General features: G+C 38.3%; 1 protein-coding gene across 1 annotated transcript; it reads right to left on the reverse strand.

Moving 5' to 3' along the window:
• Positions 1–662: 662 nt before the first annotated feature.
• Trat1 (T cell receptor associated transmembrane adaptor 1) lies at positions 663–42,582 on the reverse strand. Its single transcript, XM_048454331.3, has 6 exons — positions 42,351–42,582; positions 30,930–31,043; positions 21,136–21,172; positions 11,252–11,313; positions 9,205–9,293; positions 663–5,550 (listed from the first exon to the last, which is right to left on the reverse strand). Exons 1-6 carry the CDS (start codon positions 42,355–42,357, stop codon positions 5,293–5,295), a joined length of 567 nt encoding a protein of 188 aa, XP_048310288.2. The 5' UTR covers positions 42,358–42,582; the 3' UTR covers positions 663–5,292.
• Positions 42,583–72,089: the final 29,507 nt, after the last annotated feature.

Raw genomic sequence — 72,089 nt, forward strand, 5'->3', positions numbered from 1 at the left:
AGCTTCCACAGGTGAAGTATTCCCCTAATTATTTCCTGATGACTTTTAACTCATAGCTTATTATTGTGTCCAAGAACTGTACTAGAATAGATGTAAACTACAGATTTATAGCAACATGATGTGACTGCTTTTGGTGTCTTGTCAAGATGAAATAACTTGTAAGAATTGACATCCTATTTTGGATGAAATGATAAACTCCAGCAAAAATAGGTAAATCAGAGGAATTTAAGACTTTGGACATTAAGCAATGAAGGACAACGACTCAGGAATATGTTAAACAAAGGAGCTGGATACTCTGTTTCTCTATATTATTGTCTAGGACATGTTTGTAGATACTCCCATAGATGGGAGCAGCTTAGGTATCCCATGAAATCAGGAAACAGGTCAAAAAGCAGGGGGAAAATGTTGTAGGAGAGAGTGTTTGAGTAATGGTGTAAGTTCTAGGATATGTAAGGGACCCTTCTCAAATACTCACATAATATTGACCAAAAAATTTAAATGAGAAAATGGTCTGTCTACAAATTCTTGGTAGGGAGGTTCCAGAAGACTCTAAAACACCGGCTATTGCCATTAGCTTGGTTCCCCATGGTAGCCATGTAAAAGACCTCTACAATAAAAACTGTAAGACAGCAGAGAAGGAAATTAAAGATGACACTAGAAGATGGAAAGACTGCCCTTTATCAATAATTTACAGAATATTGTGAAAATTGTTATATTACCAAAAGCTGTCCTACAGATGATACACAATCTCCCTCAAAATTTCAATGGCATTCTTTATAGAACAAAAAAACAACAAAAGCAAACAAAACATCCTGATATTTTTGTGGAAACACAAAACCCAAATAGGCGAAGGCATTCTTAGCAGAAAGAGATATCACAATACCTGATCTCCGAGTATATTGCAGAGTTGTAGTAACCAAACAGTATGGTCCTGCTACAAAATCAGACATATAGATAATAGTACTGAATAGAGGACTCAGAAATAAACCTTATAGATACAGCTACATCATTTCTGACAAAGGTTAATGGTGTAACATTGAAGAAAGAAAGTCTCTTTAACTGGGAAAACTGAATTTGCACACATAGATCTTCATCTCTCACACTATATGACAATAAATTCAAAGTGGATCACAGAACTTAATGTAACACCTGAAACTTCAAAATAAACAAAGCACCTGCAGATGCAGGCATAGGCACAAACACTCTTGGAAAGGATTCCTTAGCCCAGGGAATAAGAGCTAAATGATGGTAGTAGATGATGTTAAAAGTTTCTGCATGGTAAAGGAAACAATTCTCTTTGTGAAGAGGGTATGAAATGGTCTTTGTCAACTACATATATGAGAAGCGAATAATATCCAGGATGCACGAAGAACTGCAAATAGGTTAAATAAAATAACTGAAGTCATCTAGCTAACAAATGTGGCAGTGAACTGAGTAGACAGTCCTCAAAAGGAGAAATACAAATGGCCAATAAACACTCACCTTCCTGTGAGGAAAAAGCAAATGAAAAGCACATTGAGAACCCATTTCACTCAGGTTGGAATTGTTATCATAAAAAAAAATGACATGAAGTACTAGAGATGATATTTACTCTGGTAGGCCTGTAAGTTTCTGTACCCGTTATGGAAATCAGTATAGATGCTATAAAAAGATTAAAATTGGAACTAACATATGAGACAACTATTTCTCTCTGGAGGATATACACAAAGGACGTTACATCATCATACCATAGAGATACTTGTGCCTCCATGTTTGATATTGGATTCTTCACAGTATACAGGCAATGGAACCAGCCTACTTGTCCATCAACATGAAAATGGACAGCAAAAATGTGGTACATATACAAATGGAGTTCTCTGTCATAAAGGAAAATGAAATGCAAAGAATAATTGTATTGGACAAGATAAACCAGATTCAGAAAAATGCTGCACACTTTCTCTATTGTGCAGAATCTAGATTTATAATTACATATGCCTCTCTCTCTCTCTCTCTCTCTCTCTCTCTCTCTCTCTCTCTCTCTCTGTGTGTGTGTGTGTGTGTGTGTGTGTGTGTGTGTATGTGTGCACCTGCACGCACATGTGCAAAGGGGGTCAATAAAGGGAATTGTTAGAGAGAAGGAAGAATTCCTAAGGAAGTCAAGGGAAAAGATGGTAATGGCGTACACATGATACGTAAACAGAAAAGAGAACTCCCTGGGGAAAGGAAGAGAATCAATCTACAGTAGGTAGGTAATATTGTGTAAGGTAGTATGGGAAGGGAATAAATTTGAACAAAGTATAATTACACAGACACACACACATGCATGCACACACACACATATATACACACATGCCATAGTAAAACTCATTACTTTATAGGGCAACTAAAAAATTAATAGAAAAATAAAAGATCAAATTATGTCCAAATAGTTTCAAATAACTTGACTTTAAAAGAAATGCTCAAAATAGTAATAGTTAAATAAGGTAAAATTCAAAGTATCTTTTACACAATAAAAATACTTTCTTGTAAAGAAGCAGAAAGCTCATTTTGCTGCCACACCTACTGTGAGAACATACTCAACATTTAGACTTCCTGATTCCCAGAAAATGCTGGCGTTACTCTTAGGAGGCACACAGGGATCATGAGGAGTCCCAGAAGAACCCTCTAGAAAGACTCTAATCACATCAGTGCAGAGTTGAGTCTCCTTGAAAAGAAAAAGGAGAGGCTCTAGGTTGACAAATGATAGGGAAGCAGAAAGGAACTGACTGCTGCCTAGACTGTCGGTAGCCATGTCTACACTACGATCGATCAAGGTTGTTACAGTGGGCTTGCTTTACAGGACTAGGTCTGCGAGTGTGCCCTTCCCCATCAACACTGTTATTCAGGAGAATGAGTTTCTGGTTGAAATTAAAAATTTATTGATTGAAAAATACATCCACACTGTTCAGATGGAGACAGGTGCTTCTTGTTCTGCATCTCAAATCTAGAAGGATGACTTAATCTTTTAAGAAAATTAAACTTCAAATCCAACTGCTTTGATACAGGAAACCATATAGTTAAAACCAAGGGTACCAGGAAGGTTTTGGATGGCATCTATGTGTCCAAAAAAAGGAAAAGTACAGATTGTTCAAAGAAGCATAGTCCGCTCAACCTTGGGAATTTTTTTTACCTGTGACAATATCTCTCAAGATTTAAACAATGGCTTTTTCAGATGCTCAGCATGCCGAGGGAGTTATGTCACTCATTGGCTTGGACAGCAAAAATAGTTAAAGAAATGTGGGGTGCCAGACAGAATCCTGCATGGATCTGAACAACTGGAGATGTCTAGACATTCTAACTATGTGGAAAATTATGAAGGTACTTATTATTTTATTTTTTTTAAAAAATGGTAATTTAAATAAAAGCTTGTGACATCAGAAAGCAATACTCACGAGGTCTCATCAACATGACTGATTAAACAAGATCTGAACAATTTTGATGCCAATGGACATGCCAGCATGGAGCGGGGAAAGCTTGCAGAGCCTCAACTCTAGGCACCTGGGAACTGTTCAGAGTAGGAGAAACAGCCTTATACAGGTAGGGCTTTCCAATTACACACATACATATATGTAACAACATGAAAGAAAAAGAGATCCCTGGCAGAAAACAAGAAGGGGTGCATGGGAAGGTTTTAGAAGAAGGAAGGGGAAAGGGGAAACTATATAACTTCATCAAAACTTTTAAAAATTAAAAGTACTATAAAAAATGGAATGTATGGAAAATCCACAGCACACCACCAAAAAGGAAAAAAAATGCATGTTGTTTCCACATTTCTCTGTCAAAGTAACCTTTTAAAATACATATTATAACAAGCTGAATATGATTATTATAAACTACCAACAAGCCTCCTTTCTCAATGGAAGACAATAGATGTCGTTTTGTTCCTGATAATAGTTTTTTGTTATTGTTTTGTTTTGTTTGTTTGTTTTGAAACATGGTTTCACTCTTAGCCCAAGCTGACCAGAAATTCACTTTCAGACCAAAAAGCCTGGAACTTATAGGGCTCTCTTCCTACCTCAGACTCCTGCATGCTGGGATCACAGCTAAGCACCTTCACCCCATGCTGAGGCTTATTGAGTTAACTGTTTGGGAGACAATGTGGGATAATCTTTTAGAATTTAAACTGCATGTTTGTATATATTTAACTCAACGTCTGATCTTCTAGAGATCTGTCCTTTGGAGATTAATAATATGAACACATATCTTTAAGTATATTTAATTTTCTTTAAGGGACTCAACACAAAGAAAAAACTAGATAAGTATCCAGACATGTCTTGGAGCGCTCTCATTAAAATATCATTTGTCAGCACATAAAATAGAAACTTGAATTAATTTAAGTAACCTTCAAAATTATTTAAATGAATTCTGATTTAATCATAAGTGAGGTACAATGCAGACATTAAAATTATGAGACAAAACTTGGGATGAAGCTCAGTGATAGAGCACTTGCCTTTCATGTAAAAGACCCCGGGTTTGCTTCACACCATTACCAGACACATTTTAAAACATTTGCTATAGGTAGACACAGTAGAAAAAAAGCCAGACCATCTTGATACATGAAGAAAATTTAAATAACATGCATGACACTCTACTTTTAAGTTAAAATAATAAAAAAAAGGAACAACAAATACTTTTACGTGGTGGTAGCTCAGTGAACTATCCACAAACCAGACACAAAGTTATTCATGCTGATTATTGCTGGCAGTAGAAATTTTACGTTCTTCTTAAAAAAAATTTTTATAAGGAACATGGATCTCTTTTTATAACAATGTTTGAATAATTATGCTATTTACATATTTGAAAAATACTCAATTTATCCTACTTTTCTTAGCAATGTATTTTTAATTATTAGAAATTATTAAAATTTCTAATTATTTCATATTGATGAAAGAGGAAATGTTTGATTGATTAATATTTTGAGACATTGTCTTTTATCTTTCCTTCAGTATGTCCTAGGGCACGTATGTACTTTAGATTTTTAAAATTTTCTTAGGTATTGCTATACATTTTGACTTTTTTAACAAGTAATTTAATTTGCAAACTGGATTTTATTGTTTTACTTTTCCTACTTGGATATTTTTTAATGAATTCATATAGCTAATTTTAATACATTAGATTTGGTGTGTGGAGACACAATCTCTGAGAAAAGGAAGCTACCATCCCATCAACAAATGAGCAGACTATCATCCTGCCAGTCCTTGTGTGTCACACCAGGGTCTTGTTTTCTTAGCCATCTCTGACAGGGTCATTATCAGTGAGCTGGATCACTGTCTGCTAGGCTATAGGTTCTCTCTTGGCACGGATCAATCCAAACAGTCTTGCAGGATCATCATGAACACTTTCTTCTATGGCCTGGTTATCAGATGAGAAATCTGGTACCGAACTGATCTGAGAAATGCTGGCATCCATTGCACAACCTTGTGCATCCTTCTCTTTGTCTGAGAAATTAGCATTCTGCTTCCGGGGCCTTCTGCGTTTCCCCTTGAAGCTGTGATCCAGTGTGGCATAGCACATCTGACTTTCAGCAGGTACCTGAAAAGAAACGTATGTGAGTTTTTCACTGTTGGTCTATTCTTTAATTTCCAATATTTCTATAAATTTTCATGACTAATGAAACACATTTTTCTTCTGTTTTTAGTTACCTGATTTTGCAAAGTTGGCAGTTAAAGACAACAGCAACAAATCAACAGGCAATTTATGACTTTTGAGTTGAAAAATAAAGGTATTTCGATGAATTTCATGGATTTTCCCTTCATACTCAAAATTTACACGAGCACATCAGACCATTCGTCACCTGCTTCTGTCTTCACTTTCACCCCAAGCAGTTACTGCCTTACATCACTCTCCTGAGCAACTGTACCTTCATTTGTTTATGAGGGAAAGCACATTGTAGGGAGGAATAAAAGGTGTGCTTTCCATAAGCTTAATAAATGGCAACTTAATAATTTAAACAGACCCACAAATCCTTCCTCTGCCTCTTACTTCACATTTTTAAAGGTTTGTAAGAAAAAAAAACAAAACACATCTTCTTGTACAACTGACACTTAAGACAGAATAGAATTTGTTACCCTTCCCTTCTGCCCTAGAGGTGGGTCAATGCCGTGAGGACAGCCTCTTCTGGACTAAAGTTTGGATTCCATGTCCTGCCCTTTAAGGTTTTTATGTTTTGATGCTCAGCACTCCCTGACTCTGCTTTGTATCCCAGCAAACTTGACAATTCATGGTTGCACACATTTAAGACTGTCATCTGCCTCAACAGGCAGACTGGTGAAGAACTACCGATGTTCACTGAGAGCCACAGAGGAGTGGCTATTTGTTGTTATTTTGGGACTTGGTTGAACTCTCTTATCTTCTTTGGTAAATTTTGCCCTATCCTGTTTGAGAGACTTGGAGTGCTGTACCCAAGGCCAGCAAGACTAAGTAACCAGCCAATGCTGGGACCAAGCAACCCAATGCCTCTCACTACCCTAACAATAGGGACCAAAAGAATGGCCCAAGAATGGGCATATTTGATGGCATTTTAAAGTTAATATTTACTATCAAGAATAGAAAGCTATCTTTTCCTTTGAGTCAAAAAGAAAGATACACAAGCTGTTAGTGGCTTGCCCAGCCTCACTTGAGGAGTCTGCTGATGACATATAGGAAGAAGGAGAATGAGGAGAGTGAGGACAGCTTCTCTACTCAGTCATCTCAAAAGCAAAGCACATTCTTATCTCTGTCCATCATTTGAGGCAATAATCTCCCTTTAATACCAAAGCATTGGAATTTGGCTTCTGCAATTATAGGAAATCATTCCAAATAACAAGTGACAATACTGCTGTGTTTTATCAGGCAGGGCCAGGTTAAAAAATGTACGAGGCCCAGGGGCTGAGAGATAGCTCAGAGGTTAACAACACTGGCTGCTCTTCCAGAGGTCTTCAGCAACCACACGGTGACTCACAACCATCTCTAATGAGATCTGGTACGCTCTTTTAGCACACAGTCAGAACACTGTATACATCATGAATAAATCTTAAGAAAATATGAGTCTCAAGAAAGGATCATGGCTGCACATTAAATATTTACTTTAGACTTCCACTTTGATGGATTAGTTTAGGGAATTGGGGGTGCATAGAGGAAAGGGTAAAGGAATGTGTGTCCCCAGAAAGACACCGAAACTACAGGGTATGAAAAGAACCCATCTAATTTCCACTTAGTTCAGAAATTAGAGAAAGCAAAGGAAGTTTTTGTTGCTATGTTTGTTTGTTTTGTTTTGTTTTAATATTGAGAACATTTGCACATATGCTACGCAAATGATAATGATCATTTCCTGGAAGAAAAGGAAAATTAATAAAAGTAATAAGATCCTAAAAGACTCAGAGGAAATAGTTTGGAACATAATGGCCTGGGAAGGAAGAAGATGTTTTTGGTTGAGTAAGGAGGTAGGACATTGATCCAAGATCAACAAATAAATAAAAGGAACATCACACATGTACATCCTTAAATTTTATAGACTATGGAACACTTGTGAAATAAACTTCTTGTGAGGTTTTCTGGTGACCTCTTAGGACTTAATTTTTGATGGTAGACCAAGATACTCAAGTTACAGTCTCTGAACCACATACATTGCTTTCAAAGGGCAAAGAAACAACCCATATATTTCTCAGAAAACACTTTCTTCCTTCAGCCTATGTGTGCTATCATAGATTTCCTGTGCTTCTGTGACCAATCAGTACATGAGTATCGGAGAAGCGAATGGGGTAGGTCGTGATTATGCTGATAAAGGAAAATTGAGCAATTAGGAGATGACTTCCAATGTGAAACTAAATTTATAAAAATGTAATAGAATAGAGACTAGCTTTCTGAATAGTGTCTCTAGATTCATAAAAGAGCAGTCTCAAAAATGTTATATAATTTTGCATAAATTTCCACTTGAGTAAAAACCAGATGTAGCTCAGGCAAAGCTACTCCATGCAATTCTCATGTGTTTACTTATAATTTGTATTTACGATTCTTGATATATTCACACCTAAAATGGTGTGAGTGGGTCTCTACATTTCTAGATGATGTAATTACACCTTAATCTCCTTCAAGAGCTTTTCTTTTAATATCATGAGTTTAACAGGAGATACTATGTCATATGGTTTTTCCTACTTTAATAAATATATAAATATACTTTTAATAAATAAATAAAATATACTTTAAAGATTTGTGTTTTAAGAGTATATGTTTGTATGCATGAACCTGTGTAATTACTTTGTGTGTGTCTGTGTGTGTGTATGTGCATGCATGTGCCTTCAGAGGGCAGAGAGGTTGTCAGATTCCCTGGAGCTTGAGTTACCAGTGACTGTGGGCTAGTCAGTGTGGGTTTTAGGAACTGAACTCCGGCCTTATATAAAACAAATACTTTTAACCACTGAGCCATCTCTCTAGCCCCTGAAAGCATATTTTATAATTAATCAAATATCAGATTGCATATGTGGTGACTTTTTTCTCAAATATCACTACACCTTAATTTCTTAATAAAATTGCTAAGAAGTCTGATATCTTACCAAATTCATGTAGTGAAAAGGAGGAAAATTCTATCACAATGGGAAATTTCCAAACTGTGACCGATTTTAGAATAAGACTGTTGTATGTAAGATGGATCTACCTTGGGATTCTGCCTCCTCACATAGCATCTGAGGACAAGTTCCAGGACAGGTGTTTCTTTCTTTGCAGGTTTTTATAAATGGGAATTTTAATGTTGCCTCCTTCATGGGAATCTAAGCAGAGAATGTGTATGGGGCACACAAAGCAAAGCCCAGGAGCTGTCACCGCCGTGACTAGTCTAGGCAGCAGTGCGAGGATATAAGAGAAAAGATTTTGGAGAAGAAAGAATAATGCTTTAACTGAACGTTTTGATGCTTTCAGGGCATTATGCAAATTTGCAGCTGTGCATGCATATATGTGGATATATCCATGTATGCACAGACAGGGTCCATTGTTCTTTGAACTACACCTAAGTTTGAGTCTTCTGGTGTTCAGTTTTGCTCCTGCTGCTGTATTTCCCTGTAGAGCTCAAATCTCAGAACTTGACACATGAGTCATGCTGCAAAATTTTTAACAGGCTGCTCCCAATGTCTATCGGAAAACACTTTTTGTGCTCTAGAAGCATGTCCAGGTGCTTTGGACTGGAGCAGACGCGACTTGTGCCGGAACCTTTACCTGTGCAGATGCAGTGGCTTCATGCACGTTACTCGCAGATCTCTGTGGCCGGGCTTTCATTTGTTCGTAGCAGCCCTCATCCATTGGCTCTTGGGAGCAGAGGTGGTGGAGATTTCCGTGGGAAAATGAAAAGTGCTGGTATGAATGAAATGTATGATCCAGACAATATTTAGCTAAGAATATATAGCCTCAAGAAGCATTTAAGTAGTATTTTAGATGGACGTGCAAAGACGTTATGGAAGTGCAAGCTGTTCCTGCAGATCTGACAGAGAAGCCCTTTGCCCACAATGTTACTGACAGACAGTAAGAAGCTCAAGATGTAGACTGTATCAAAAGGATTTTTTGTACCACAGCAGCATGTGGAAGCCTCATCTAAACCACTGTTTAAAATGTTCTAGAGATCCAATGGAGTTAAAGGGTTGCCTGTGTTATCTGCTACATGGGTGTGCATGATACACCATGGCATAAAGCATGGTGCTTTCCAAGTCCATCCATGATTATGGCTTTGTAATTCATTCTATGAATGATAAGCTTTATTCAGAATCTTTTAAAATACCCCATTCTATTTTGAATAAAATGACTTAGATTGTGATTTTTGCCCCATCAGTCAGAGGCATATCAGAGAGACAGGATTGTCTTAAGTCCTCAGGATCGTTCAATACCATTCGAAGGATCTCATACTTTGTGCAGTGTCTAAAAGTGAACAGACTTGTACCCACTACATCCTTCACGTTAGTAAACCATTCTATTCTGTGTTATTATTCTCCCAAATACATTCCTGTACATGTCTACTTAAGGGTGGTTAGTTACCTGGCCAGAATGTACAATGCACCAACTGGGCCTCGGTGGGGAAGATATATTTATTATACTAAAAGGTACCTAGCAATCTTTCTACCCTCTCTGAAAAACAACATGGAGAAAACAATAGAATCATGGTCCATGAAAAACTAGCAACAGAATCTTGTGTTTGCTTGTTAAGTAGGAGATTTCTAAACCCAATCCAGGACATGTGAAGTCAGAATCTTGAAGTAAATCCCGGCATATTTTAGTTTGGAAAGTACTATCTGATGGGCATTGGGCCATTAGAATTTATAAGAATTTAAATATGAAGAATGAGATTATAATTCTGCAATATGGAACAGAAGGGACATTAGTTTAATATAATATTTCTGGCTTGTTAGAGTGCAGAAGTTAGAACATACTCATAATGGGAAGAAAGACAGCTAAATCTTTGAATCATTACAAAATTCCCATATCTCTAACTTTATAATCCTATATTGGTTTGGATTTGTAGACATTATGATATTATATTGTTAGATCACAAAAAGCGTTTGCGTTTGAGACAGAGATTTGCAAGCAGAATAATTCCAGAAACTCTGCTTGTGAATAGAGTGAATGTTTGGAAAAGGGCAGCCTCTTCTCTCATCAGCTATGACATCAGATCACAGCTGCTTGCTCTGAGGACTTTAGAGGGTTTTGTTTGGGGAGAAGGTTCAAGTGAAGAGCACTTGGAGAAGAACAGAAGCACCAGCCACTTAGAGATGCCTTGGTTCTGTTTTCTCCCTACTTGCTATCAATGCAGTCCCAGGTTCTCCACTTAAAGAGTGCAGGCTAAACCACAGAAAAACAGAGAACGTGTTCATGATTTTGGCAATTGAGCCTGTACACAGGCTTCTATATACAGGTCCCCAAACACTGTTTCTGTAGATCATATTCTATTCTAGAAATGACCTTATTTCATAGAAGTCTCTGTGTGACAAAATTCATGGGAATAGAACCTTCTATTGCTCTTCTAGTGATGTATTGTTGCTGCTCCAGGACTGAAATGAAGCTCACAGAAAAGCAGGAACTGCTGGCTTCTACTGACTGACGATCACAGTGCAATTTATAGTGTGGCCCTTGCACACATAACCTTGCAATGTACTATATATAACTTATGGTTTCTAGAATACATAACTGTAATGATTTTTAAAATGAGATACCTCAAATTGATGGCAAAATTATATGAGTTTTTTGACATGTCTAATTATGGAAAAATAAAACTTACCTGGGACCATGTTATCTAAATTACCATAAATTGGAGTATCTTCAACATAATATTCATCAGCTCTGTAACAGGGAAGAATGATTTTCTTTATTAGATAAAATCTGTTTTATACTTAGTAAAAATGCAGTTACTAAGTAATAATTGATTAACTCATAACTAATTTCTCAGCTATACTCAATATCTAGGAAACTATCATATGTTCTTGTTCAATCACAGGAGTCTTTCTATGGTAGAAGGGATCATAATAAATGAGTGAAAGCATGAATCATGTATGTGTATGTATGTGTATGTGTGCGTTTTTCTGTGTATGTGCATATTTATGTGCCTATGTGTGTTTCTACACATGTATGTGTATATGCAAATTAAAAGCTGAGATTGGAACCTTCTTTCACAAAGAAGGATAATATATGATTACTGAGAACTCATTTGCTATTGACTTTTTGAAGCACATTTCATATACTTTGTTTGCTGATTTGATTCTCAAAGCAATTCCAACAGGCAAGCATTATATTGCCTTGATTAATAGATAAGAAACATAAAATACACAAATGCTGCATGACTTCTTGATTTCAAGGTCACAATAGTAGTAAGTAGCAGGGATTAGAATGCAGGTTGTCTGTGCTATTAGCTTTTCTGCCTGTTTGCTTGCTACCAGCACAACTCTGGAGGGTCCTTTAAAACTACATTGGTTAAGTAAATTCTTTAGACTCAGATTGGTAGATGGAATATAAAGATTGACAACATACTACCCTTATAATGCAGGTAACAATAGGAGAGGTCTGATAGTCAGATAGATTAACCTATTATTTAGCTTTATGAGCAAGATCAGAAATAATTACTGCTTATGAGAATTTCCCATTCTTCCAGGGCTCATTCAACCCTTGGGCCAGTCCTATAGAAGGATATGATTCGCTGTACTACATTCACTAGCAAGTTGCAATATGTAGGAATTAAGTATCCAGACACACAGTCAGCAATTGCAGAACTAGGGTCACAATGTAAATTTGATTGCAAAGTCCTATGCTCTACCCATATCCTAAGAAAGTCATCAGAAAGATATATAATCTAAAGGCTTTAGGGAAATAGTCCAGAAGATGATTTAAAAACCATTGTTTCCTGCCCCTCTAGTCAAAGGGACTAACAGGGATACATGAGTATTGGTTCTTGTTAAATTTTCTTCTGCTTTATGTAAATACTGCTATTATTACAGTAAATACCTTACCAATGTCACCAGACTGCCCTACTGATACTCTTATGACAATGGCCCTACTGACTAATTTTACATTGGCATGGTTGGGACATAACATATGTATTAAAGGTATATAACACTTGGTAAATGAAATTTTATGAAATAGGACCAAGTGCTTTCACTTTGAGATTGCAAGTGACAGAGTGTTGGAAGGAATTACAATCAAAGAAAAAGGAAGTCATCCCAAGGTGTGACACTGAGTACTTTCCATACTTCTTAAAGAAGACAGAGTATATATAAATACTAAGTAAGTTTCCTTAAACAAATAGCAGTTCAAAGATGGCCACACAAAATGGTTTAAAAAGTCCAGATGTTGGCCCACATTTCACTTTTCCAACAGTGAAAGACCTGATCTACAACCATTCTTTCCATCCAGTACACCTTAATACTTGAACCTATTGTCTTGATCATGGATTTCCTCTAGATATGCAGAAAATATTACAGCAAAAGTTGAAGACTTTTAATAAGACGAGCCATCCATTTTCCCAGCCCACAGAGATAGCAGATGCAACCTGCAAATGATAAATCATGTCCAAAAAATGAATATCACTCTATTCCCTATGAATGAAAATAAGATGTGATTTATAATGTTGGGCCTCGTGTCTGCAGGCTGGTCTCAAGTGATTAATCACCTCAAATAAACTATTATTCAGAAGCAGCTGCTTAACGAACAAATTAAAAAACATGTTTTTACTTAGCAATGCCAAATAGCTCCAGCTTATTGCAGACATGTAATAAACTTCAACAACAAATGTTTGGCAATGTTTTATGTGGAAGATTACAATAATTGTTGTTTTTTCCTTCGGCAATGCTGAGAATCAAATGTCAGGTCTTGAGCATGCTAAGTAAGTATCCTTTCTCTGAGTTACATACTCAGCTCATATAGTGATTGTTTTTTAAAAAATTAATAACTGAGCTCTTAACGGAGACAATAATATACCCTGAGTTTGGGGTCAAGTCAGACTCAGTCTGGGAATGTCTGAAGGGGAACTCTAGCTATTAGGTAATTTATTGGCACTTCAAAATTGTAAAATACATTATTTTAACCTCTTTTATGGTCCAAATTTTGAGTTTTTATTTAGATCTTATCCAGTCACTGCTTTAAAATGTTTACTTTATTTATCTCAAGTGCTCTGTGATATAAGTAGATGTGAATTACTCTTTAAAACAAACAAAACGTGGCTTCTGACTGGATCCCTTTGAACTTCAATCCTATAAGTTCTAGTTGTAATAATTATAAATCAAGGATGTTAAAATTACTTTATTCTTCTCAACTTCCAAATTTCATAATACAATATAGAGTTCCAACATCCAAGCAAAAAGGATATTGTTGCAAAACTAATCAAATTGTTCTAAGGAGTTAGGGAGTTATCAGACTGGGGAAAGAGCAGGCTTAGAGGTCTGTCAGAAACTGGTGTTGGCAAATGTTAGCTTGATTTACTTAAAAGCATTTCTTTGACTATGTGGTGACATAAGTTTGAGTTGTATTGGCATCTGAATGCTTTCTGCAACCACAAAGGAGGGTGAAATTATTTGGAGGATGAATCGGTTTGCTAGATGAGTGTTTTAAGCTTCAGAAGGAGCAAGAGAGAAGCTAATAGAAAGAGGAGTGTCTTAGGGTTTGTTTGGTTGTTTGTTGTTGCTGTTGTTTGTTTGTTTTGTTTTTTTTTTTTTTGAGATAGGGTTTCTTTATGTAGCCCTGGTTGTCATGGAACTCACTCTGTAGACCATGCTGGCTTCAAACTCAGAAATCCTTCTGCCTCTGTCTCCCAAGTGTTGGGATTAAAAGTTTGTGCCACCACTGCCAGGTGAAGAAAGATGCTTAAAAGAATTCCCACACTAGCTCAGAATTGAGAAATAGGCAGTTATTTATGGGATAGACTCACAAATCAGAATCCTCTGCTTTAACGGAGATCATAAACTGAATCCCGCAGCCGGAAAAGAGGCAGGATGCATGCTCTACATTGGCATATATAGTATAAGAGGCCACGCCATAGTGGGCAGGTAACCACTGGCTGTAAGACTTCCTACAGCAGCCAGGTTTAGTTAGATTTTATTGCTGTAAAGAGGCACCATGAGCACAACAACTATCATAAAGGAAAACTTTTAATTGGGACTGGCTTACAGTTTCAGAGGTTTAGTGCATCATCATCATGGCAGGACATGACAGCATGCAGACAGACATGGTGCTGGAGAAGGAGCTGAGAGTTCTCCATCTGGATCCACAGGCAGCAAAATGAGACTGCCACATGAGACCTTAGCTGCAGTGTAGACCTCAAAGTCCTCCTACACAGTGAAACACTTCCTCAAGCAAGGCCACGCCTACTCCAACAAGGCTTCACCTCCTAAGAGTGCCACTCCCTATGGGCCCAAGCATTCAAACATGTAAGTCTATGGGGGTCATTCCTATTCAAACCCCCACAGGAAGCAAAATTAAAGGGGTATCTTGGTAATTCAGAGCCAGCAAAGTGAAAAGTAAAAAGTGCCAGGTTTCCCGGTATTTCAGATGTGCCAGCAAAACAAAATTAAGATTTGACTCTATGAAATGCATTAATCCTTTTGGAAAGAGCTGAATCAGCGAATTGGAGACCCAAAGATTGAGTGGCAGAGAGTCAAGTCTTTCAAAGAGAAGGAGGAGGCTAGCAAATATGATCAAATCGCAGCTGGATCATCATGGTTAGCCGTAAAAGATGTACAGTAGACAGGCAACTAACTATGTAGGAATGCAGCATCAGACTGGTATTTTCTCATTTCTTATTTTTTAAAGCATGAGCAAGACAGTCTACTTATGTATTAAGGGAAAGATATAAGTGATGCAGAAAGGATATTGAAGCAGAAGAGAAAGGAAATCGTTATGGGTGTTCCTGAATATATGATTGCTGAACTGTTACTTTCTTCATCAAGAAACCTGAGGTAGACATTAATATCTTAGACAGGGAGTGAGTGCGAGGGACCCAAAGAGAAGGCCTTTATCCAAAAAAAAAAAAAAAACATATAAACTCAGAAATATTTCCTGTTGGCTTGAGTCAGAAAAGGAACTGCAGAGGGTTCTTGGTGAAGGAGACAGTGACTGGATTCTCAGAGTCATGTTACCCAAAACCAAATCTTCATCCCATGATTGGTGTTCAGGTTCTTCTCTGATATGCCAATGTCATTACAAGGTTAGACACAGGGAGCTCAAACTGCTTGTGCTTTGGGGTACATACAGAAAAGCTTCTGGCCAAAGGGAGAGAAGACAGAAGATATGCCAAGATGACGGTCTCTGATACAATGGGGAAAGAATCCTAGAACGGTGCCATAGAGCCAGGGTGATGCGGAGCCACTAAGAATGAGGGTCAAGGGGATGGTTTACTCAATAAAGTGCCTGACACAGAAGCACAAGTTCCTGAGTTCAGTTTCCCAATAGGCTCATAAAAGCTGGGAAGAGTGATGCAAGCCTCTAACCCTACCTTCCAGGGCAGCTCCAGGGGAGCCAAAGAAGATGGACAGAGAGGTTTCACTGACCATCCGGTTGAGTAAAAATGGCAAACTCCTGGTTCTGTGGGAGACCCTGTCTCAGGAAACACGATGGAGACGGACAGAGGATAGCAATAACACTCATGTAGGGTCTTCTCACAGGTACTGACACCTGTGCATACACATAAAAACAACCTTTGCGGGGACATGTGGGCTCTTCACAAGGAGCGCTGCTTACCTTGCAGTTACACAGGATGGGGCTTGTATCACAGTTATACTAGGAGGATGGATATTTTAGAGACAACCTGAGTACCTGTGAGGCACTCCTATAGGCCCTCACCCTCCACAAACTGACCTCAAGTCCATAAACAAGTCAAGCTAAGGCCAGGCATAAATAAACAAGAAGAAGTCTCTCTGTGTGTGATTTATTTGGGAGCTGTGTGACAGGCCCCCAAAGAGCAAAGAGTAAAGAGTCAAAAAGACAAAACAACCACACCTCTCTGTAGATGGCCAACAGAAAATGAACTCAAAGTGTCACTGGAGGCTTCTTGTCAGAGCTTTGCCTTTATTATTAATTTTGCCTTAACTTTTAATTTTTACTTTATTATATATATATATATATATATATATATATATATATATATATATATATATTATATTCTTTCCCACAGGTCCTTTGCATATATATTATGGCTTCCAGTTTATTGTTTTTATGGGATTCCTAAGTATGTGTCTCTGCATCTATATCTGTTTCCTATGTCCTTTTGGGGGCTCTTTTCCTTGTTTCTTTTCTTATTCTGATGTGTTTGTTTAGTTCTATCTTTCTATATTTTATATTGTCTCTTAGAAGTCTCTTTTCTAATGAGAGGCAGAAAAGAAGTCGGTCCTGATGGAGAGGGAGGATATGGGATGAAAGGGAAGGGGAAGCAACATTCAGGATATATTATATGAAAATAATCTATTTTTAATCAAAATAAAAAAGAAGAGACTCAACTCATATATTCTTATAAGGTATTGGGTCAGGAAAGGACATCGGGAAGGTTACTATTTTAAATATTCTCAGTCTGCAGAACTGGTCTAGAAGACAATCAGTATGAGCGATGTTAAGAACAGGTTTTATATTTCATTGGTATACTCAACAAAGATAGAATTAAGATAGCCTGTGCCCTATGGGATTCTAAACAATCAGATATTGTCCTAAAGAAGAAAGGCAACTGAGGCGTAGAGGGTTGTTATAAGAGCAGCCCCAATGTCTCCATGAAAAATGTGTGACACTATTTGAGAAAGCCCAAAGACTGAGGAGTGATTGTGCAGATAAAATAATCACAAACTCTGTGATCTTGGAAATTGGGGTGAGACAGGCTGCTGGTCAACAGGGGTTTTCTTAGACCTCATATCTCACTTTTTAATCCAAAAAGAGCATCAGAGTTTCTATCCGTTGCCCCTGCAAGGAAAATGTCAACATAGTTTTCAGATGTTAACCCTGAAGTTCATGGATGCTGAATATTTCACCAAGCTTGCAAATAGATGACTGAAATTGACAAAATTTCTGAATATTTTGGATCTCAAACTCATAGTACATCCACTGTGTACCATCCTTACACAGAGAGAAAAAGGGATTGTATATAATTTATGTCAAAGAATAATGAGGCAGTCCAAGAATAAATAACACAGAGTGTGTATTTCATTTTTTGTTCTGTAAATTTGGATGTTATGTTGTACTTGGGTTGATTATATTTGTGATCTCCTGGTACAGAAAGGACAGGAGCTTGGGGAAACAGGAAGGGCAGAGATAACATTTCTTCTCCTCTAGTGTGGGAGATTTTGCAGAGCCGAGAAGAGTGAAAAGGGATCCCAGTATGACGGACGTCTGTCTGCTTCTGTCTAACTGAAGAAGCTGCAGTAATTCTAGTCCCACCTCAAAGACATTGGTTTCTCCTTGTTTTCTGTTGATGGTTTTACATTTCAGTCAGTGAAGATAATGGCAACTTTGTTTTTCTGAGTCTTTAATGACTCCCTACAAAAGCATTTTTGATCATCAATCCACATAATCAAGAAAAGTGGACTAGTTAAATGTTCAGAAGTTTGGGAATTAACATCCCCCTTGTTGGCAGTGTCTACATTGTATATTCAATTTTTGACTAAATAGGGATATATTGCAATAGGCAATAGATGTCTAAGGCATTTTTTTTAAATCAGGCAATAGATTAAATCTTTGAGGGAAGATCCATGTCTTGCTACTTTGTAGTTTAATTTTGGAAGACTGTTCTCCAGGTGACATTGAAACATCTCTGTCTCATTTGTAATGCTCAAGGATAACCAGAGTATGAAACAGAGGATGCAAAACCTGGCTGGAAAAGCCCAGGCTTGACTTCAGTCTCCATAGAGACAGGAGCAGCCTTAAAAGCTTTAGTTGTCATTTTGCCTTTGGGGTATAAAAGTCAATGCTGGCTGATTTCTAATTTTGCTCACCTACAGTGCAAGTAAGACATATGCAGATGAGATGCTGTACCCCAAGCAGCATCTAGACAGCATCTGTCTTAGCCTCTAGGAACCTTCGTGATAAATGTGAGGTCTTTTGGTCCCTTATTGCATAATTGTAAATGATAAACTCTTTCCATGCAACACATGTGTATTAGTGTCTTCTTCACTAGACATGCCAAGTAGGAAAGTGTAGCTTAAGACACAGTGGGTTGAAGCATTTAAACTCCTATGCCTGATGGTCGGCTGATGATAAACTGATTTCCTTCACGTAGGGGGAGTTTACTCTTTAGGTATCAGTGATCTTGGTTTATAAATTTCTAGTGTAGTACTTATTCTTGAGGGATTATTTGCTAGATGAATGAATGTTACACAAGAACCAGCCTTTCCCCACATCTGTAGTACAGATAGGAGCCTAACTGCATTGAGATGTGTGTTGTACCAATGCTCCTTTCCAACTCTTCTCACACTGATACCAAAGCCATCAATTTAGTCTTTGGCTAAATCACAAAACTTTTCATAGCACTAAATCTTTTTTATCCTGGTTTTTTATTGGAGGTCCAAAAATGTGAGCCCGTTCCACCTTGTTTGAAAGTCAGAGAGTTTTAGCTTGCTCAGAGTTGTTGACAACAACTGTAGCTATACACCCTGACCTAGGGTGTGTTTGCTTGGTGTTTTGGACATTAAGATGGCCCATAGTGGTCGATCTACTCTACCCTGACCAAATGTCAGGGAATTCAAGCATACTTCTGCTCCTTCTTTGAAATAGTAGAATGGCTATACTAGGGAGTGGCTGGCTGCCTTCAGGATACTTGGTCTAGGATGGGTTCGCTGCCTAAATAACAGAATGCTTTTCTCATAAATTAATGGCTCGATGCCTCAAAGAATTGAAGCAAGCAACTATTTTAGTATCCCTTTGTATCATGTTAAAGTAGTCTTTTGCCCTCCCCCCTTTTTGTATTGGAGCATAAAAATGAAGAGAAAATTAAACACAGGCATACTCAGAACTCAGAACTTGGAATTCAGCATTGAGTAATCACTTAGTTGCCCTCCCAATACTATCCTATGTCTCTGTGTTTCTTTCTTATCTCTGTTCCTCCTACCTAACATTTCTAATCCTCATGCCCCTACTCTGGAATGTGAACCATCTATGGTCAGGAGCCCGGCAGAAGTCACCCCTAAAAGGCAGCACATGACATATGGCAGCCCAAAATGGTACGTTGGCAGCCCAACATATTTTTTTTTATTATTTTGAAGTAGGATCACTTTATGCAGCCCTGTCTAACCAGAAACTCAGAATAGACTTTCTGCTTTGCTTTCCTAGTGCTGGGAATACAGATTAGTGTCACCAACACACCTGGCATAGTGTATCTTGATTACCCTTCAAATGTCAAAAATCAAGTTAATCAGAAAAGAGTTAATCTTGTTTGTTGTTAGCAAGTCATTCTTGATGGCACGAAATTATCTCACACCAAAGATTTTTGTATGAAGAATCGTCACAAAATTTGTATGCAGAGAATCTACCTGCATTCATATCTTGGATATGTAAGAGATATTTTTAAATAGAGCAGAAACTATTATAAAAGCCCTAGACTCCAAAAGCTTCAACTCTTGTCTTGTCCTGTCCTGTCCTATCCAGTTAGATAGCTCTCCAAAGATTTCTCAGTTCACCATTCTGGAAGATTTGAAGAATCCTGCAAGAAATTCTCCTTATTTGGATTTCCAGTCTAAGACAGAATATCTACTATAATGACACATTTGGATTATAATATACTATCCAGAATAATGAAATTTATTTACTATGATTCATGCTCTAGACTTTTAAAAAATATATCGTACAAACTAGGCTTGGTGGTGCATGTCTTTAATCCCAACACTTGAGAGGCAGAGGCAGCCAGATCTCTGTGAATCTGAAGCTAGCTTGAATTACATAGTGAGTTCCAGGACATCCAGAGAGACTCTCAAAAATCAAAAAGTAAAATGTATACATTATATACTTTCTTTGTAACTAAGCCAGGAAGTATTAAAGAGATGAAATTAAGTATTTTAGAGTATAAATTCATCACATTTCAGTATTGACTGAAATCATCCTTGCAAGCTACATGCCACCAAGCAAGTGTGTGTGTGTGTGTGTGTGTGCGTGTGTGTGTATCTTCTCTGTTTTGTTTGTTTTTTGAAACCAAGTCCCTATATACCCCAGTTTGACCTCAAAATGTAGCCCAGGTTGTCCATAAGCTTGTGTTCTTTTCTGTCTTGCCCTCTCTACTGCTGGTATCAAGGCATAAACCATCATGCCTTATAACTTATCTTAAGCTTCATGATGTTTTATATATTTCCTTCTATTCTGCTTTCTGAAATGCTGCATAACCCTATATAAAATTAGTCAGCACTCTCAAAGTTTCATCTTAGTTATAATATATATATATATATGTCCAGATATTGATGAGAGTTTTATAGATGTCAGGCTAGACTCTTTTCATACCCTTCACTCAGCTCTTTGATTGACTTGATGTATTAATAACTAGATGATAATATTATGACTTCCAATTTTCAGATGAGAGCAATGTAATTATAATTTACTTTTGATTTTCTTTTAGTTCAAATGGTAACATTTCTGAGGCAAATCCATAAGCAATATAACATTTGTTACTTTCTTGATTAATTGAAAATCATAATGCATTATTCAGTTTTAACATACCTTGGAATGTAGTCATCATAGTATCTGTACATTTTATCTGAAAAATAATAAAAACGTACAAATTAAAAGAAATGTCTACACATTTAAAAATATTTCACCAAATGTTCTGAGGGAGCTAAGGCTTGGTGTAAATTAACCACTTTGGTCAAGGCGCAACAGCTCCTACTAACTGACCAGGGGAGGATACGATTTGAAGGATACGATATCAAGGAGTCCTTTTGCTAATGTTTTACTCCCCAGGATGGCAGTATCATGGGGTGCACTGGAACTTTTAAGAGTGGAATCTAATGGAAAATCCCATAATTACTCATAATGTTTCTGTGAGAAGGGATTAAGCATGTTGTCATGTGACTGCTTGGTAATTTTTGGAAGATGGTCATAAATACGAACAAAACTGACTGTTCCACTCTGTCCTCTGACTGGAGATGTGTTCAGTTAATCTAACATGTACCCTTGTCATTGCTATCTGATAAAAGTTGACATAGTCAAGGAGTAGACTCTTTGCTATAACTGTTCAGATTTTGAACTTCCCCGAACTATAAGCTAAATAAAACTGCTTTCTTTACAAAGTTAACTACCTTCGGTGCTTATTGTAGTAATATAATGGGTAAAGACATTTTCCTTTATGAGCTAATCAAATGCTCTCTTGGTAATCTGAGATAAAAACAAGACAGCTTGGGAATAATATAGAGCTAGATGCATGACTATTTTGTGCATAGAAAACACTGAGAAAAATCTGGGACTTCTTGTCAACCTCATTTTTGACTATTGTGAAACATGGACATAGTTTCTGCCTTTGAGTTTCTCTAACACTTTTGGGGTTTTTTGGTTACTTCTGTTTTTCTCCAGTTGGTTCTAATAGACATTTTTAAAACACCAAAAAACAGACAAACAGCAGTTCTACCTGATTATTTTGATCTATCTATATATCTATCTACCTATCATCTATCTATCTATCTATCTATCTATCTATCTATCTATCTATCTATCTATCTATCTATCTATCTATAAGAGAGGTCTCCACCATGCATCTATCCCCCCTCTCCTCTAACATTTCTTGGCATCTGATCAATCAATCACATAAAAATTATGCAATGATTAAGCATTGTCATAATTCCATTTTATTCATAATGTGACAGTCTTAGAGTGAAGATATTGCGAAAATGTTGTAACTTAGTCTCTAGCATTATTCGAAAGAGTAGAATGACTTCTGGATGGACCAGAGATATAATGTATGATAAAAAATAGAAGAAAGTATGTTCCAGTTCTCAGGAAAGAGTTCAAAATAACCCTTGAAGGTGGTAGCTCAAAGTTAAATGAGAGGGGAAATATAGCTTTTGAGTAAGGCTTAATGAAAAAAATATATTCATACTAAGTCATTGAAATTAATGGATTTAGAAATACCCAAGGTAGTGCTTTGATGTTTAATATCAACTTTATTTTAGAAATTTTATTTCCTATTCATCAATGCTTTATATATTAAACTAGAAGGATATATGCAATATGACACTTATCATATTTAAATTTCTTACTATTAATGAGGCATAGAATAAAAATTGAACTTTTGCTGAAATTTCTATAAAAGTAAAAACTGATACTGGCTAAGTATCTGACATCAGAGGTTAAAGGGCCTCTTAACTTTAATATATGGAAAACTCTGTGACCTGGGAAAGAACTGACAGGAGCCATCTAAAATAATTGAGTTGATCATCAAACAATCGGTAAAGTTAATTTAGGTAAATGTGACAGTATAGACTCATCTTTAGAGAGGTTGCTAACTATTGCAGAACAATTAGCTGAAGTATTTATGAAAGTGATCACGAGTGAAAGAAGTGGACTTGTTCCATGGCAGTGACTGGGAGGAATACTGAGGACAACCAAATGAGGGACATTCTTGCAGAAGATGTGTTTTAAACTGATGCAGAACCCAAAATGATGGAAGTAATCCATTTGGAATGTCAGAAATACAGCTGTTATAGCCTTCAGGAAATGCTCTCCCATGAAATTGCAAATAAAAAACAGTTACTTTCAGCTGCTTTCAGATTAGTCTTTAGAGCATGAATGCTGATGAACCCTGGTGGGAGCCTAGAAAGGTCAAAAAACACACATCGCAGTAGTCACAAGCTAAAGTACAGGACAATCAGAATGGATGAAAAACTAACTAATTTCAATAAACAAAAGAAAAAACAATGTTAGAAAATTATAAAGTGGGAAAAAGCATGATATAGCATGAACTTATTTCTGTATTTTTAAAAAAGGAACTGCTTATAGCCAGATCAAGACTACTTTCCAGATTTGTTTGGTGTCTTTCTTTGAATGAGAAATGTCCCTCAAAGTCTTGGCATTTGATGACATGATCTTCAACTGGCCATGCTGTCTGAGGTGAATTGGGAGGAAAAGCATTGTTGGAGGAAGTATGTCACTGGGGATGGGTTTTGAAAATTCAAAACCATTCACATTCATTCTCTCTCTCTCTCTCTCTCTCTCTCTCTCTCTCTCTCTCTCTCTCTCTCTCTCTCTCTCTCTCTCTCTGCTTTGTGCTTGCCCTTGAGGATGTGCACTCTCAACTTCTTGCTTGGGCTGCCATGCCCCATGCCTCCCACTATGACAGACTTGTGTTCCTCTGGAACCATAAGCCTAACTTCTTCTTTTAGAAGTTGTCTTTTTAAAAATTACTTTATTAATACTAGGAATCAAAATTTCTACTTCCTCCCCTCCACCCGCTTCCCTCCCACTCCCCCACTCACCCTCCTCCTCTTCCCTTCCAGTCCTAAGAGAGGGCAGGGAACCCTGCCCTGTGGGAAGTCCAAGGTCCTCTCCCCTCCATCCAGGCTTAGGAAGGTGTGCATCCAAATAGAATAGGATCCCAAAAAGCCAGTACATGCAGTAGAGACAAATCCCAGTGCCATTATCATTGTCTTCTCAGTCAGCCCCAATTGTCAGCCACATTCAGAGGGTTCAGTGTGATTCCATGCTCATTCAGTCCCATTCCAGCTGGCTTTGCTGAGCTCCCAGTAGTTCAGGCACACTCTCTCAGGGTCCTGACTTCCTTAGTCATATTCTCCCTCCTTCTGCTCTTCAACTGGATCTTGGGAGCTCAGTGAGATGGAGGAAGGACAGATATGGGAGCAGGGAAGAATATATCTTAATTAAGGGAGGCATTCTGGGGTTGGCAAGAGGCTTGACTCTAGAGGGGGTCCCAGATTCCACCGGGATGTCCCCAGCTAGGACCCTGGGCAGTGGAGGAGAGGGTGCCTGAACTGGCCTTGTCCCGTAGTCAGACTGATGACTATCTTGAATATCACCATAGAACCTTCGTACGGCAACAGATGGAGATAGAGACAGAGTCCCACATAGGAGTACTGGACTAAAAGTTGTCTTGATAATGATGTTTTATTACAGCAACATAGAGTAGCTAATGCACTTGGAATTTAAGTACATCCATAAGAAGATAAAATCTAGGGTGATATATCATGAAACATACTCGTGGCTAGGAATCAGCTTATATTGAATTTGGTACCAGGGTACATGTTTTGGGGCAGTATGAAAATTATTCTAAAGCTATGCTTATCAGTCCGTCTGGAGAAGAGAATAGCAAAACCTAGCATCATGGAGTGGATATGGAAAATAATTAAAACAATGTCAAGACATTTTATAAAATGACAAAGCTACTTATCAATATCATGTGGTCTAAATTCATATCATATAAGCCACAGTTTGTGTTCATTAAATTGAAAGTTTCTTCATAAATGAGTGAACTGGAAATAGACTTATTCAGTTAATGAAGTGAAATAAATAATGTAAGTAAAGTTCAATTTGGAAGGTAATCCCGGAAATTTCACTTTTACAGAGGGAATTGCCACCAGCTGAACATTTTTGCTTATAAAAAGAAATTGAGAATAAACATAAAGAATATTTTTTAAAAAATTAAATAAAGAATATAGGGCTAAGTAGTTACATTGGCAGAGTGCTTGCCTGGCACAGATGAAGCCCTCAGATCCCCAGCACCTGGTTGTGGTGGTCCATGTCTCTAATCCCAGCATTTTGAAGGTCAAAACAGGAGAAACAGAAATTCAAGGTCATCCTCTACTACATAGTGAGTTTGAGGCCAGCCCGATGTACATGAAACCTGTTCTCAAAATTAAACTAGAACAAACAAGAATGTCATTTAATAAGAAGAATAAAAAATTAGATGTCCCATAAAATATTTTCTTAAACTGGCAAATATTTTTATAATATAAGGACATCTAGGAAAAAATAATTGCGATATGAATATTGGTGCCTTGAAAACATACTCATGTAATGTTTGAAAGAGTAGTGAAATACCAATGAATGTTTCATCCCCAGAGTAAAAAAGAAAAAATTGCTTCTTTGTCAAAAATCAGGTGTTCGAAGATGTGTGGATTGATATCCAGGTCTTCTATTCAGTTCCATTGGTCCTTCTGTCTGTTCTTATGTCAATACCAGGCTGTTTTCAGTACTGTAGCTCTGCAGTAGAGTTTGAAGTAAGGGTTTGTGATGCCTCTAGAAGTTCTTTTGTTGTACAGGATTGTTTTGGGTATCCTGGGTGTTTTTCTTTTCCATATGAAGTTGAGTATCATTATTTCAAGGACTGTGAGGAATTTTGCTGGGTTTTCGATGGGATTTGCATCGAATCTGTAGATTGCTATTGGCAAGATTGTCATTTTTACTATGCAAATTCTTCCCATCCAAGAGCGTGTGAAATCTTTCCACTTTCTGGTGTCTTCTTCAATTTCTTTTTTCAAAGATTTAACGTTCTTGTCATACAATTCTTCCATTTGTTTGGTTAGAGTTACTCCAAGATATTTTATGCTCTTTGTGTCTATTATGAAGGGTGTTGTTTCTCTGATTTCTTTCCCAACCCTTTTATCATCTGTGTACAGGGGGGCTTCTGAATTTTTTGAGTTAATTTTGTATCCTGCTACATTACTGAAAGTGTTTATGAGTATAGAAGTTCCTTGGGAGAATTTTTGGGATCGCTTATGTAAACTATCATATCATCAACAAACAGTGAGAGTTTGACTTCTTCTTTACTGATTTTTGTCCCCTTGATCTTCTTTTGGTGTTCACTGCTCTAGCTAGGACCTCAAGAACTATATTCAATAGATATAGAGAGTGTGGGCAAGAATGAAAATAGACACATATCTATTGCCATGCACAAAACTCAAGTCCAAATGGATCAAAGACTTCAACATAAAGTCAGCCACACCGAACCTTATAGAAGAGAAAATGGGAAGTACACTTGAATGTATTGGCAAAGGAGACCCCAGCAGCACAGACATTGAGAGAAACAATTAATAAATGGGACCTCCTGAAACTGAAAAGCTGTAAAACAAAGGACATGGTCATCAATACAAAACAACAGCTTGCAGAATGGGAAAAGATCTTCACTAAACCCACATCAGACAGAGGTCTGATCTCCAAAATATACAAAGAACTCAAGAAATTGGTCATCAAAAGAACAAATAATCCAATAAAAAAAAATGGAGTACAGACCTAAACAGAGAACTCTCAACAAAGGAATCTAAAATGGCTGAAAGACACTTAAGGAAATGTTCAACATCCTTAGTCATCAGAGAAATGCAAATCAAAACAACTCTGAGATTCCATCTTACACCTGTAAGAATGGACAAGATCAAAAACACTGATAACTTATGCTGGAGAAGTTGTGGGGAAAAGGGAACACTTCTGCATTGCTGGTGGGCATGCAAGCTGATACAGCTCCTTTCGATGTCAGTGTGGCGATTTCTCAGAAAATTAGGAAACAACCTTCCTCAAGACCCAGTAATACCACTTTTGGGTATATATCCAAAGATACTCAATCGTGCCACAAGGACATGTGCTCAACTACATTCATAGCAGCAGTGTTTGTCATAACCAGAACCTGGAAACAACCTAAATGCCCCTCGACATAAAAATGGATAAGGAAAATGTGGTACATTTACACAATGGAGTGCCACACAGCAGAAAAAAATAACAACAGCTTGAATTTTGCAGAAAAATGGATGGAGCTTGAAAACATTATTTTGAGTGAGGTAACTTAGACACAGAAAGACAATTATCACTTGCATTCACTTGAATTTTGCAGAAAAATGGATGGAGCTTGAAAACAGTATTTTGAGTGAGGTAACTTAGATACAGAAAGACAATTATCACTTGCATTCACTCATAGGGGTTTTTAAACATAAAGCAAAGAAAACCAGCCTACAAACCACAATCCCAAGGAACTTAGACAACAATGAGGACACTAAGAGAGACTTACATAGATCTAAACTACGTGGGAAATAGAAAAAGACAAGATCTCCTGAGTAAATTGGTAGCCTGGGAACCTTGGGGAGGGTTGAAGGGGGACAGGAGAGAGGCAGGGAGGGAAGCAGAAAAAAATGTAGAGCTCAATAAAAATCAATAAAAAAAGAAAAAAATTGCAATAAAGTTTTGTGAGAAAAGTTAAATAAAAGCAATAAATAATAGCATGAGGTCCTTAAATAGAATGAAAGAGGGCTGAAACTATAAAATAACAAATGAAAATAGAGGCAGAAGGGATGTTATACATCAGAGCAACTGCAGAAGAAACATTGAGAAGAAGACTTTGAAAGTCCACGGACACCACATGCTGCAGTAGCCTTAAAAAAAAAGTGTGTGTTTGGATACTAGCTCGACCATCATTACTTGGGTAATTTTAGTTTTACAGTCCTTCCTAAGCAGGTTAATAGCCAATGATTTCTTACTGAGCATGAAGGTGAGCAAGCTCAGGCTCCTGCAAAAACCTTTCTGTTCCAGAGGCTCAGAAGTTTATTTGAGAATAAACGGCTTGATTTAAATGTTGCCTAGTCATCTCAGTGCTACGTGACCAAATTGCAAATTGTGCCCTGCTACAGAGCAGCAAAGTGTGCAAGATTGTGAGTGAGAAGAGCTGAGTGAGGTTACCCCACCCTCCCCTGTGATGCAGATGCAAGGCTTGTGGTTGGTGTGGATGTGAGAGGCTGTGATGTAGAGACATTTGCTTTTATGTTTTCCCTTTAGGGTGTCTACCCTTCTCTGCACACTCTGGGACAGCAAGAAACAGCAGCACATGGCTGAAACACTGACATCGAATCCTTCAGATTCATTTCGGTTAAAAACATGCCACAGTCTAGTAAAAAGAAGGTTCGTTGGTAAGACTAAAACACAAACAAATCACACACTTGCTTATCCTTCTCAAATCAAAGAGGAAGAGTTGGATAAATAATATTCTTTGGATTTAATGGAAGAAGAAGAAAATACATTATCAGGAAAAGAAACAAACACACTCTTCCTAAAGATTTGGACAGTGTATTTAATAAAAATAAAGGTTTATTTTGGAAAGCAGAGAGAGGACTCATTTTTAAAGCTTCCAGCTAGCTGCTACAAAAAGCATCAAAGCAAGGCTTATCTTGTCTATCTATCTGATTGAATGTGTAGATATTATGCTGTTGCTGGGAGGAGAGTTTCTTTCATAAGCTACTTAATACAGCTCCAAGGTTTCTTCACTGGCTGTTGCCCGAGGAGGAGTCATATCTTGCAAGTTTCTCAACCACAAAGAGTAGCACAAAGATGCTAAGATAAAAGTGACATGAGACCAATAGCAGGAACATTACACTTGCAGACCCTGGCTGGGGTGACAAATGTCTCCTCTAACCCGTCTTGCCAAAGAAATGGAGCAAGCAAGTCCTGAGCATTAGGCCTTGTGTTTGCAGAGACAATCCCTACCGCCTGCAGTCTCTGGGAGAGGACAATATTATTTGTTCCTGTGAATTGGACAAGATGGGAGGGTAGATATTCACCCTGGTGGGAGGGGCTGGGCAGTAGGAAAAGTGAAGGAGAGCATCTGGCGCTTGGAGAGCAGCGGCGAGGCTGCTCTAAGGCTCATCACCAGTCTGTACAGTGTGTTCCCCCTAAGACGTGTATATCAAATAAAACAACCTGCCATCCACTGAAGCCTCAAAACACCCCCAGACATGGAGTCGGCTGTGACTTGCAGGAACACAGCAGTGGCTGCGACAGCCCTGGATGTTGTTAACTTGTTATATAATATAAATACGGGGACAGAAAATTAGCCAGGATCTCCAGAGGATCCCCAGGGCACGGACATGGTTAGAGCAGCAAAGAGACTGGGGAACTGATGCCGACTGCAATAACATACTAACGTTAAATGAAGTGATGGGGCCCATGAAATGTCCTTGGTGATTACTGTCGACAAAAAGGAAGGAAGGAATTACTGTGGAGAAAGAGCAAGAAGCATTGGGTTCATGAGGTCTGTGATGTGGACTATACCAGATACACAAGCAATCTGATAAATCCCAGCCCTCTGCAAAGCTATGTGCAAAGACCCTTATGGTCTGCATGGTTTCCATTTGCTGTCAAAAGGAAACTGAGACTCAGAGAAGTTGCTACTTGCACAAAACCTGACAGCTGAAACCTAACACCAGAGTGCATTTTAATTCACATTACATTTGATTTTCTTTAAAAGTTATGCTGTTAAAAATCAAATAGCTGGTATTATTCAAAAGAAAAACATCATGCATTCAATTTATTATTATCTATTTTTAATTTTTTTCTCCACCACACTATTTTTAAAAAATAGAACTGAGACAATAATCGCTTGCATAATTTTTTTTTTAAAAATCAAACCTATCATGCAAAACTAAAGACAAAGGGACTGCTTCTATTTGTATGGTGGAAATGGTCTGGATATTGACAAATAAAATCTAATGTACAAAGCACCAAAGTGAAAATTATGAAACCTATTCACATTGAGATATAAAAAAACTAGTATATGTCCTCCTTGGAGACTCAGGCCCGATTTTGACACTGGGTTGCTGTATGAGCTCAGCAATGTCATTCTCAAGTACCTCTCACTTTTTAAAGTCTGCATGGCAATGACTTCTCCACGCTTTATGCTGCATTATCAACACTTAGGAAGCTTCTACGTGGACCAAGGACACACTCCACAATTTGATCATCATTTGCATTAGCTTCACGCAGGTTTCCTTAGACATATGCGCTCTGTTTAACTCCAGTTTGCTAACTTAGTTTTAGCTCTTTTCATGAGATTGGAAAAAGCACTTTTCTTTTTCTTCGTCTTCTTTTTTTTAAAAATCTTTTCTGACCACTTATAGCTCTATCCTTAGATTATTAAGGCAATTCCCAGAAACAGGTGAGCTCTGGTTCTATCGTGCACTGATCCATGTATTCAGTGTGCACGTGCCAGATGCCCACTGTTTACAGCCTGTGCCCATTATACCCTCTTAATTATGGTGTCGGTAATCATCCCCTGGCTAATGAAAGCAATGCTAACAGTGGCAGTGACAGACCGCTGACCTGTTCCAGGCCTGCCGTGTAGTATCAGGCCCAGGCTCAGGCTGTGGCTTTTCTAGTCCTACGGCCAGAGCCTGGGAGGACTGTGTAACTTCAGGACAGCCTTGGGGAGCAAGTTCCCACTCCTGCCACTGTCTCAAAAGACTGCCATTTCCTGATTTGTTCACTTAGAAAAGCCTGCTCACTGGAATATGTCCTTCCATCTCTCGCTCCTGAGACAGAGACAAAGCTAAATTTGGGAGCTTCTTCTCACATCTTGAATGCTATTTTGTTCTTAAAGAGAGTCTCCAGTGTGAAAACAATACCGCAAGGATTTCTTGTGGTTACAATATACCGTTAATGACATTTCATAACAGTGTCTACTCCAGAGGTTTGTCAGTGATGCCAAAGTCTACTTTCAAGCCGGTGCCATACAAAAGTGTGCCAAAAGGTCTTACCTCGTTGCCGCTGCTTCTCAACATAGTGGGAGATATTGAATATCACCGATATAACCAGAGCCAAGCCCAAGAAGGCTAGAAGTCCCCAGAGGAAAAAGGGGCATCCAGAGTTTCCTGGAATCAAAAGTAGAAATGTCTGTGATATAGCAGCTTACCACACATATGTTTTACTTCAACAAATGCCACGATCCAAACCACTGCCTTTAGCTGAGTGTGGCAGTTCAAACTGGTGAGTGTGGCAATTCATGCCAGTGTGTGTGGCAGTTCACACTGCTGAGTGTGGCAGTTCATGCCAGTGAATGTGGCACCTGAGTGGCTAAGGTACTAAAAAGGCTAGGCGTCTGGGCGAACCTGAACTTCAAAGTAAGGTGTTGTCTCAGAATTAATTAACTAATTTCCTTCACTTGTAACGAATGGCAAATCTGCCAGAAGATTAATAAACATTGACCATCAGACATTTGCAGATTTCAAAGTGTTGATAAGTCTCAGAATTCAGTGTGGTTAAAGCAAGCTTTCCATATTTTCAGTGTTAATACAATGAAAGATAAATTTGGATAATAAAAGGTGGTAAGTGGTGACTGACTATAAGATCTCAGTTCAAAATCAAGATTACTCTGATAACCCTGAATCTTCATTTTGCGGACTCTTCTCAGATTTTATTCTTCAGACTAAAATTTTATTTGTGCGCGTTTTTCTTTTTTCTTTTTTCTTTTTTTCAGGAAATCACTTGGTCCTGTTCATCAGCCCTGGGACTGTAGCACATCACCTGTTGGAATTGAACAGTAATTCTGCAATCACTGCAGCACAGTTTTATTAACTGGAGCGGCAAGGACCTTTTCTCACTACTAAGTGTCCTAATAATGGACAGGGGAGAGTTCACTGCTATGAAGGACTCGCTCTTCATTTTATTTCTGAGCAATAAAAGGGGCTAGGTAAGTTATTGCCAGTCAATTACCCCAGATGATTTATTGTTACCTCCTCACATTGATGAGCAACTGTGAAAATAACAGATCAGAGTTGGTATATCTTGGTGGTCGTGCCAACATGACTGATGCCTTACACTGACCCCAGAAGAGTAACTTCTAATTCTCTGATATAAAACCCGTATCAATTAGGTGTCTCCCTCCCTATGCCAGAGTGTACACCTGATACTAAAGAATCAAAAACTCAAATCAAAACCAACCAACCAACGGAGGCCTTGCGTTAGAGAAACTCCTTTGTGGTGAACAAATGTCACGCATATAATTAGAACTGCAAGTTGTCAATAGCTTGGAGGTGAAAGTAGCTGTGAGAGAGATCTCAGTCCTTCAGAGGCCCAACTCTCGCACCATGAGACCAAGTCAGAGACCATCTTAGAACCTCTTAGGAAATTCAAATATCACTTTGCTAAGCACAATAAGCAGAATGATAAAAGCTTAACAGAGGAGGAATTTGTTTTGCCTCCCTCCTCTGTCTTTAAGCATTAAATGAGAAAGCTGGGTGTCAATGAAATCATCTTGGTGCCTCTCTACTGTTTTTGCATCTCAAATATGATGTTTAGCTTCTGACCGTTTCTTTGACTTATTGTTTAGTTAACCTCAGATGTTCCTGTATACAAGTGGGCATCGCTGATTTTTAAATAAACATGCAGATAAAAGAATCAGTTGTACTAGATATATATTTGTAATATAGAGGTGCACATTCATATATACATACAATTTACATGTCATTTATATGTATATGTGTGAATGTGGCATATGTGAATGAATGTGTGTGGGTGGGCGCATGAGGACCAGAAGGCGTGTGGGTATCTCACTCCATCATTCTTTGCCTTGCTTCTTTAGGCACAGTTTCTCACCAACAAGCTCCAGTCATCCTCCTGTCTCAACAATGCTGGCTTTACAGACTCACACAAAGCCACACGCAATGGTTTGGTTATTTTGTTTCTTAAACGTGGATGCTAGCACTCTTACCTACTCTTTTTTTTTAAAATATTTATTTATTTTATTATTATGTATACAACATTCTGTCTGTATGTATTCCTGCTGGCCAGAAGAGGGCACCAGACCTCATTACAGTTGGTTGTGAGCCACCATGTGGTTGCCGGGAATTGAACTCAGGACCTTTGGAAGAGCAGGCAATGCTCTTAACCACTGAGCCATCTCGCCAGCCCCCTCTTACCTACTCTTACCTATTGAGCCAGCCCTGAACATTATGTATTCACACATATATTGTTCCAACTTAAACTAGTTTGAACTTTATTTGAAGTCAGAAATATTTGTCTACTTATTACTTGTTATTGAATTTGATTCTGTTATTCCTGTATTTTCAGGACACCAAAAGCAAGTGAGTAGAGGGCCATTTCTGACACCCTTCTGTGATGACATATAATGTGCTATATAAAATAATTTCAAGGACTAATTAATAACGGAAAAACTGATAATGATAATGAAATATGGGTTCTTTCTTTAAGTGGATATTTATGTTTCATAAAATGTAAAAACATTAGAAGCCTTAGTAAGGTTTTCCCTGTGCAATAGTTTTATTAAAAGCACCAAATTTTATTAAGAGCAATTGATGTGTTCCTCATGAACAAAACTCCACCAAGTATTTATGATCATTCTATAATATAATAGCTACTAACTATATCAAATACGCTTAAAAACTGTGCATGTAACATGATGTTGCTTGTATACATGAAGCTATTTACTTGATTACTCACTTGCTTTTGCTTATTTGAAATAATCTTGTGTGACTCAGGCCAGCCTTGAACTCACTAGTGCTGGGATTACACCAATATGCTACCATGCTCAGCATTTGTTGATTTCTGTTTAGGTAACTGCTTGAAAAACAAAACCACAAGGAGCCTAGTACTGGAATATTGGTAAAGTACTGGCTGCTAAAACTCCACAGCCTTAATATTTTTAGGTTAAAAACTGTGAAGATGAGTAGCCAGATGGAAGAATATGTAATATTGAACCTGGAGATATTCTCAGTGGGTAAAGGTGATTGATGCCAAACCTCATTTCTTGAGAAATATCCATTTCAGCATCACCACATCACCCGACACTCCCGGCAGAACCACCATCTCACCATCACCACATCACCCGACATTCCCAGCAGAATCGCCATCTCACCATCTAGCCCCAGATGCTCTCCTCCCTACTGAACTCTGGTACATGGGATGGGGGCTTTTTTCCCATGGGTGTGTATTCATGTTGCATATATATCCATAGATGTATATGCTGGTGTATTTGCCCATGTGGAGAATATGATGACCAGAGGTTGACTTTGGCTGTTTCTCTCTTCTTTGTCACCTTATTTTTTGAGACAGGGTCTCTCCGTGAACCTGAATTTCACTGTTTCAGCTAAACTGACTAGCCAGCAAGTCCCTGGGTTTAGGCTCTTTCTGCCACACAGTACTGGGATTATAAGTAAGTGCCACTACATCCAAGTTGTACATGGATTTGGGGATACTAACTTAAGTTCTCATTCATGAGCAACAAATACTTTACCTTCTAAACCCTCTCCTCAGTCCCAAGCTTTTCTTCTGGAATGTTCTCCACAGCCTATGACATCACATTTTATTCTTTATCATAAATTCTTTCCACAAAATGCCACTTCAGATTTCCTGCATATCTTTTGGGACTTAACTACTTTAATATCTCCATCATATGCCATGCTCCACTTACAATGATGTACTTGTAGACATCAATAGATACCCTACTGTGTTATGTTCTTATGTCTCTGTTAATTATCCTTTGCCTGAAATGTCTTTCTCCTTAGATTAACTCAAATAGACATTCTTCTCTCTGAGACTTTTCTTCATCTCTTTACATGTTATCAAGCGTTCTGTTAACCACCTGTGTACCAATTTCACTACCAATCAAAACTTGAACCTTCTAAGGGCCAGACACTGTCTCCTTTATCTTTGTCTCCATAGTTTAATTTCCCCATCTGTAAAAGGAAAGTAATAATAATATTTATTGTTGTGAGATTGGGTAAGAAGTTTTCAAAGCAGTGTGACTATTAAAATGTGCAATAGATGTTGGCTGTTGATGTTAGTATTCTTTTTGCTATGTTGTCTTCTCACCCCTGGTAAGTATGCTGTGATTTCTGCAACAAATTCAGGAGATTGCCATTTCTCACTAATTATCACCAGCTCAATCAATAACTGCAAAATTGAATGAAGGGTAATTAATATCAGATCCGAGAGTCAAAAGAAAGATTCTGGCCAAGTATGGCGTCTAGACACATCCACAACCCAGGAAGAGGTGCCACAGATCCTGTTCTACTTATCTCTAACTCTATTGAAGGGAAGACACAACTTCCCAGCATCTGGGAAACAAGAGACAGTGATGCACGAAGACACTGTAGCTTTGGTAAAAGTGGAAATCAACAATACCCAGAACTAAAGATATCTGTCTGCCCTGAATCTATAATTACCAAGAAATATGGTGGTTATTCGTTCATTTCCCAGAAAACTTGAAATAGGCAGTTCGTGGTGGCTAAACTCAGAGGTGTGCCCTCTATAAGTATAAAATCTGCTTTCTTTGGGGAGTTTGATTGATGTCAGAAAATGTCTGGGAAAAAGAATTTGAAAACTATTACAAGTGGAGCTAGGCCATGAGGCCAGCTGCCAGGCCAGAAAAGGTTTGTCTGCCTAAGGCCAGGATGTTCCCTCCTGAAGAGTTCACTGGGAAAATGACCGTCTGGTGAGCAACCTAACGATGCTGGGAAGCCTGTCCTGAGAATTTGCTCTCTTGGCTCTTCTCTTTTCAGCATTTGAACCTAAATGCTAAAAAACCTAAAGTGTTTATTTTCCTTAAGCTCCCAACATCCTATGGAACAAAGCCCAGATGTTTTCCTAGGTGTGCATTGCATAATTCTTCCTTTAGACACCTCACCAAGCAGCGAGATAACTGGTTATTCTCAAAGAAAGAGTACAATCCATATTACTTTTTGACAAATAGCCATCGTTTTAAAAAGTTTATTCCTCACAGCTACATAGAGTAGTAACAATTATTCAGTCTACTATAATTTACTAGGCATTCCCTAAGTACACACCTAGCAATTAAGTTATTGTAAACTTGCTCCAAATGTTGTACTGGACATATTGATAATTTACTTTTGGTGAAACTGAACTTTAGAAATAATCCAACCTAGAAGTCATGCGCCAGATCTCTAAGAGGGTTTGGGATCTTGATCCTGTACCTATCTCAGGAATGTAGAATTGATTTTGGAAATTAAATTTGACACTGTGAAAATAGCTGGGTTTGTTCATAGGTAGAAAAATGAGGGGCTCAGATAGCTTTTGACTGCCCAATAGGACCCAGTTCCTAAGAGGATATTACAGTGTGGTCCATTGGCTAACCATTAAAGTGTACAACATGCCCTAAATTGGCAACAGAGAGTTGGAGTTCAGGTTGTAGTCAGTAAAAGAAATCTAGAAGTCTCCATTGCTCTTTTTATGTTGGTTTGTTTCCCATATTTTCTGCCTTTGTTATCAGAACAAAAGAAAACAGGTTTAAAGAAAAAAGAAATGACCATATGAAACTCATCACTAAGTTTAGTACTTATAAAAAATAATGCAGAACAGTTTATTTAAGATATGTAAAATATAAGGATCTCAAGAATGATCCACTCTTACACTCCACCTGAATATTGCTTGTCCCTGAATTTTCACGTAACCTTCCGTAGACACATTTCTAGAACTTTGTAATCAAATCATCATTTTGATGAACTGTGTCATTTGATCCTTAATTTGTCCCCTACCTTGATTTATGTGGTTTCTTCTCACACTATTATGTATTTCTGATACTGCTTTGTCTGGGAAGTAACAAATATAGAAAATAATAATGAATCCCTGTCACTCGACATTTTTGTAATATTACTAAAGTTAATTTTTCTTTTAGAGTTTGCTTTCATTTCTACCAATTTCTATGATTTTATATACAGTCAATAAATTGCTATGCTGTGAATAAATAAAATAAAGCCTAATATAAAAGCCGTAGTTCAAAGAAGTAAATAGAAAGTGCTTATTTTTTGATTGCACTAAAAATAGTTATAAACCATCCTATTGAATGAGCAAAATCATATTTCAAATAGAAGTTGAACCTTCTCTTTTCCAATTAAAAGAAGAAGTGAAATAGTTATATTAACACATTAATTGCTACAGAAAGATAGTTTTGCTCTCAGCTACAAATAAACAACCAAAACACCATTTTTATGCTAAAATTCTGACAGTGTTCATGGACTACGTCACTAGTACTGTGTAAGAACTTGGACTACACTGTACACTCCCTTGGGGATGTGTTTCATTGTTTACAAAACAAACTATTTTACATGATCATTTCTAGACTCTGCCAATACAATCTAAACTGTAATATACTGGGAAAGGTTTAGATGTTTGAGGGGGAAGTGGTTGAATGTGAACTGCAGTTTCTCTCTGCCTTGAGGACTTCATGCTTCTGTTTTTCAAAACCTTTTTCTCTACTAATTTGATTTGAACTTTAAAGAAGAAGATGTGTACTTGGAAGCTTTTTATTTTGTGTTTTGACATTCTTAACATCTGTTTCATTTTCTTGATTGCCAGCAATGCTCACCCTCACATTGAAGAGTAAAATGAACACATCAAAAGGGCAAAACTTGGGTGACTAAATGGAAGAAATTCCCAACAGATAGACACACACACACACACACACACACACACACACACACACACACACACTATAGCTTCCCCCTGCAGTAATTTTGCTTGTAGTGCAAATATCTCCTCATCCCTCTTAGTTTCTATGAGTTTAGAGTGCATCCTATAGTACCTATCAACATTTGTTGAACAAGAGCAAGCTTAAGTGGCATTACTAGTTAATTGTACCTTCATTTATGTAGTTTTTCTTGACTTAAAAAGAATTCATGCACAAAATGAATTTGGATATTTACACCACTAAAAAGTCAAAGGCATAGGAAATCATTTGTGAGGCAAAGACAGCTAGAATAATAACGTGAATTTCTATCTAGTTTTCAATCACCAAGGGCTATTAACAGTGGATTTAATTATAAGATCTCTGCCTTTTGACCCTAAGAGATACATACGTGGATCTACATAGAAAGGAGAAAAAGCCAAGCTTTACTGAGTAAATTAGGAGCATGGGGTCACGGGAGAGGGTAAAAGAGGAGGGGGAGGAAGGCAGGGGAGCTTTAAAAAATGTGTAGCTCAATAAAAACAATTAGAAAAGATCTCCACCTCTCTTAAAGTCAACAGGTACTGGCAGGCACTGTATATGGAGTTCATAATCACATGTATTACAGAAGGAGACCTGGCAAAGCAAATGTAAGGCTTTTCTATTAGCAGACTTCCTTAATGAGGAAGCTCTCACTTAAACATTAGCAAGTAAACATAAGGTTTTATGTATTTCAGACTATCTTTATCTAGGACAAGAACATGGATTTGACACATATAGCCCTCCCTTCCTGGTACCTTCCTTTGATTTATGAACTTCATTAGGGCAGTGAGCATTCTTTTGCAGTTCACAGTCATTCATATTTATTTGAAGCACCCAAATGTTTTGAAGGGAAATTGAATTGGTATTACAATACCCATATGTCTACTTGTGACACATTTTTTGAGTGTGGTGGTAGCTGTGTTGAGCACAGCATATTTTTGATTTGAGGGTTATAGCATGTTGTCACCATGTCTACATTCCAAACTGCCCCCACCTAGGTCCATCATCACCAACAAAGATTACGAGAATCATAGATGCTAGCCTCAATGGAGTTTTCACATTAGTCCCATGTTTCCAAGTAAATCTCTTGTTTTTAGTGCAAAATCCGAAACCCTCCAACTTCAAAATGAATTCCTGCTGCGAAGAGAAGGTATCTGAGATGTGAATGATACAGCTCTCAGAGAAAATAGCAGTACAACCTTTGATATGCCAATTTTCACCCAGCCTGAGAATGAGAACAAGACTGTTCTGCCGGAAGTTATGTAACCTCCTTCTTGTAAATCACTGATCCTCAGTTAGCCAGCTATCAGTCTGGAGCTCCCAACTCCAGCCTTGTGGCACCAGGCCCACCTCTTTCTAAAGCATCTGGAGTCCTCTTAGTTTTTTTCTAAGTTAACTGAAAAACATGTACTTATGCCTGGGAAGTAGACAGCAGTTTTTAAGAGACCATGCTACAGATTTCTCTGATGCTAGATTCCTTTGTTGTTTTTGCAGCTAAGCTGTACATGAGGTTGGTAAACTTCACAGATGCTGTGGGGTTGATACTGCTCAACTCCCCGTTGTAGACAAGTAAATGCTCATCCATGCTTAGTTACTTCATCTTGTGCACACACTGTGTCTATGTCAGAGAAGCAACCTAGAAGGGCTGAAGACATAAGCGCACATGTGGAACCCAAAATACTTGAGTTGAACGTGTTATAAAGGTCTATGCTATTTTCTTTTTTTAAAACTTCATTGTCTTTACTGAATTATCACGCTGTAGGCCATAAATATTTACAAATATCATTTCAACTAATCTGATTTTTTTCCATTCAAAAATTTACACTTCCTCCCCTCCTACCATTCCCCTCCTGCTACCCTACTCCCCCTTCTCCCTCCCCCTCCCTCCTTTAGAGAGGGCAGGGAACCCTGCCCTGTGAGAAGTCCAAGGCCCTCCCCGCTACATACAGGCCTAGGAAGCTTTGCATCCAAATAGACTAGGGTCCCAAAAAGCCAGTATACTGTGATAATTAAACAAAATTTAAAATGTGTAAGAATTTGAGCAATGATGACTTGTTATTAACTATTAACTATTATTAACTTGTGGATATATGTTTTTCATATCTGTGGTGTCTAAGTGACAGTGTGTTTTTTCTATTGATTAGCTTGTCTTAAATTTACTGGCAAGTATTACTGAAGTTGCATGGCAAAAACTTCTCTGAATCTTTAAAAGAATGCTTGAGTTTAAGAGGCAATTCATGACTAGTCAACCCTAGTTTCTAAAGAAGTGCCACTCTGCCCAGACATGTAACTGAAGTTGTAGTGAGCAAAGACAGTGGGAACTCCACAAAGCAAACAACAAAAGCAGTCAAAGAGTTAACTAAATGGTGAATCATTGTTTATTAAATGATGGACAAACGGAATGGATTTCTTTATTTGATCTGGTTAATACTCATTTTATGCAAGGGGGAAGCATGGCCTTAGTTATTTTATCAGTATGGTTATTTTTATCTATTTAAACATGGAAAATCCTGTCACCAAATTCCTTAGCTCATGTTAAATTTTGTATGGTGAAGGTTATTTTTGCTTTTAAGATCTAGGATACTGACTGGGCTGTGGTGGTGCATGCTTTAATCTCAGCACTTGGGAGGCAAAGACAGGCAGATCTTTGTGAGTTCAAGGCCAGCCTGGTCTATAAGAGCTGGTTCCAGGACAGGCTCCAAAGCTACAGAGAAACCCTCTCTCGAAAAACAAAACAATAACAACAACAAAAGAGAGATCTAGGATGCTTTAATGGTGCACACTTTCATCTCTGTTTTGGGAAGTCGTCATTGGTGATGACAACATTCCAGCCCTGTGCCAAAGTGCTGAGAGGCAAAGTATATGGAGAAAGCTTACTGTTATCTCTTCTAGTTGAGAACCAATAGGTTCCAGAGATAGTTGACCATCACATTCATTGCCTTTGAACTTCCCCTTCCCAAGTTCTTATCAGCAGCATGGGCAGAGGACTGCTGTGTCCATTTCTTACATGATCCTAACTAAACTAGAGCTATTATCTTTAATTTTGTTCTCTTATGAACTAGGAAAGAGAAGGCATGTATGACTGTCATGGGTTAGGTTAACTCCTGTGCCTTACCTTACCAGATAAATGATTTTTAAAAATCCTTCAGACAAAATTCTGCAAAATGAACTCTCAAAAACTGTAATTTGTGATACCTTTGCTCCACTACTGTCCGATATGTATTGATAGTAAATGTGCCAACAGCGTAACAATTAGGCACAAGATATGGTCAGACAAGGTACAAACCACAGATTTACTAACAGTTCAAAAGTCTGTACAGAATGTTAGTTGTCCACGCTCATTGTAACCAAAGTGACATGTATGATGCAGCGGACTAGCATGTTGTGCTCAGGAAGATTACTAAATGAGATCAACCAGTAAAAAGAAGCACTCTAGAATGACAGGGAATCACCATCATCTTTGGGGAAGCAATTTAGCAATGATGAAACTCGAAAAATCCATAACATATTATTCAATAATTTTGATTCTAGATGTAATTTCTGAAAAATAGCCTTCAATACACATTATTCATTTTCCTACCATTTAAAATAAGATTTAAAAAACCTGAATACAACAGAAGTGTCTAACAATAAATTAATAAATGAAAGATTACACAAATCCTAATTAGTGCAATGGCTCTGATTCTGTGCATCTATTTAACGTAGTGAGGCAATGTTCTGATGACGAAGGAAATGGTTATGATACAAGCTGGCAGTAAAGCTGGATGTATGATTCAATGCGTGTTATTATTCCAGTTATAAAAGGCAAACTGTGTGGAATGCACAAGAGTAAAACTTTGAAGAGAATTCAACTTAATATTTGTTCATTTTAAAGTAATTAAATGTTGGCTTGTAAGAAAATTTTTTCCCCAGGCAGTGATGGCACACACTTTAATTCCAGCACCCAGGAAGCTGAGGCAGGTGGATCTCTGTGATTTTGAGGGCAGCCTGGTCCTCTATAGAGTGAGTTCTAGGACAGCTGGGTCTACACAGAGAACCCCTGTCTTGAAAACCAAGGGAGGAATAAAGATAATTTTTCTATTTAACAGTGTTCTTTCTTTGCACCAAATGCATTTTTTTGTTGTCTAAGCGTTTGCTAGAGAAATGAAGAGAAGAACAAGAATGCAGGAGGAATGGATGACTGACAAATTCGTAGTAGGAAACTGATCCGAGCTCCCAGTACAATCTATGTCACCATGGAATTTCCACTGGCCTTTTCAAAGGTCTTCATCTCCTGGACTATCGAAAATCCTACTGATCCCTCAGGGGTAACTATGTCTAATTGCTAGGCAGTTACAATCAATTATTTCTATCCTATTTACTATCTAACCCGACTAGAGGTAAATATGCAAGATCCACAAAAGATTCTGTAGAAATAATAAACCTTCAAATGGCACATTTGCTAGTGAACATTCATCAGTAACTGTGATGGCTTTAGGTTTTACGAAACACTGCCTAATTTTTTTCTTCCAAAAGCAAATAATCAATATACTCATTAATGCAATCCAAGCTACTTTCCAGTCATACTAAACATCATTGTATCGTTTTTTTAAAAAATGCCATGTTAGCCAGTTTACTTTCTCATAAGTAAATATCTCTTTGTTAAGACTTAGAAATTGCTAAATGAACTGTTAGTCACAGGAATGAAAACAAGAAAAGACTTGAGAATACGACTCACCTGACATGCTTCTCTTTTCAGAAGAGCCCACATACAGCCATGAAACAGGTGGATAGCCTAAAAATTCTCCCACCAGCCTTTTTTCTAAGCGCCGTTGCTCTCTTGTGATAGAAACAGCATAGCACCGACATATATCTTTATCAGTACTTGGGTCTTTTTTTTCTCCTCTGTTTCTTCAACTCTTTTGTGTGTACTTTGTTCAGTTATAAACAGGAAATGTGGTGATAGAGGCTTCTAGAGTTTAGGTCTGAAACGAGTAGACTTAAATAGTTGTGAAACGTGGGAAGAAAAACCCCATGTGCTTTTGTATGTCAAAAGGTGAGTTTTTATCACCACCTGATTTAAAAATAAAGTCTGATTTAAAAATAAAGAATTAAAGCATGGTATGAATAAATCAAGGTGAAATCCAACATATTCTTTGAGAAAATCCAGGGCTCTGCTCACCTCTGAGTTCACATGAAAATAAAATGAAATCTACTAAACTGGTGGACCAATAAATAGTAAGCGAGCCCTGGTGTGTATTCATCTGCTCACTCTATCCTTTGAGACCTAATGGATAGAGGAGAATTAAGAAATTCTGAGTGTTTAGTGAGTATTAAATGTCTGGCAGCTAAGCAGCATCCTGCCAGGGGACCAGGTGCCTGCCTTAGTCCCACCAGCCGTCACTGTAGCCAGCATAAGTTGCTCTATGTAAGCCAGAGTCACCAGCATGCTTTACGGTCATTCAGCATCAGGATCAGGATTTCTTAAACATCTGCCTGTAAGTGTGCTCTGCAGCAGTACCTCAAGGCACTGGTGGACAACCTCACAATTGCAGTTGTGGTGGATAACCACAGAATCGCGATTTTTGGCCTGGTGCAGCAGCTCTGGTTATTTTGTCATTTTTTTTTATATGAGATTGCTAGCATAGACAAAAGGAAAGATTTATTTTAAAAGACTTTATTAATGTATTTTTATTATCTAGCATGGTTTCTTCATTTTTAAAAAAGCAATGTAATTGACATATTATATGCACATATTTATGGGATATGGTATAATTCAGCACATGTATATAATGCATAATGATAAAAATCCAGGGAATTAGCTTTCATATTTCCTAATATTTATCCTTTCTGTGTGTTGGAATGTGGACTTGTTGAGATATTTTTAAATACACCATAAATTTTTGGAGAGTTTAACCATGCTGCTATGATATAGAACACAAATTAATTTCTCCTCACTAAATGTGTCTTGCTCCTCATTATCTAGCCGTACACTGTCTCCTCCCCTTCCCTTTTCTGGCCACCAGTGACCACCAACCTCTATTTCTGTGAACTCTATTTTTATCTTCTATGAAAGAGAGAAAGAGAGAGTAAATATGTGTGTCTTTCTGTGACTGAGTTATTTAAATTAGTGTGATTAATTTAATTTAAATTACCTTCCAATGCAATCTGTGTTGCCATAAAAGACAATGTTTTACTCCCTTTTTCAAAAGTAAAACTGTTATCCACATACAACATGTCCAATTTCTTTTAGTTGCTGAGATAACACTCAGTTTAATAAATGCCACATTTCCATATGCTCTCAGGTGTTTATGGACTTATTTGCAGATTCCACAGCCTTGGTAATTTGGATACAGGTGATGTTTTGAGAAATTCATACATATAAGATAGAATTAGCCTAATTAACCATTACAGCTTCAGAACCTAGAATTATACTTGGCCTATTAGATTTCAATAAATATCACTCTGATTGAAAGCGTAACACAATGGGAGGTATCCTCTGAACTAACATCTTTGTTCTTCTATAGACTGTAACACCATAGGAACCAAAGTGCAATGCTTGCAACTCTTGTTTCTGTGGATGGAGTTAGCTAAACACTAAGGAACATTTTTGCTCACTTTATTCCTTTCCATCAGAATACTTATTGTAAGTAATTGATCCAGTCTATAAGACTGAAAAAACACTAAAAGAATCTCTAATATAATCCTTAAAAGGACTTTAAAAGTACGTTCCAGGGCCGACAAGATGGTTTAGTGGGTAGAAGTGCTGGTCCCATAAGCATGCCCATCTGAATTGCCCAGCTAGAATTCACAATGGAAAAAGTTATACCCAATATTTGTCTCCTGAACCACACACACCACAGTGCACCCATAAACACACATAGTAAAAATAACAAATCACTTTAAGAGCAAATAATCCAATAAAAATGGGGTACAGGCCTAAACAGAGAACTCTCAACAGAAGTCTCAAATGACTGAAGGATATTTACAGAAATGCTCAACATCCTTAGTCATCAGAGAAATGCAAATTGAAACAACTCTGAGATTTCATCTTATACCTGTCAGAATGACCAAGATCAAAAACACTGATGGTAACTTATACTGGAGAGGATGCGGGGTGAAGGTAACACTCCTGCATTGCTGGTGGGAGTGCAAACTAGTACAGCTGCTGTGGAAATCAGTATGGTGATTTCTCAGAAAATTAGAAAACTACTTATTTCGAGACCCAACAATATCACTTTTGGGTATATACCCAAAGGATGTTCAATCATACTACAAGGACATGTGCTCAACTAGGTTTATAGTAGCATTATTTGTAATAACCAGAACCTGGAAGCAACCTAGATGCTCTTCAACTGAAGAATGGATAAGGAAAATGTGTTACATTTACACAATTGAGTACTACACAGCGGCAAAAAAATAACGACATCTTGGAATTTGCAGGCAAATAGATGGATCTAGAAAAAACAATATTGAGTGAGGTAACCCAGTGGTGTGAGAGTATTGTCTGTATTCTGTCAATCATGTTTTAAATAAATGCTGATTGGCCAGGCAGAAAGTATAGGTGGGTCAACCAGACAGGAAGTAGAGGTGGGGCGATGAGAACAGGAGTATTCTGGGAAGTAGGAAGTTCCCTCCACAGTTCTGCCCAGACCACCAAAGAAGCAAGATGTGCTCACTTATAAGTGGCTTTTTGACATAAAATAATCAGGAAAAAAAACCCCTATAGTCCACAGCCCCAGAGAACCTAGACAACAAAGAGGACCTTAAGAGAGACATATATGGAACTGCGTAGGAAAGAGAAAAAGACAAGATCTCGTGAGTAAATTGGTAGTGTGGGGGTGACAGGAGATGGAAAAGGAAAGAGGGGAAGAAGGGAGGGGAGCAGGCAAAAGGGTATAGTTCAATAAAACATTAAAATTATTTATTTAATTAATTAAATAAATAAAAAAGCTCTTAGGAAACAATATTCCTAAACAAATGCTTAGAAAAATATCTTAATTTTGTCTGTATGAATGCATACATTAGTATATTGAATCTGCACGTTCTGCAAAAAGGAAAACTGACTACTCTTTTTTTTTATCAGAGTCTTTCCAAATGAATTTGACCGAAGAACTATTTCTTCATCAGCTACCATCAGGATGGCAGGTTCCGTGGACCAGATCTGGATGTTCACAGACCCAACAATTCAGGAAAATAGTAGTATTTAGTTGATGTAGAGTTCAGAAAGCAGTGAAGAATCAGAAGATTTCATTCAGAGGGAACATTGGGATGTAGGTGAGGCAACTAAAAGGTTGAATCCCAAACATCTACACAGGGATGGAATCTTGCAACATTAATTCAAGAAGAGGATACCATTGTGGAGTGGCCCTGAGGAGTTGGTCTTTGAAGAAGATAACTGACAAGGAGGGTTTAAGTCATGGATCCAAGTAGGAACCCCACAGGTTAAGCAAACTAGCATTTGTAACGTGCTTCATGGAGCTGATACTGGGAAAAGGTCTCAGAACCAAGAACTTGGGTGTAAACACATCCTTAGCAGAACACATACAACAGCAAACAGAGAAAAAAAGAAAATGTTCCCATCCTGGGTCATCCATGAATTTCAATTCCAGAAACAACAACAATATTCAGGAGCAGGCTTTCAGGACACAGGTCAACAGCAAGAATAACTTGGGCAAAACTGCAAGAATTGTATTGCTGGCCCAAGAAACACAAACAACTAGAAGGCAATGCAACCAAACCCACCTGCAGCTGTGACTGCCCCAAGGCTTTCCAGGCTCAAGCTTGTGACTGTACATATGCAAGTCTAAATGGAACTGACAATCAGGCACACAGGACACAGGCAGATGTACTTCAGCTCAGGAAGAGAATCACTTAATGGCCCAAAAGAGTAAATATATATCCCAGATGCACAACTGAGACCTCAGAAACAGAAAAAAAGCACTAAAAATTCTGCATCATGATTATAATATCTTTAAAATGTGATCTGTATTATAATGTTTCTTATTCCTTAGGTTTAAGCAATAGGCAAATATATCAAAGTTGTGCAAAACACACGGGGAAAGCCTATGAATGTTCAGCAGACAGCGCCACAAAATTTTTTTTTATTTCCAGGAAAATAGATAGCTTTTCATTAAGAAATGGATGGCTAATGGAAACATTACTGGAATAAGAAAGTCTATGAATATGTATATATATATATATATATGTATATATATATATGTTATGAAATATATTAGTGAATACAGTCAGATTTGAATAATGACTTCATGAGCTATGCTCAAATAATAAATAAACTTGAGGATTCTGCACTACATTATAATGAGATGAGTTATCAAAATGAAATTTAAAAGATAGCTAGACTAAGCAGAAATGCCCTCATGCACTCCAAGCATGTTACAAATGTAGGAAGTTTGAGGAGAGGTTTTGATGGGTATCTGTCAAGAAATGAGAATTTTAAGAGCAATAAAATTGAAGTTTTGTTGCCACAAATAAAAAACATACAATGACAGCTGCCACTCAAGTTCCATATGCAGAAAAATAGAAAACTAGGTCATAGTGTAAAGAAACAGCACTACTTTGTCTAGATTATTTTAATGGTCATCTATCGTTTCTATAATTAATTATCTCTTATTAGTATGATATATTTATATCTACTTGGAATATATACACTTATTCACATATCTCTATATTTCTCTGTCTGTCTGTCTATCATTCATCTATTCCAAGAGGCTCTCAACACTTAAAAGCAGGCCTTATGATATATTTATAGCTTCATTTATCTATAATTTGAAGTGTTCCAAATTAAAAAACTCTGTGTAATTTTAAGAGCTCCTATTATAATTCTCTTATTTTAAAAGCTTTGATTTGTGGGACTAGAGCTTATCACTCTGTAGAATTTTATTTACTACCCCAAATCACGCAGCTACACTGAAGCACGTGCAAAGGAAACTCACAGCTTCAGGATAGGCCGGAAGAAAGAGCGCCCTCTATCTGCAGCCAGGCAGTTTTAACATGAAGTCATTCAAAACTAGTTAGGGAGCTACAATGGTATCTGTTTAGACCTTATTCGTCGTTAATATTTCTATTGAACTTCGTTGAATTTAGATGGAAATCCTCTGGCAAATTTACTTATTCAGACAGGAAAGCAAAACCAAGTTAAAAGCTATGAAGCAAAATGTGGATTTGGCATAAAATTTTTGAGTCTTTTAGAAGTGCTTTTTGTGCTTGTGGAAGCAGAACTGTAAAGTGAAGATTTAAAAACATAGATAACTAAGATTCAGAAGCAATAAAGTATCTGATATCAGATGTAGGCTCTTTTCCTCCATGTGAGAAGTTTATGCCAGGGTTTTCAGGAAGGCCGTAATTTGTCCTTTTACAGAGATTTCTCTGCAGTACCCTAGGGAGAGGAACAACCAAACAGCCTACATAGTCTGAGAAATTTTGTTTTTGAAGTATAAATGGCTCATTGTAAGCATGTGTTTATATATACTTATATACTATATGAATTCTAATGACTTTAGTTATCAATTGATGTATATAAAATTATTTCTAAAAATGTTGCATTAAAGTAGCTACCCTTTTATTTTTAACCATTTTGCAGGGCTATTGTTCTAAAAAGTATATTTTAGGAAACACTAGCTTGAACATTTTTTTTTTTCTGAACTGCTTGCACATTCAGTGCTTGGCTTACTTGAAGGACAGTATGATGACATGAGTTTTATCATCTGAATATGAAGTTTCCTCATTAAAAAAGTTTTCTTGAGATTAAAGGAAGGATCCCTGAAACTGCAAATGCCTTAGGACATTTGCAACCAAGTAGCAACTTCAGATCAGTGGACTAAGCAAACATTTCTTTGGTTGATCTTTCACCAAATAAGACATGTAGTAGATTAATTTTGATCAAAATAAGAGATGATTGGGGCTGAGGATTTCGAGGGACAGCAGTTCTAAAGGGAGAACTCCTGAGAGGAGGAGCAAAGAGGAAAGGCAGGAGCATGGAAAATTGTTGCATCCATCGGAGTCCTGACTGGGAAGAATGCTGACAGTCCAAGGGGGAGCTGAATGAGTTGAATGAAGAGAATACTTGCCTAGGTGTAGGTAGGGTGCATTAGTCAGCTGTATTATTACTATGGGATGATAGCAATTTAAGGGAGGAAAGATTCATTTTGCTCATGGTTTCAGTCCACCATAGCAAGAAGGAAGTAGCAGAGGGATTCACAGCCTGGCTCTCAGGAAACGGAACAGAACAGTCCTGTATGGACAGGACTTTCACAACACTCAACCTACTTCTAACCAGGCCTACTCTCCATAATCTATCATTTCCCAATATTCCAGCAATTGTTTTAATCTATCCATGAAATAATCCTTTCATTAGATCAGCAATCTCAGGCTATACTTGTCAAAAGAAATACTGTAGCAAGGCCACCTAGAGGTGTGCTGTAGCAATCTCCAGGTATTGTTTCATCCAGTCAAACTGACCGGATTAACCATCACAGGGAAAAGCAGAAGGGAAAGTGAAAGACTTCTGGGTTAACAAACGAATATGCTGATGGCCAAGGCTGGACTTGAAAGCACCAAAGGAGCACCAGTGAGATTCCCAGCTGCGCAGCAGGAGGTACAGATTTTAGTAACCAAGGTATAGGGCCATTCTAGGACCAGGCAAAAAACTGAGCTGCTCTCCTCTGCTTTCAATCTTTCACACGTTTTCTTCCTTAGTCAAACTCATAGTCAGGGAATGTCAGTCATGAGGCCGGAGCCTTAGAAACCAGTCTACAATCTCTCTAAGAGAGGCAAGGGTTCTAAAGACATAAAATTGTGAGGGGTGGTTCAGGGAGAAAGTTGGTTTTAGATAGCCATTATCTGTCTTGTCAGGTATGGACTCCATAGCATTATAAATAGACTTTTCTTCAAGAGCACCATAGAGTAAATAATAACAATTCATTTTGAAACTTTCAGCTAAATTCATCAGATCAGTTTTATTGAGTTTGGAATAATATCTTCGATGACTTAAATAATGAACCTGGTTCTGCATAAAATAACAAGAAAAATTAAGGATAAAAATTGTCCAATGACGCTATAAAATGATAGAAGATTTAAGGAACATAGCTGGGATTTTCCCTCTTTTAAATGTGAGTTATGAAAATGAAAAGCAGCAGAGAATGAGTGAGAAAAAATATCTATGCAGTAGATGGTTAGGATGTGTGAAATCAATAAAAGTGTATGAGTCTATATAATATTATTTTTATAGTAGTTTCCCAAAGCCTAAAATTACATGAAAATAGAAGTTTGGACATGACACGTACCTTCCCTAGGACAACACCTGCTCACTGCAAAATGCTTAGTAAGCGTTATCCTTCTAACAAATTCTAAAGGGCATTGTAAGAAAGAAAACTGCAGGCAAATTCTTCCTCATCTGCACAAGCAGAAAACTCTTAGTAGAGTTTTGGCAACTATAATAACACAACATATTAAAAGAATAATTATAACCAAAGGAGGTTTATTCCAGAAACGCAAAGAAAAATTGATATTTCGAAACCAATTAGTGTAAGTCACCAGATCAACTAACTAAAAATGTGTGATAATTGTTTAGTAACAGAAAAATAACTGGGCAAATCTCAGCATGCATTTCAGACTAGTGAAAAACAAAACTGTGAGGAAAGTCAGATGAGGAGGGAATTTTTTTCAACATAATTAACAATTCTTATAAAATGAAGCCCTACTATCACACCACCCTTCATTGTGAAATTCTATTTTCCCACTAAAATCAGTAGAGGCCAAAGATATCCATCCATTCTTGTCACTAATGCTGTCCTGGAGGTTTTAGTTTAAATGATAATTTTAAAGAGAAAGCAAAGGCATAGGTTGCCAACGCAGAAGTCAGGCAACACCTGACTTAGAGAGTCTATGGAACTTGCAAAGAGTCTATTATAACTAATCAACAGGTATAGCAAGGGTTGACTGAGGATAGAAGATTAATAGAAAATATCATTGTGTAATCTTATTTAAAATACTAAGAGATTAAAATTAAAATAGAAATTATGTTTTTAAGTTTAGAAGCTAGAGTTTGGGAAAGCTTTGGGCCCCAAAATGACACAAGAAAACTCTGGAGGTGGTATTTTTATTTTATTATATATTCTTTTTCTTTAATGACATTTATTTATTCTAAGTTTTTACACATCATGTGTCTTGATCCCATTCATTGCCCATCCCTTCGCATTCGCCCTCCAGCGCAGCCCCACCCAAATAAAACAAAATTAAAGAGAAAAAGATGAAGAAAATAAATGATGCGGAGGGGGAGAGAAGGAATTAAAACTCTTGTCATGGAAGCTGCAGTGCAGCCCACAACTCACACCATATACTCCTTTGTCTATACATCTCTCCCCGCAAGAGTTCACGCAGAGTCGTTGGTTTGGTTCGAGGCCCCTGATCTCCACTGCACATTGGAATGCTGAGCCCCACCAGGACTCTTCCTGGACATCCCAAGGCTACCCTGTGTTGTGGAGATCCTGCAGCTTTCGGTCCGCTGGCCAGGTTCCTTCCTGGGCTCCAATAACTTATAGATGGGGTGGATTTGGTGGCATGCCAAGTCATAACCCTGGGTTTGGGACTGGTCATCTGAGGGTTTGATCCTTCAGATGGAAATGGGGAGAGTTCTCCCACGGTCACAATTGTGGGTCTGACTCACCTATACCTGCGCTAAACCTCGTTAGCGTTATTGTGCTGCCCTGGTGAGGTGCAGGGGCTGCTCTTCTGAGTGTTGCAGTTGGTGGGGGTCAGGGATAGCTTTCCCACTCTTATGACCACAAGGTCGTCTCTCCCACCTGCCTCTGGAATTGATGGGTGGAGGGGGGCACTTCTCCCCTACCCCTGTCGCCACTAGACAGATGAGAAATGGGGATTATCATATATTCTTATTGAGAATACTTTTTCATATAATATATTCTGATCATGGTTTCCCCTCCTCCATATACTCCAAGATCATTCCTATATTCCCATGTACCCTATTCCATGTCTTTTCTCTTTCTCTTTAGGAAAAAAGAGGTAAATAATGCAAACAAACTAGAATGTTTATTTAAAAAAAAGATAAGTGAAAAGGACAGAAACACACACAATCCATAAAAAAATGGATAAATGCAATATGCAAACAAAACACCAGTAAGAAAAAAAGTCAAACAAAGCAACATGAAACAAAAAAAATTTTTTTTTTTACAAAAAAAAACCCAATAAGTTCATTTTGTGTTGATTATCCACCTCTGGGCGGGGCACACTTTGCTTTACGTGTGGTTTATATACTTAGTGAGATTCCAATGGAGATAACTAATTTTTCCATTACAATTGGTTGTTGATTGAAGACAGCTTCTTGGTTAGGGATAGAAATTCATGTCTACTTCAACTTATCAGTGCTGGGGGACCCATTTGGCTTAGCCATGTGCAGGCCCTGTGCACGCTGCCACAGTCTCTGTGAGTTCATAGGTATATCAGGCCTATTATGTCTGGGACGTACTGTTTTCTTGGTAGCCTTCATCCTCTCTGGCTCTTAAAATCTTTCTGCCCCTTCTTCTTCAGGGATTCTTTTCCTGAGCCCTGTTTGATGAACAAAACTGATAGATATTGTTTATATATATATATATATATATATATATATATATATATATATATATGTGTGTGTGTGTGTGTGTGTGTGTGTGTGTGTGTAAATATATATATCACAGGAAATAAATATTGATAAGGACATATGTATAACTTGACACATACAATGCTAATATTTAGACAAATTAAATTTCTAAAATGATGCAAATTACCAAAACTTAATTAGAAGAGGAAATTTTACTAGATCTATAAAAACCACAAAAATAAAATCAGCAATTTTAAATAAGGAAGTGCAAGATTTCTGGGGCAGACAATAGAATTCTTTATTATCTGAATCTGTTACAACCAGTATAAGGCACCCAATTATTTGTGGGATAGCAAAAACATATCTCCAACTTCTGAGTTCTTAGTTCATTTTAACGAACATGGGAGACATTTATTTCATTTTAAGAAAGCCTGCAGGAAAGGACGAGTCACGGTTGTGTCGCAGGTGTGACCGTACTCCACCCACCCCCAACTCGAGAAGTGAAGCTGAGAAATGCCCCAAACATCTCAACTCAGGAGATCACCAACTCCGAGTTCCCTAACACATCCACTTTGTTAATCAGTCACACTGTTTCTTGCAAGAGCACAGGACCAGAGGAAACACAGTGGAGTGAAGGCAGAGCTCACCTCATTCATAGTAGCCTTTCATTATGAAGTCTGAACAAGAAGGTATGGCGGCTGGTCCTGCACCTGATCCTCTTAATGCTCTTTCCATATGTATTACAGTGTTAGAGTCCTAAAAACTACTTCCATTAGCACTGTAGATAAGACAGAACACGGCGCGATCCTTTGGCTCTTCTGAGGCTAAGCAAAGAAATAGATGTTAACACTAAAAGTCTGGACAGCCATCACTCAAAGGCTAACAGCACACATGTATTCAGAGAATGAGTGACTTAATTTTCTCATGTAAACTTTCAGTGGGTTTGAATGTTTACAATCAGCAGTAACTAGCTTTGAATTAAAAACTAATTCAGACAATTAAATCTTTCTAAATAAAATCAAATGTTTATTCAATTTAGGAACAGTTGGTGCAGATGGCAAATATTTTTTTCACATTTGGTAATGTTGAAGTTCCTTGGCAGGACACAAGCTTTAAGAGTATGTTTTGGTGTGTGTGTGTGTGTGTGTGTGTGTGTGTGTGTGAGAGAGAGAGAGAGAGAGAGAGAGAGAGAGAGAGAGAGAGAGAAAGAGAGAGAGAGAGAGAGAGAAGAGAAACAGAGAAAAAGATATAAAAGATGTATTTGTCTATCTTCATCTGTTTATATCATTACACATAGTAATTTTCAGTTCTATCCATCTTCCTGAAGATGTCGTAAGTTCATTTATCCTGATGGCACTGTAATATTAAATAGTGTTTATGTACCACATTTTCTGTTTTCACCCACTGATGGACACCTGAGCTGGTTCCATTTCCTGCTGTTGTGAACACTGAAGCTGTATTTCTCCCATTGACAACAGCCTCTCAGAACAAGCTAGAACAAGGTAGCTTACATTTATATTTCCTGATTGCTAAGGATGTAGAATATTTTTCCAATATTTCTTCTGCCGAGAACTGTCTGCTTAGTTCATTAGCCCATTTGTGGGCTGTGTGAATTGGGCTTGGGGATTTTGTTTTTATAATCTTTCATAGACCGTTGGTGTTAACCCTTTGTTTGCTGTAGAGTTGACAATGAGTTTTTTTCCTTCACCCAGCTGGTTATTTCCTCTGCTGTGTAGATTTGAATTCACCATGTCTCAATCTGTGGGCTATTTTCTGTGCTGTTAGACTTTTCAGAAAATCTTTGCCTATGTTGATATCAAGTGTTCTTACTGTTTTCCTCTAGCCCTTTCAAAATTTCAAGTTTTGATCTGTTTTTAATGGGTTTCTGTGCAGGTCTAGAGGAGTGACCCCAGTTTCATGGCCTTACATGGGGAAAACCAGTTTCATAGGCACCATGTGTTGAAGAAACTGTCCTATGCCTCCAGTGTATTTTTTTTTATAGTTTGTCAAGATTGAAGTAGTTATATCTTTGCGGATATACCTCTGGTTTTCTATTTTTTTTTTTTTACGTTGGTTCACATTTCTACTTTGGTGCCAGTACCATTCTGATTTTGTTATTATTGTTCTGCATATAATTTGAGATCAAGTATTTGCGAATGTCCCAACATTTCTCTTTCGACTTAGTATTTCTGTCACAGTTTGGGTTTTGTTCGTGGATCCACATAATTTTGAGGATTGTTTCTTCTAGTTCTTCCATAACGAATTTCATTAGAATTTTGATAAGATTTTATTGAGATAAAAGAAAAGCATAGGAATATTTAAATATGGATAAAAATCTAACATCAGTTAATATAACCATTTTCATGACATTAATTCTGCTTGTCTTCCAGTGCCTTCTTCAGTCGGTTTCTTCAGGATCTTACAGTTTTCATTGTAAAATTTTTCTCCTCTTTGTTTAGTTCTTGGCATTTCATTTATTATCTTATATTATTTTGCTGTGTTTTATTTGGAAGCTATTGTGAATAGGATTTTACCCTGATTTCCTTTCTCACAAATCTATTGGTATTTTTACTAGTAAGGTGTGTTTCTTAGAGACAAAAGATAGTTGCCTCCATTTTTAATCCAGGCATCCAATCTACACCTCCTTATTGGTGAATTGAAGCTATTTACATTTCAAGTTAATATTGCCAAATATTTCTAATTCTTATAATTTTGTTGATTTCTTTTGCTAGTTGATTAATTGTGTGTGTTTTATTTTCTCCCCTGTAACTTCAGGTGTTTCCTGCTTTACTGTTATGAGATTAAAATTTATTTAGCGTAAATGTAGAAATAGTAAATAAATGAGATAAAGGAAGGAGATGGATAACAGGAAAAATACAGTTAAATGAAAGGAAAAAGCAGCAAGAAAAAAATTCAAAAACTCAAACATCATAAAGGGCTGTGTACTAATGAAAAAAATGGTTAAGAGCACTGGTTGCCCTTACAGAGGTCCTGAGTTCAATTCTCAGCAACCACATGGTGGCTCACAGCCATATCTGTAAGGGGATCCAATGCCCTCCTCTGGCAGGTGAAGGAACATTCAGAGAGAGCAGTCACATACATAAATAAATCAATCTTTTTTCAAAAAAAAACCCTCTAAAACATAATTAGATAAAGTAATAAGGGAATAAAAGAAAAACATAGCAATATTTTAAAAATTAAGGTCAAGTCAAAATGCTAGCAAATGTAGAGGGAAGAGGAAGAAATGTAAGGAGCAAAAAGGAAAAAGAAACTAAAACCAATACATTGAATTTAGAAAGAAGAATAACAAATAAAACATAGTTTTAAAAGTACACCCCAGTAAAAGACTTGCTGAATGTGTCCAGGACAGTGAACACCAGCATAGTTCCTCTGCTAAAGAACTTTCTTCTCAGTCCATGAACTGGAGGCCGGCTTACATGCATGGGGGGGAGGAGGGTCGGTTGATCTTACAGTCTCTGGTGCTTCCTGTAGTTTGTGTTGCTGCTGCATCTCTTTGGAAATGAGACATCAGTGTCTGATGTCATCACAGGACCTGTTTTTCTTTGTTATCTGGTCTCTCTGGTCATGGATAGCTTTGTATTCTGTGGTCTATCCATATTCTCGCATCTTCTAAAGACTCCTCATATTGTGCCCCCTTGAGTAGGCTAATACCTTAGCTGAGGGCTGTCTCCCAGGCCTATTAGGAATATGGGAAGAAACTACCTCACTGATCAGTCCAGGAGGACCTGTTCCATGCTTTCAAGCTAAGTATAAATCACACCACCGGAGAGCTGCCTCTGTGAGTATCATGCATGTACTGGGATCTCAGAGTTCTCCGGTCCTATCGTCATCAATGAGATTGGTGGCCCCAAGATTTTATCCATCCCCTGGCTCTGGGTTCAGAACTATCAAAGTGCAGAGTAATTTTTTCTTGATGTGGTTATGTCCTCAGCCAGTGAGGCCAGGACTATCTCTTCTGTGCACATCCTAGCCTGAGCCAGCTTCCGGCTCCCTGTCTATTTGGCTACTTCGTGTCTAGCCTTCCTACTCTTTACAACTGTCTCTCTGGGTCTTTCCTCACTCAAGCTCAAACTGAGGCAGACCAAACAAAGGTGAGGCCAAGGATCTTACTTGTTGATGTTCTCTGTTTTCATACTCTAGATCTTTCTCTCAAGACGGCGTCTGAGCTACTGCACTCCCAGTCCCGTTAGCCTGACAGTGTGGGATTTCTTTCTGTTGCTGGCCCACTTGCTGGATGAGTTATGATCTCATCAACCCCTGAAGTGTGTTTGTGAACTGCGAGGACTGTGGGCTTGTCCTAAGGCCAGGGATGCCCAATCTCACTTGGATTACGCTTTGGCGGTGGATTTGGTTTCCCCGTCCCAGCCAGGGAACTGTGCAGATGCGGCTGTGTTCGGCTTTCTTCCCTCACTGTGCATCTGGCCTTTCCTGGTAGCGTTTCACTTCCTTCATGGATCTCCAAAGTCCTTCCTCTGATTGAGACACATTCCTCACCTGCTTCCTCCTTCTCTTTGTTCTTATTCTGAGTCACAGCTTGACAGATTTATACAGAGGCAGCCTTCAGTCCATCATCTTACTCAATTACATCAATACTCCTATTTTAAGAATCATCTTTCTTATATGGCTCAGATTTAACTGCAATAATTGTTTTTATTGTTTTTGGCAGGCTCTCACTACATAGCCCTGGCTCTCTTAGAACTTCCTTGTAGACCAGACTGGCCCTGAACTCAGAGACCTGTCAGTCTCTGCTTCCCAATTAAGTTTAAAGGTGTGTGCCACCACATCCAGCTAATAATCCCTATTTTTGAAATGAATGCAAAATCCCAAACCATTTTTAGAACTAAAATGTAAGAGGAACACACTTTGAATGTATTTTACATCCTAGTCTATCTTCTTATCAATTGTGTTCTCCAAAAAGAAGACACATGCACGCACATGCACAAGAGGTTTGATAAAGACGGGGATTGAGCATCTGTGGTCAGCAAAGAAGGACTCTCTGGGAGGAGGGAGAAGCCAAGCTGAAATGCAGTCTCAGCAGAAGCTCCGGCTGCCCACCAGGACTGTAGAGGTGTGGTCCCTCAACTACTACTGCCACCATGTTTTGCACATCAGTGAGGGAGGCTGAAAAAAGAAGGGTCTGGTGAGAGTGAACGTGATGGGGAAAAGAAAAGAGTTCTCAGGCTTTACAATCCCATGTTGACATAGGTGGCCCTGGGGAAGGGTCAGCAAGGTGATTCTCTCTAGTAGACTGTTTCCTTCAGGGAGCTGAAAATTCAAGGCTTGCCTTTAATTAACCTTCTCAACAACTGCACCATCAAGACCCATATTCCTTCAAGGGGGATATAGAAACTACAAGTTTAGAATAACAATTGACACATATGAGCCTTAGCATGTATTGAAGATTATAGCAGACTCCATCAGATGCAGAGTGGAGATTCAGCTTCTCTGATGGTCTGGTTTGGTTTAAGCAGTGATATACCCGACCCACATAAAAAAAAAGCAAGCATCTAACCTCATATAGGAATATAAATTTCAGATCTCCCCAAAGACTTCCTCTGTCCTTCCACCCTGCAGAGTGGTCGCATGTGACCCATATAATCTGATTCTGAATAAAAAGGTCCAAGACAATATTTACTGTAAGGATTCTGGAAAACACTGTTTTTCTTTCTATAAGGAGCAGATAAAGATGACAGCCTCCTTATCTTTCCTAACTTTTCTATTCCTTCCTCGTATATAGATGTGGTAGTTACAACCGCAGCAGCATTGTGGCAAGTAAGAGGAAAAGGTCAACAGAAATTCTAATTTATTTTCTGATATGGTTGAACAATTGAGCAATGCCATAAATCTGCCCTTATATTTCTTGCTTTATAAACAAAAAAAGTCCCAATTGTTCAGGTAGCTAAACTTAAACATTCTGTTGCTTACAGCAAAACATGATCCAAATGGATCTAAGTTATCTAGTGGGGTGATGACTCTACTGGAGATTTTGTTGTACCTGGTATATGCTGTGTGTTGTACATGTATGTGTGTGTTTATCAAATTGTAATCTGTTTTGAATAAATTTGAAAATACCCAAATTCTATTGTCTTGGGATAGCATTATTGGTGTTACCAATTAGCCGTGAGATGTTCTATCATAAGTAAATCTAGTTAATCAAAATTTCTGCTTCAGAAAAACAACTTCTTATTAGATAATTTTTCCAAACATGTATTTCTTGAGACTTTGCCCACTAATGTGGGATAGCCTGCGAAGCATTACTAAGCTTGTGATTTACTCCATAGCTCATTAACTCATTTCCTATTGCTGTGGTTGCTTTTGGAAGCAGAGTTCTAGGAGCGTCCACTTCCAGTTGAATCAAATAAAAAGAGCAATGGTTTCCATTTTCTCAAGCCAAAGAGAGGTGGCTCCAGCAAGGAAATGAGCTCTGGAAATACTGACATGGTGCGTTGAGTTCTAGGATGTGGTCAAAACCCCAGCAAAAGAAACTTGCATTGTGTGTGTTTGCAGCATTGTTCGATGGTCAGAATTGACATCTGGTTTCTCTCCACCAGTTGTTTTTATCTGCCTGCAATCAGTCCTCCTGCACTGTCATGCTCCCTTGGAAGTCCACATACTAAAGCAGAGACACACGACAGAGGTATGCTGCTTCCTATATTGAGGAGGGAGAAAGAGACGTTTATGGTTAATTTAAGCAAGTTCCCAGTTGCCTGTGAGATGTGACATCTGCAGGTCACAAGCTTTCCAGAGCATCCCCTCCAAACTTATTCTAGCATGAATTAATCACAGCTTACTTCAGGCTTTCCTCTGTTGCTTTTCAATGTGTTCCCCCCCCCATTTTTTTTTAACTCGTGCTTCTTTATTTGGGTATTCTTACAGGACATCTTACAGTTTAAAAATATAAAATCTTTCAGAAAGTAAACTTTGAGTTACTTCTCCATCTTCCATTCCTTGATAGCTGTGTTATTATCTGTAGCTTAGAAGAAATCTAAAGCCCATCTTGCTTCTTTCTTTTCTTGCAAATCTCCCAACTCCATGTCTTAACAGAGAAGACATGCGTGACCAGCTCTCTTATATCACATCTCTGCTGCCCCCTCCAAACTGAGACTCGTTATTTCTTGCCCAACTTACTGCAAATGGCCTCTCTACTTCTAACACTGATGGGATGGGCCTTGTGACCCCTTTCTCCACAGTTTCCAGCATCATGCTTTGAAAACAAAATTATACTGTCACATATTTTGTTAGTAGATATTTCATAGTAGGTTTTCACGATTAAGCTATGAATAAAATAACAATTTCTTACATTAATTATGAATCTACCTGGTCTGAGCTGTATACAACATTTCAATCTTAACGTTGGCCCCTTTCCTTTTGTTCTATACTCTGCAACCAGAGTTCCCAAACTAGAACCCATAGGCCAAATTCACCTCATCATTTGCTTTTGCAGGTAAGCTTTATTGAATCACTTACCAATTTATACAGCATCTTTGGCAGCTTTTGTGCCTGGGACATGGCTGTACACAGTAAATGCTCACAACATATTTTATTGTGAGCATATTTATATTTAGCAAAATAATTACTGTAGCCAGTTTCCCAAACAGTATTCAATCATTTAGTTTCTTCTACAGTTTAAAAATCCCCCCTCCCAAAAAAAGCAATGTTCTCTCTTTAAAACAGTCTGTATTACATGAAAGAGAACAAGCCTGTGACTGTAGCTCTGCTCTAGAGCAAGTCACATTGCTGTTGCCTTTTCATTTATTCATGTGTTCATGTGCTCATTCACATAGGGACTTCACCCTCCAGGAAGCATGCAATGGGACATGATTTGGAAGGACAGGTGTTATCACCATATGACTAAGAGATCTCAGGAGTTAGAAGGATGTCCTCCTGAGATTTCCTCTAGCCCACCGCTACAGTCTCCCAGAACCATTGCCTCAGCGATGTGCTGACACTTGTGCTTCTAATACTAGGACTAAAGTTCTCAACCCCATTTTCTCAGCCCCAGCAGACACTGTAGGTCAGCGCTGTCTGTTTAGATCGACCTCACCGAAGTACTCGACAAGGAAAGATTAAGTGGAGGATGTCTGACTAGTGACTGCGAGTGTGGCCACCTGTGGGAGGAGGAGAGGCTGACAATGCAGGACCCTTTTGGAATGTCATGATACTGGGCTGAAATGCAATTACATGATGGAATACTTTGAACAAGGCAACTGAGATTTTATGGAATAAAAAAATAAATGTAACTGGGTGAAAAGCTGGGTGCTGTGCCACATACATGTAATCCAAGCACTAGGAAAACCAAGTTGACAGGATCATCTCAGGCCAGCCTGGGATACAAGGCAAGAACTTGTCTCAAACGAATAGCTGAAGTAGAGAAAGAACAAAGACATGGTTTTTCCTATCTTGCCTACGTGACAATTCTGTCCCCCATGCTAAACCCGTTTAATCAATTCTCTTCACTATAGAGGTCTGTCTTGCTGGGTTCTAGTTTATATATCCCTATAGCACACCTGTCTAACACAGAGACTTTCATGTGGTATTTTCTGAAACATTGTTGAAACGAACCGAAAGAACGACTTTCAAGATAAAATTTCCCCGATGATTTCATTCCCAGCAAATGCAGCAAATGCAGCAAATGCTCTTGAATGGTTTTTGCCAGAGTCAGGAGGTGATTGTGCTGTTAAACTCATTGAGCCCATTTGTCCTGAAACATTTTTTTTTGTCTTTGCATACACTGTTGCTGCGTTGAAAGGTGGAAATGTTCTTGGTGCTATGGTGATGAAACTGCTTAGTAATTTCCATCTTGTTTGGAAATAAAGTGGGGTGGAGGGTGCTTCAGGATGTCAAACAAACTGCCACCTCATTACCTTGCTCTTGAAGTCAGCTTAACTATGAGATGGATTTCCTGGGGGAAACCACCATGTACCTCAAAAACTCACCCTCTTCCTACCACTGAAAGTGCTAACTGCTACAGCTTCCAAGGACAGTTTGCAGGTTCTTAAAGTGAAGATTTTAAGCACCCACATTCAGCAGGAGGAAGGTGGGGAGGGGAGGAACACACGCTATGCACCTGCTGCCGCCTGCTTGGGTCTTACTGAATGACTGTGCGCACTTTGGAACAAACCCTTTCAACTTGAGCGAGCCACACGAAAAGATCTTACCTAGTTTGCTTTTTATATTTGAGAGTCTTACCTTGCTATCCCATCCTAACAAGCATTTAGACAGCTTGCTCTTACTTGCTCTTATCGGTGAGGTTTGTGTCATAAATATTGAAACAAATTGTTAGATCTCTCTGCAGAGAGAGCTCGGTTATTAGAAGAAAGGGAACCAAGCAGCCAAAATCACAGCAAAAAGACTTTCCTCAAGAATCCAGATACAATGTGACACATGCACAGAAACTGCCAGACTGAAGCACTGAACATGTTCCAGGCAAGAGAAGAGGTTGATAAATCATCATGAGAACTCTGATCAGGGATAAATATTAGTATGTTGCAGCTTATTTAGGAACTGCTATGTATTGAAACACAGAATTTGGTCAAAGGAAACCTGTGAAACTGATTTTAGCCAGGTAAGAAAATGTAACTAAGGTTTGAAAGTCTTTTAAAATTTTGTTTGTTTGTTTGTTTGTTTGTTTGAAGTGTGTGGGTGTATTGTTCCTGGTGCCCACAGAAGCAAGAAAAGGGAATCCCTGAGACTAGGGATACAAGAGTTGTGAGCCAACATATAGGCACTGAGAATAGAACCTAGGTCCTCTGGCAGAGCAGCCAGTGCTCTTTACTGCTGAGCAATCTCTTTAACCTCGGTTTTGTAAATCTTAAAAATAAAATTACTAACCCAATGCCCAGTGAGTAATTACACAGTTGGTAAGAAGCCAAGGCTGTTAATAAGTAAAATACAAAAATTTGCTGCTTGATGAAACCCCACACAGCCAGAGTCTAGTTGATTCACTCTACTGAGATTGAAAAAATAATCTATATTTACAGAAAAGGATAAAATCATAGAAATTTCATGTAAAGATTTTTGAACCAAATTATAAGCGTAGAAACTACAGCTTATGCATGCTGAAGTTTTTCACTAACACAGAGAAAATACTTCTACAAACAAGCACGATATATAATTTGTCAAATTATCAAACATAGATTTTTAAGCACAGGAATAAGGGAACTTATTTCTCATTGGCAAAAACGTGTTGATTGTAATGGTTCTGAGTTTGACTAATAAAGACCTCCTTTAGCCTAGCTACAATGATTGAAATTCATGGTATTCATGGTCTGAAACTGCAATTTCCTTTTCACCAGCCTGATGTTTTCCCATAAAGAGAGCTGGTGTCCAGGGTGATTCGACTTCCTAATTAAAAGATTGTTTCCTGGAACCATGGTTGACTTGAACATGGCCTCTCGACCAAGTGCTGTTTAGACGCTCGTACAGTTTTCATCCATTCAGATCCGCTTGAGGAAACTGCGAGGCGGCTGCCGCTACTGACCGCAGAAGCTCAGCTCCGACTCCAGACAGAACAGCCACGACCACGGTGTGTAAAGCAGCTGGCACCAGGTTGGTTTGCTCCCTCGAGTCTCTGTGAACTTTAACCCTGTATCAGATTCACCCAGCTAGATTGATACTCAGTTCCTCACACGGCCCAGCAAAAAGTCTACATCAGTGGTTCTCAACCTGTGGGGATAGGGTCAAAAGAACCTTTCACAGCAGTAGTACAACAAAAATCCCACTTATCAGATATTTGCATTACGATTTATAATGGTAGCAAAATTACAGTTATGAAGGAGCAATGAAAAGAATTTTATGGTTGAGGGCCACCACATGAGGATGTATTAAAGGGACACAGCTTTAGGAAGGTTGCAAGTCTCTGGTCTGTTATTCTTTTGGTCTGGTCCCTTTAAGGGGCAAGCCATGCGCACTCCCAGCGACTTCTGACCTCTCCTTGCCACCTTTCTTTCTTTCTGTTCCCTCTCTTGGCGTGTGCACACGTGTTTTCCCATCTCTCTCTCTCTTTCCCTGTCTCTTTCTTTCTTTCTCTCCCTCTCCTTTAAGTAATAAATGTTCATCTTTATGTTCAGCCTTATGTCTATTTACTATGTCTTATAAGCCTTTTATCCACTGACTCCACCCGGCTTGGGTGACTCTCCTGGCTGCACGGTAGCACCAGCCTGTCTGGGATGAGCCACTGCTCTGCCACTTGCCGCAGGGAATCTGCATCGCTCTAGCTGTCTCTGCCTGGACTAGCGTCTGCGGTCACGCCAGCATTATATTTTTTAAGAAATGAAATTGTCTATATAGGACTTAGTGGAAGGGTAACCTTTCATTTGCAGCAAGGACTGATTGACTGGTGCATATACCCTGGCCACAGCCCCTTCTGCCCATATAGACAAGCTAAGCAGACCATTTCTGAGTTAGCTGCCTCCTGGTGTTGCAGCATTGCTTCCAATAAAGAAGCTTTTTTAGGTAGGATGTTTATTTATTGTGCTTTTGCTTTCCCTATGCTTGACTTTTATCATTTGTAGAGAGGGTCAAGTCTGTAGCACTAAGAGGAGGTAGCAGCAGCAACAGTGGTGTGGTAGCAGTTGCAAAGGTGGCAACGGATTTGGAGGTGTCACAGCAGGAAAAACAATGAGACATAGGGTCAGGGACAGTGATAAAAGGGTAGTTAAAGGTCCCATGGAGACAACAAGAAAAGCAATAGAAATAGACTTGAGTCTGTGTAGCTCGGAGCATGAAGCCTACAGTTCTCAGGGCATGGAGCTCTAAGCCTCTGTGTCTGGTAGTCCAGCCACTGGGCCATGGGCTGCTCCTGGCTTGTGTATAGTTTCTAACTGAATTGAGCAAAATAACACCAAACAGTTGCTTGTCCACATTCTCTGGGATATTTATTGAATGTTTGTGTCTTCCCTTCCTTCTACTTCCAAAATGGTCTTTACAGTTCTTAGACGTTCTTTTCCCCTTCATAAGTTTTTTCTATCTCTACATTTTACTCTGGAAATTTCATGTTGACCCATCTTTAACACACTGATTCTTTCTTTAATCATGCAAAAATCTCTCTAGATTTTTTTTCTGGAATTTTTCTTAGGACATCAATCTCTGTTTTCTTTGACATGTATTTTTATATATTGTCTCTATTCTCCATTAAATCTCTTACTGTGTCAGCCCTAATTATTTTAAATTTTCTGTTTGGTAACTCCATTAATTATGTCACAGCTGTATCTGAGTTTGATGGTTTCTCTCTTCATTTTTCTTGTCTTTTGTTATACATTACTGAGAAGCAGATGTGCTGTTGAGATGTTGTATAATGGGTCTCTAGAATAAGACGTATGCTATAGTTAAAGTTGAGCTGACTTTAGTGTTTGGTGTATTTATGAGGAGCAAAGTGATTCAGGTCCTCTGGTGTCATTTTCATCTCCCATTTCACTCCAGGCTCGTTGGCTCTGCTGTCAAGGAGTATGTGTCTGTCACATGACTCCCAGCTGTTATCTGCTGAGCGCTTACTGGAATCCTCTTGCTGTGGTAGAACGGTACAAACGGGAGAAAGATTCCTAGTCTTCAAGTTTAAATCTTGGTTTTTTTTCGTGGGCTTGTGTCTCTGACGCAATTTTTCAAGTAGTTCAAGTGGTACTTGTTGCCTGGTTTCTCCCACCTTGGTGAGGCAGAAAGACGAGACCCACACATAGAAATGACTTTCCACCGTAGGTGTAGAACAAGGCTCAGGAAAAAAATATCTGCTCCCATGAGAACTGAACCTCACTGTTGACAGGTTCCAGGCACAATTACTCTTCCATTCTCCTCACCAGAATCATAGGGAGAAGCTCTTGGACCTTCAGAGCTTATCATATTTCCTAGATGTAAAGCTAAGACACGTGCAAAGTATCCTCTAAAACAAAGGTCCCCGAGTAACTTTCTTAATAGTCCTCATCCAGCCCTCAGAGTCTATCAAAACTGTGGTCTAAGCATTCCTACTGGTGCATATTTCAGTGACTTCAGTGTAAACAGCCTCACGGTGGCTTGTCGGCTTGCTTGCCTTTCCATGTTCATGATGATGCGTTCCATGTCCCACAAGCTCTCAGTTCTGGGGTGGGTGAATGAAAAAGTATTCCTTTTCAACTGTCAAGTTTTTAAGGATAAGGGTGATGAGTTCCAGGCTCCTTAAATGCCAGCGCTAAAGCCCTCATTTAACTTTCACTGTTCGTGACCTGCACATCAAAGTTTCATATTTAAGTCTTAAGAATGTTTGTTCCTTTCTTCTTGGCAATATATCAACTGCCGCTGATGTAAAATTTTATAGCTAGCAATAAAAAGGCCACAGACCATTTTATATACCGTGCTGTCCGTTTCAAATCTGTGGTACTTCTTTTGCTTGCTGTGATTGCTTTTGTATCCATCAGCCACAAATCTGAAATGTACAACTGAACATAAATAACATCAAATTATTCTTTTAAATGTATGTGCGTATCTTTGTATTATAAAGAATATTTTACTATTTTATTATAAAGCTTTTATTCAAAAGCACGCACAAAACACACACACAATTAGGTAGCAAAGGAAATAGTGTCAGCCCTTGCTTTTTTAGGACAATCTTCCAGTTTATCTATGAAATAAAGTAATTATTTTAAGTACCAAAATATGTGTATAAGTGATCCCTATTTGTATTTTACCAGGAATATATATCCAACTTTTTCCAATAAATTTGTCCATGAATGGAGATAAGCAATTTTTCTAACAAACGTGTTTTTATGAAAAATTAATTAATTCCCTGATATTAACTCACTTTTGTAGTTTTGGACTAAATCCTATTCATTCATAATATTACATTTATCCTATGCTAATGATTGAAGTTTACTAATATTTCTTCAGCATTTGCTTCAACATTCAAATGAATTAGCATATAGTTTTCATTTTTTGTGTTAGCTTTATGAAATTTATACTTTATGCTCTCAACTGCAAAACCTAGATATTGGAATTGTTGTAGTGATATTTCACTTGTATTTTAATAAATACTATTTATTTAAAAATAATTGCCTGAGGATCAGAGAATCAAACAGCCCCACTTGTCAGCCTTACAGACCAGGCAGTGGTAACAACAAGCTTTAATCCCAGTAGCCAACTAGTTGCCATAGAAACTGGCCAGTGCATCCTTTAATCCCAGTGGTGCATGTCTTTAATCTCAGCCCTAGAAAGGATTATAAAACGGGAGGAGACAGCTTTCATTCTGAGATTCCTAGAGGCAGGATTGCCATTTTCAGACTGAGGTTGAAGTAAGAGCCAGTGACTGGCTATTTTGCTTTTCTGACCTTCAGGTTGGACCCCAATTTCTTTCTCTGAGCTTTTATTAATCATGCATCAAATTGTACTTGGTCTATGATAAGAATGTGGAAAACTGCCTTTTTGTTTTATTTCTTTTTTTTTTCTGTTTCTGGGAACAATTTTAATATCATTGAGATTGCTTGCTTTCTGGAATGTGGTACACTCCCCTTGGGAAAACTACATGGTTCTGAGGGGAAATTAAGAGTCAGTTCATTGACAATCTCTCTTTTCTGTTTAAGAAAATTGTTCTGCTCAGCCTCTTCATTTTAGTGTGTCAGTACTGGAACATAATTTCTAAGAAAACACTGCTGGTAAGAGTGTCAATCTGGGCAGTCACTGTGGAATTCATTGGGGGTGTTCTTTAGTATCCAATAAAACCACAGTGTGAGCCAGATCTACCCCCTCTTAGTTATATAGCCAAAGAAATCAACATATCATAGAGAAACTTGAAAGTCAGTTTATAATTACATTGTTAATGACATACAAGAAATGGAACTAGCTTAGATGATCACAAATAGACCAATAGGTGAGGAGGATGTGGTCTGTCTGTCCACTGGAATTTTATGCAACCACAAAAACAAGAAAGAAATTATGAAAAATGGATGACACCAGAAATTATTAAGCAGAAAGAATAAGCTGGTACAGTTTCTCTGTATATGTTTATAAGCATGTATTCTTAAAATAAGACATTATTCTCTGATTCTGACTTAAGAGTCTTCCATTGATTGTGACACTTAGGGCTTCATTTTTTTAGACATATTTACACTATTGCTTTGTAGCCTCCCTTAAAATGGAAAGCTTCAAAATTTCTAGTTGGAAGAGAATGCTGTTTTTGTCCTTTAATTTTCATGGAGTTTTGTTTTTGTTTTTAGTCTTTATTATACAGGATCTTATGCAGTCCAGGTCAGCCTCAAATTTACTTTGTATCCGAGAAGGACCTTGAACTTCTGATCTTTCTTCCTCTAACTTGTAAGTGTTGGGATTACAGAAGCATGCAACCACACCCGCTCAATTTTTCTAATTTAGTTGCACTATAATCAAAAAGTGCTGATGGATTTAATATTCCTCCTTGAAATGATAGTTTCCTATGTTACTTGCAGTCTTGATCAATCTTTATGAATATCAATATGTGCTTAAGAAGAGAGTGTGATCTGCACAGCTGCAGTGGAGGTCTGCAGGAGTGAAGACATATGCACACTGACTGATTCACTTCGCCTCCCCTGTCATTGCTTATGTATTTGCCCTATAATCTGCCGTAGCATTACAGTGGTGCACACGAGTCTCCTGCATCTGGGTGCTGCCTCATGAAAGCAGGCAGCGAGTTCCTGTGCACATAAATTTATCTAGAACTTTGCTATGAGTCTATTGTTCTATTTCCCTATTTGGAGTTTCGGTTTGTTTTTTGTTCTCATTTCAAGTTGAGGATATGAACTATACTTTTTCTGGCATGACATTTCAAACTTCATTTCCTTTTTCTTAGGGTGTAACTTTGTGTCTTCCTCTATTTCCAGCATTTCCTGCTCTCTTCACTTATGAAATATCTCTTAAATATGGCATGGGGTTCTCCTAGTAGCCAATAAAATGACTTTTTTCTTTTGAATAAAAAGTTGAACCATTTTTATTGATAATAGTTTATGTACTTTTATGTGCACTTATTCTGTTTTTTAATTGTACATTGCATGCAGTATATTTGCTATGAGCTTTCCATACATGGTCATCCTATGCTCTTTTTATAAATGACTTTTAGGTTTAGGAAGGTTTTTACTCAGTGATTGTTTTTATACTAATGCCTTCTAGAAAGTCTTTACCTCTTTTGTCCCAAGCTCATGCTTGCACCATTTTGGCTTATGCCTTTATATGATACCATTAGTTTTTATTATATTCAGAGTAGCTGAGCCACCAAACCCCAGCACTAACAGTTCCCACTCCGAGAAACAATGGCAGTAGTTTAGATGCTGTTCTCAGCTGATTTTGAAGCTTGCCCTTTGAGCATTGTCTAGAGACAAAAGCCATCTCTGGATGGACTCCCTTAGTACAAATACCTTTGGCTGAGATGCAGGAGCAAGGTGAGTCAATAAAACCACAAAGAGACCATTCCCCAGCTCTGATTCTGATGAGAGTCTGGAAAGAGATAGAAGAAAACTTCCTTATTATCAAGGGTAATACGTGCTAAGCCATACCTTGTTCACACTTGTACCTACAAAACAGGACTGGGTATGTGACAACCTACATTTACCATGGATGCTCAGTACCATCAGAGAGAAGAGATGCAATCTGGAAAACCTGTTGGAATGGAGTCGGGTACCCATAGAAAAGTCAGCAGGCTGATTTAAGGAGGCTTAGATCATTGAGGTTTGAAATTCAGAGCTCTCTAGTAGGTGGAAACTCTTCCCCGTGTTCTGGACCATAGAAGTCAGAGTAGTTATTGCCAGCTCTGTTGTCAACTCTTCCAGCCAGATGGTCACCAAGTAGAACAAGGCCCTTCTCCTCCCAGTCGTATGCCTTTCATTTAAGAAGAGGGCAATTAACAGTTTTGTTTTGCTTTGATTTGGGAGAATTGTGTTGTTTTAGAAAAACAATTCCTATAAACTAATTTTGTGGTTTGTGTTCTTAAAGAAAAAAGAAAACACCAGGAAGTGGTTCTCCTTAATTCCAGCACTCAGGAGGCAGAAGCAAAAGATCTCTGAGTTTGAGCCTGGTCTACAGAGTGAGTTCCAGGACACCTCGGGCTACATAGAGAAACCCTGTCTCTGTGTAAGGAAACAAACAAACAAACAAACAAAAACTTACTAGTAACTGTGCACAGTGTGCGGCCTTGACATGGCCATGCCCATTTTTGGAGACAATGTATTTTGGGAGGGATTTCGCTGAGGTTACTCCTTCACAAGTTAAAACTTGCTTTGTTGTATGCTTGATGCTTTCTGCCCTACACAGGCTACTAACACATTTGCACCCTAGTTAAGCATGTTTTAAATATGAGAAGGGCCTGATATACCTTAGATTCTGTATGTTTTGTTTACAAACATAACTTTTCTGGGAAGCACACATATATTTTACATGAAATGCCCAATTAACATGTCCATTCCACAGCAGGACACAGAGCTGATACCATCAGAGATGGTTCTGATGTCCTACGAATGGAGTAGTCAGTCCCTCACAACCAACAGCATATTTTTGAAGAGGTTCCCAAGGGTAAGGGGTACATTTTACAGCGATGGAATTGGAAGTTGATCACCCCAGGGAGGCATCAGACTCAAACCTTGGGCCTTAATTAGCAAACACTGCGCTCTAACCAAAGGACTCTTTCGAAACCAGGACAGTAGCTTGTTTTCTCAACCACACACACACAGGTGCTTACTTCACCCCAGCTGCCTAGAGACGCGTCTATAAATGCCACATAGATTCGTTTTTCCTTTCTTTACACATCCTGGCCTGTGGTTTTTCTTACCCATTCATGCTGTTTTCTCAAGGATGGAAAGAAGCTTGTGCAGCCTGAGCTTCCCTCCCCTGCTGTGACCCTGTGGCCTGTGCCTTCACAGGAGGCAGGACAGAGGTGGCCTGGCTGCATTCCCGTAGAACATGCACACTGCCCCCTGGTGGTTGTGGAGTTTTGCTTTGGTTTGGTTTGGTTTTTATTCAGGGTTTAGGGGATTGTTTTGCTTGTTTCCTTCCTTTCCAGAATGTGGGATGTCTACCCAAGCAGAAAGGCCTTAACTGTCCAATTAACTTGAAATACATCTCCTCCCAGGCTGTTCTCTGTGCATCCTGTGCCAAGCTGCATTATAGTCTGTACTGCGAACACCAAAAAAAAAAAAAACAAAAAAAAAACCTTGCTTTTCTTTAAAAACAAAGGCAAAGGATTTGAATAGACATTTATTCAAAGAAGACATGCAAATGGATAATTGGTAAATGAAAAGTGTGAAATGCCAAAAAGTACTGACAAAGTGTTAATCAGAACCATAATAAGATAGTACCTCAGACGGTGGCTAAGATCCCGAAATAGGAAGATAAAAAGTGTCTATGAAGACACGGAAGAACAGAACTCTTGTGCTGGTGGAGAGAAATGACAGACTGAGTGACCACTGTGGAACATTAGAAATGTTGTCACCTCACTCTCTGTCAGTCCTCATAGATACAGATCCAAGGGAGGTAGAATAGCAAACAAACCATCGAGCTTGAGCTCACTGCAGCATTATTTATAGGAGCCAAGATAAGGAAATGACTTACATGTATGTCCATGAGTGAGAAGGTAAGGAAATCATAGTGTATATACAATGGAATTTAAGTTAGCCATTAGAAGGAAGCTGTCATGTGTGAAAACATACCTGAGCTTGGAGGACATCACGCTAAATAAATGTCAGTTCTAGGAGAAGAAAGACTGTCCAATTCCTCTTCCACAAGGCTCTAAAATAGTCAAACTCCAAGAACAGAGAGTAGTTTTTGGCAGGACCTGAGGGAGAAAGAAACAGGCACCGAGTGAGCAAGTTCTAGAGATCTGCTATCCAACCTGCTGCCCACAGTTAACAATAGTATATTGTGTGCCTGAAATCTTGCTTAAAATGTAGAACACATATTGTGGTCTCACCAGAAGACGAAATCTTTAAAAATGGAAATGTAAAATTCCTGTATTCTACCTTAGCTGATCCATTAAGTGACTGACATAATTATTAATTATCTTAAATTGCCTTTTTGCTGTCAAAACCAGAATGTGTAGGTTCTGGGATTGGGACGGTTTATACCTGACTGATTTTTGAATGTTACTTCAAGCCTGACTGGTTCTGTAATTACTGTTCGGAGCCTTTTCTGCACCAGCACCACATTTTAGTTTTGTTTGCTTTTCCCAGAAAATCAACTTGTATTTTAAGACAAAAATACAAATCACTTTGCTGCCTGCTAAATGTGCTGTTTCTGGTTCACTGTTTGAGTTCCAGGGTAGGCCTGTCCTTTGCAAACTGATCACACTCAAGGTGGCCACCTTCAAAATCCGTTTGCCATGTTTATCACACCATTTGTGATTCTGCTAGTACTGAGTTTATGTCATGCTATTTATTTTTGTTGGCTTTAACATCATTCAGCAAATGTAGCAGGAACATCTACTCAAAGGGAAGACCTTTAGCTGCTGTCTTCCTCTGTGAGGATGAATATGAAAACCCTTGCACCATTGTTGGGCTTCTTTGAGACACCCAAGTGAACGGTAGATCCCCGAGAAAATAGGAACATAAACTTTCTTATAACTGATCTTTCCTGAAGTTTCCTGGTCAGTTTAGGGTCTGTGGCCTGCAGTCAAAATGTGTGGTGTCTTCAGTAACAGAGTTTTTTCTTGTAGTTATGGTGGGTAACTATGGTGGACAGTGGCGGTGACTGCATTAGGTTGGAGATCTCCAGGGCCTACCTAAACAGTAACTCTTTGAGAGGTATTCCTTGCCATGTATTGCAATATCATTTACTAGCCCAAGACTCCTGGGAGCAATATTGTCCATCTGTGTGTATAATCATGTTTGACCTCTGTTTTAATCTGTTTGCTGACTAATGAGT

Source organism: Myodes glareolus, chromosome 2, assembly GCF_982192425.1.
Source record: "Myodes glareolus chromosome 2, mMyoGla1.1, whole genome shotgun sequence".
Classification (NCBI taxonomy): domain Eukaryota; kingdom Metazoa; phylum Chordata; class Mammalia; order Rodentia; family Cricetidae; genus Myodes; species Myodes glareolus.

Excerpts from the sequence above, each read along its gene's own strand:
- Trat1 (XM_048454331.3), bottom strand. Across the intron at positions 21,173-30,929 it reads TGAGAAGCAGCGGCAACGAG|ATAAAATGTACAGATACTAT; the intron begins GTAAGACCTTTT and ends ATTATTTTTCAG. Across the intron at positions 9,294-11,251 it reads TTTAGATAACATGGTCCCAG|AGCCAATGGATGAGGGCTGC; the intron begins GTAAGTTTTATT and ends TCTGCTCCCAAG.